Source organism: Oryza sativa, chromosome 5 (assembly GCF_034140825.1).
Source record: "Oryza sativa Japonica Group chromosome 5, ASM3414082v1".
NCBI classification, from domain to species: Eukaryota; Viridiplantae; Streptophyta; class Magnoliopsida; order Poales; family Poaceae; genus Oryza; species Oryza sativa.
In genome coordinates this window covers 4,639,135-4,692,211 of record NC_089039.1, presented here as the reverse complement: position 1 = coordinate 4,692,211, position 53,077 = coordinate 4,639,135, and the positions used below count along the sequence as shown (strand labels likewise).

The 53,077-nt window shown below is 43.2% G+C and overlaps 7 protein-coding genes across 8 annotated transcripts; 4 read left to right on the top strand and 3 right to left on the bottom strand.

Annotated features, from left to right (window-relative positions):
* Window positions 1–785: 785 nt before the first annotated feature.
* On the top strand, window positions 786–4,095 carry LOC4337970 (serine/threonine protein phosphatase 2A 57 kDa regulatory subunit B' kappa isoform-like). The gene is made up of 2 exons (XM_015785211.3): window positions 786–2,210; window positions 3,413–4,095. Exons 1-2 carry the CDS (start codon window positions 1,104–1,106, stop codon window positions 3,779–3,781), a joined length of 1,476 nt encoding a protein of 491 aa, XP_015640697.1. The 5' UTR covers window positions 786–1,103; the 3' UTR covers window positions 3,782–4,095.
* Window positions 4,096–10,549: 6,454 nt separating this feature from the next.
* Window positions 10,550–12,555, top strand: LOC4337968 (gibberellin 3-beta-dioxygenase 1-like). Its single transcript, XM_015783400.3, has 3 exons — window positions 10,550–11,173; window positions 11,273–11,431; window positions 11,823–12,555. Exons 1-3 carry the CDS (start codon window positions 10,632–10,634, stop codon window positions 12,274–12,276), a joined length of 1,155 nt encoding a protein of 384 aa, XP_015638886.1. The 5' UTR covers window positions 10,550–10,631; the 3' UTR covers window positions 12,277–12,555.
* Window positions 12,556–14,939: 2,384 nt separating this feature from the next.
* On the bottom strand, window positions 14,940–20,018 carry LOC9267199 (coleoptile phototropism protein 1). Its single transcript, XM_015783034.3, has 2 exons — window positions 19,055–20,018; window positions 14,940–15,745 (listed from the first exon to the last, which is right to left on the bottom strand). Exons 1-2 carry the CDS (start codon window positions 19,949–19,951, stop codon window positions 15,137–15,139), a joined length of 1,506 nt encoding a protein of 501 aa, XP_015638520.2. The 5' UTR covers window positions 19,952–20,018; the 3' UTR covers window positions 14,940–15,136.
* Window positions 20,019–28,384: 8,366 nt separating this feature from the next.
* On the bottom strand, window positions 28,385–28,987 carry LOC112939021 (UDP-glycosyltransferase 73C11-like). The gene has a single exon (XM_026025586.1). It carries the CDS (start codon window positions 28,985–28,987, stop codon window positions 28,385–28,387), a length of 603 nt encoding a protein of 200 aa, XP_025881371.1.
* Window positions 28,988–37,260: 8,273 nt separating this feature from the next.
* On the bottom strand, window positions 37,261–37,737 carry LOC107277497 (UDP-glycosyltransferase 73C12). The gene has a single exon (XM_026025844.2). The coding sequence runs from the start codon at window positions 37,735–37,737 to the stop codon at window positions 37,261–37,263; it is 477 nt and encodes a 158-aa protein (XP_025881629.2).
* Window positions 37,738–44,751: 7,014 nt separating this feature from the next.
* LOC4337967 (UDP-glycosyltransferase 73E1) lies at window positions 44,752–46,717 on the top strand. The gene has a single exon (XM_015782971.3). The coding sequence runs from the start codon at window positions 45,005–45,007 to the stop codon at window positions 46,637–46,639; it is 1,635 nt and encodes a 544-aa protein (XP_015638457.1). The 5' UTR covers window positions 44,752–45,004; the 3' UTR covers window positions 46,640–46,717.
* A 3,203-nt stretch (window positions 46,718–49,920) lies between these two features.
* LOC4337966 (F-box protein At5g07610) lies at window positions 49,921–51,589 on the top strand. Of its 2 annotated transcripts, XM_015783342.3 has the most exons (3): window positions 49,921–50,031; window positions 50,131–51,322; window positions 51,429–51,589. In XM_015783342.3, the coding sequence occupies exon 2, from the start codon at window positions 50,133–50,135 to the stop codon at window positions 51,303–51,305; it is 1,173 nt and encodes a 390-aa protein (XP_015638828.1). In that variant the 5' UTR covers window positions 49,921–50,031; window positions 50,131–50,132; the 3' UTR covers window positions 51,306–51,322; window positions 51,429–51,589. The 2 variants fall into 2 exon arrangements, with proteins under 2 accessions (XP_015638828.1, XP_015638827.1); XM_015783341.3 differs by having other exon boundaries at window positions 50,131–51,589.
* The last annotated feature ends 1,488 nt before the right edge of the window (window positions 51,590–53,077 follow it).

Genomic DNA, 53,077 nt, shown 5'->3' with positions numbered 1-53,077 from the left:
GTATCTCTATACCATGATCCATAAGACATGATCATCAATTAATACATGTGCTGATCATATAAACATATTTGTTCCACATATGATGTTTGATCAGGGATCCTTTAGAAATAGTAACAAACAACATAAAGAGTCTCATGAAAGAATCACATATTCATTAACCAATAAGGAGTTATCTATTTCAAGGAACAATGTCGGATAAGTATGTAAACATAGTATATGATACAATCATCTCTATGATTGCCTCTAGGGCATATCACTAACACTAACAATTATTGATATAATCATATCTTGCTACCTCCTCATGGCTTTCTCTTTTTTTCTTTGGAACAAAACATTTTTCTCTAAAATGTGTTGCTTGGCATTTGTAATTACAATTGCAATGTCAATTACTATTTCCCCCATCTCAAAATATAAGAACCTAGGTAACGGATGAAACATTTAATGCCTACCCGATCGTAGGTTCTTATATTCTAGGACATGAGAGTAGCAATTAGCATCTATTATGATACCAACAAATTTTCGTTTTAAACCCTCTAATCTAGCCATGCCATGTATTATAATTCTTTACACAAAATGTAGCAAGCAAATGCATTTTTCCAACTGAGAAAACCCATTCCCACAATCCATCCACAATTATACATAAATAAAACCTCCAAAAAAGAAATCGTTTCAACGGCCGATGCATCATCCTCCTTCAAAAATGGACGGCCCAGATGATCCCCTCTCTCTCTCTCTCTCCTCTCTCTCTCTCTCTTCAATCCTTCATCCTCTTCCTCAGGTGAGATGGCCAAGCAAAACACAGCTGTAAACTCCCTCCTCTTCACTCCCAATCCGCCCTAAACGCCAAAAAGCTCTCAGCTTTTTGCCCCCCCTCTCCTCCTCCTCCCCACCTCGAGATCCCCATCCATGGCGCCCTCGCCCTCCCCAACATCCCGCCCCCGGATCTGAGCCGCTGCGGCGGGCACAACACAGCGCGTGCGTGGGTGGCAAGACGGGTTCTTTGCCTTTGCAACTTTGCAAGATTTGGGCTTTTGGTTTCTTGGTGGTTGTGGATTTTTTTTTTTTGAGAGGGATGGGTGTTTGATTGGAGTGGGTTGGGAGCCATGTGGAAGCAGTTTCTCGGCAAGATCTCGTGGAAGGCGCCGAAATCCGGCGGCGGCGGCGGCGGCTCGCCGACGGCCAAGTCGCCGCTGTCGAAGGGCGCCGGGAATGGGGAGCCTCCCGCGCCGCCCGCGGCCGCCGCAGGAGGAGGAGGAGGAGCGGAGGGGGAGACCAGGGAGGACGTGTTCCTCCGGAAGCTGAACGTCTGCTGCGTCGTGTTCGACTTCTCCTCCGCCGCCGCCGCTGCCGCCGCAGAGCGCGGGAGGGACTCGCCGGAGAGGGAGAGGAAGCGGCAGGTGCTCGTGTCCCTCGTCGACTGCGTCGGCGCCGCCGAGGAGCCCCTCACCGAGGCGATGATCTCCGGCTGCGTCCGCATGTTCGCCATCAACCTCTTCAGGGTGTTCCCGCCCAAGGTCCGGTCCGGCGCCGCCGGGGCGGCGGAGGCCGACGAAGACGAGCCCTTCTTCGATCCCTCATGGTACCACCTGCAGGCCGTTTATGAGCTGCTCCTCCGCTTCGTCATGTCCCCGGTCGTCGACGTCAAGATTGCTCGCAAGTACATGGACAATTCTTTTGTGTCTAGGTTGCTCGACTTGTTCGATTCCGATGATCCGAGAGAAAGGGAATGCTTGAAGACAGTCTTGCATAGGATATACGGCAAATTCATGGGCAACCGGCCTTTCATCCGCAAGGCGGTGAGCAATATCTTCTATAGGTTCGTGTTCGAGACCGATCGCCACAATGGGATTGCTGAGCTGTTGGAGGTGTTTGGGAGTGTGATTAGTGGGTTCGCGAAGCCATTGAAGGAGGAGCATAAGTTGTTCCTGTGGAAGGCGTTAGTTCCTCTTCACAAACCGAAAACGGTGGGCGTGTATCTCCCGCAATTGACGTATTGTATTATACAATTCATCGAGAAGGAACCAAAGCTCGCGGGGACTGTAATCAGAGGCCTACTGAAGTACTGGCCAGTGACGAACAGTCAGAAGGAGATGATGTTCCTTGGGGAGTTGGAGGAGGTGCTGGAATTGACAGAAATGGCTGAGTTCCAGAAGTGCATGGTTCCGCTGTTTCGAAGGATTGCACACTGTCTAAATAGCTCACACTTTCAGGTAAAATCTGTTCCTGGACTTCCAGTTTGAAACATCCATTAGTCAACCAGTGCTCACTGTTTTAGAGCCTACTCAATATTGTTCTGACGCATCACTGCAACAAGTATCTAGCTTAGGTGATAAAAAAGGCTGAGAAGTCGTCATGCACATGTTTTATAATTTGGGGAGTTAATTCATTTCAGGATCAGGATTTTTTTCCCTGTAGCATTGGTATTCCTAAACAAGCACTGCATTTTATGTCAATTATTTTGACAGTTTGTGTTGTATGCACAAAGAGTTCCCTTTGTAAGGCCCTTCACATGGTCTTACAAGATTAGAAACAACCTACTTCTTTTTGCTTAGTTTTCCACCATCTCTTTGCATGACTTGTGGAGGTGGGAGTTCATGTTATCTTGGTAATAAGCAGCAAACACTCCATGTTGTATTTGAATAATTAGAAGCTTATCAAAATTAATACATCACCTCAAACATCCTGCCCTTTGCATCTGTGAAACTTCCAAGCTGGCTCCATTTTTTTTCTGTGGTAGCACAGGGTAATATGGTGTAAAAAAAACACTAGTGACTGGTTTGTAAGGAAGACATAGCATAATGTAGAGTACCTGAGTTGGAACATCCAAACTACATAACTGACAATGAACTCTATAATATGAATCAACCAATCAACAATATAAACGTTTTTTTGTTTTTGGTCACGGTTGCTAGCTAGAGGGAAGAAACAAGAAACTTAACTGGAAAAAAGGGTATAGATGATTGAACTTGTCAGCTGAGCATTTCATATAATATTGTTAAATCCCAGGTTCTGAAACTGTTCTACTCATTTTCTGTGATGAAAATTTTGCCGTGTAGTTCACAAATAACACATATGCTGGATATAGCAGAAGGATATTTTAGAAAGCTTAATGGATACAATACTTGTCTCCTTTTTCTCTTCATTGGAGAAGTTTGTTGTTGGACTATATGAGGCTTGAGAAGTAGAGATAAGTGTAGCCCTGTTCATATTCATGCCAGGTAACACTGGTGTGAGTTTTTATGGCTATACGAGGCCTTAGATCAACCTAGTACTTGTATGCGCCATCCAACGATATGGGCAAAGGATGAATGGAAAATCTTATTAGTTGTTTGTCATATGCAATTTTTTATAATTTGCACACGGTGTTGAGTAGCATGGAAACTCAAGAGCAATTTTTCATCCTTGTTAACAGGTTGCTGAGAGGGCACTATTCCTGTGGAACAATGAGCACTTGTTTGATTTGATCTCCCAAAATCGCCAAACTATTATGCCGATCATATATCCAGCGCTGGAAAGGAACACTCGTTGGCACTGGAACCAATCAGTTCTAAATGTAACAATGAACGTCCGGAAAATGTTCCTTGAAATGGATGAGGGACTGTTGTTAACTTGTCAGAGGAATTTCCAAGAGGAGGAAGAAAAGCGAGCTGCATCTGAGGAGCGGAGAAAGCTTATATGGGAGAACCTAGAGAGAAACGCGTCATTCCGTCCAGTCACCGGAGACATTGGTTTCTCTGTTCTTCCTGCATCTGCTCCCTTGGTAGCACCCACCATGACATAATATGACATGCGTTCGGAATTTCGAATGTACTTCGGTTCATTTCATTGTTAGCTTGTATGGGTTATGTGCAGGGCATTTTGTTATATTTGTAAGCCCCTTGTGCTCAAGTCTGTAATTAATAGTTATTGGTTTGAGGATGAACTTGTGATTCTTTAATGGTGTACTCTCTAGTGATGGACATTTCTCTGTTTGAGAAGATAATGTCCAATTAAACCCGACTGCTCTGTGAACAACTGAGGATACTGAGATTGATTTTCTTGGAAAATTTCCAGGTGTACCTGTTTTTTATGCGAATGTCAATGCTTCTTTCTTCATTTCACCGATTCTAATGGATATATTCAATATCACCTGACTTGATGTATGAACAAAAGTGAGGCAAGTCCCCAGTGCTTTTCATGAATTGATAACTCAACCGCATTTTGTTCTCCTCTTGTCTGCTTGACAAGCTGAAAAGCATAGGAAATTTGGACTTCACACTAAAAAGTATGACTGGATGTTTGTGGTATAAGGGTTGATATTATGAATATATTTCTTATACTTTAACCTCTGGGGTTGATATTATGAATTCTACCTGTAAAATTCCTCTAGAAAAGCTGTTCCAAAATTTTACACAAGTCTTGTTTATATGACAAGAACTTAATTATATACCTTTCCTCCCTCCTTGTCAGCATTTTTTCCATGCTTAGTTTGTAATGATGAACAGATAGATGGATGTCGCCATTCCTGAATAATGACAGATGGACTATATAGTTTCAGAAAATAAAGTCTGGTACATGATGATGGATTGATGGTGTAACCATCTGTCGATGAATGCTAGAGGGACCTCATTTCACCTAAATATATTCAATGCTAGTCATTTTCATCCAGCTATGAGGAGCCCATCTCTCTTTTTCATTTTAGAATGCTAGATATATATGATATATCATACTCGTAAGAAATATATCTGCCCATAGAATCATTATGGATCTGGTCTGATCCAATTCTGATGTGATCTGTCCAGTTCTCCAAAGTTTTTTTTTTTTAAAAAATGCAGCATGTAGTAGTAGGGTTGATAGTTAGAAACTAGACCTAGAAGTTATTAAATTAATTTGGGAACTGATTTTTGAATGGTCTGAAATAGTACATATACTGAATAAAAAGTTGGATAAATTTACTATTCTACGCGCTTAGGATATTCTCTTTACAAGTAAATTTCGATATAGTGAACATAAGTACATAACTGTTCTGTAGGGTGTGTTTAGTTCACGCTAAAATTGGAAGTTTGGTTGAAATTGGAACGCTGTAATGGAAAAGTTGGAAGTTTGTGTGTGTAGGAAAGTTTTGATGTAATGGAAAAGTTGAAAGTTTGAAAAAAAAGTTTGGAACTAAACTCGGCCTACATAGATAGCTACTCCAACAAACAGCACACAACCAACAGCCACAATTATTGTTCCAATTGTCAAGTCTTTATTACTGGTTTGTGTGCTTGGAACTGGCACATTGGAAGTTTGAGCTGAGCTGAGCTGCTCTCTATAAAAGAAGCCAAGAAGGCTTCACATCCGCAAAGATAGCTACTTAGCCACTGCATATCTTCCAGCTTTTGTCATAGCCTTTTTTGTTTCTTCTCTTTTGGTACAAATTCAGGGTCTGGAATACTTGAATCAGTGAGAAGAAAAAACAAGATGTATAACCCTCCAAGTGCCCAGGAGATGACATACAAAGATCATGTTCAGAGGCGCCATGAGGAAAAAGGCTGCTTATATGCATGGTAAAACTTCCTGTCACGTTCTCTTCTTTTTATTTTTCTTCTCGAAAACGCAGAAGAATTGCATTTCATTTCATTGAGAAGAGAGAAGTTCTTTTCGGTTGCTCGAAACCTCTTTAATGTGTTTTCTACTGGAGTTCTAAATGATAATGATATCCTTGATGAGTTTCCTGTGGAATTTAAAGTAAACACATTCACAAACCACACTCTTTTTTGCCTAGTTTGTTGGATGTACTGTGATATAAACATTCAAGTTTCAATTAAAACATTTCACATCGATGTAACCACTTTTTATCACTAGTTTGTCTTACGCAAAATAGGCAAGATTTCTGTGCTACAACTCACAAGATCATAATATCGAACATTACAAGATCATATCATACTGACATCTGCAATCAGTTAGGTGGTCGCTATGTTCAAGCTGGATTTCCTTAGATATTTCTGTGAGCATTTAGGCTAGGCTATCAAGATTCATAACTTAAAAGGGCTCCAGGATCTATGATCATCAACTATCAAGCCCCCAAGGTTAGAGACTGATCTCTAAAGTCTGAACAAGTGATATGTTTAGATACTGGAAGCCAATTACATAAAGGTTACAACTGCACGGAGAACACTCTCGGCCTTTGGTTTTTATTTTATTTTATTTTATTTTATTTTTTAGTCTAGTGGTTGCAGTAACCTGAGTAGCACCCCAATATCCTAAGTTCAAATCTCTATAGTAGCGAATTTCAGATTAGGTTTCCCTATTCGATAGGCTAAGTTCCTGATTTAAAAAGGCTGCATATAACTGGTTAGATGTAGAGGCCGAGTAAAAAATACCCTTGTCTAAAAAAACTATGGGTCTTTGTCTGGGATAAAAAAGCGATATGGTGTCAAATTTCATGAATATGACAGAGATAGCCAACCACACAAATCCTATGTGCAATATAGTGCTCACAAACTGTCTTAAAAGAATCTGCCTTCTTTGAATTGCCCTAAATTCTCTCTTACTGATTTCACTTTTTTTTTAGTATTTGGTCTAGTTGCTCTAGTCTATCAAGATATACATAACATCCAAAGGCTGAAACATATATCATTATCATGGCTCATATTGTGATAAGTCTAGACTCTAGAGATTAGTATCCAAAAATGCAGAGAGCGATATGGTGCCTACTTTCCTGACAGAGATATCCAACTCATAAATCATCACCCAACACTGAACACTCCAAACAGTGCTTCTACCAAGCTAGCTTTGTCTTGTTTGATAAAATGGAATACACCATCTGATGAACAGTGTGGTAGTTGCCAATCATTATCATGTAGTGTATTTTTTTTCTATATCTAATTCATGCAGTTAGGATTGGCTTTCACTCCTGTACTAAGAACAGTAAACCTGAGCTGCAATCCAGGATGGAAGTAGCTCCCTCCGTTCCAAAATATAACAACTTTTAGCTCTCAAAATTTGTTCCAAAATATAATAATTTCTCCACCAATATTCTCTTCCCAACCAATCACAACCCTTCGCCATTCATTTTTCTCACCTACCTTCACTACTTATCCAATCACAACTCTCCACCACTCCACTTCTACATACTTTTTTAATAACCGCGTCCAACACTAAAACTTCTTATATTCTGATACGGATGAAGTATTTACTATCAAATTGTACTATATGATTTTGTTTCAATAAATCCATTTCATTTCAAACTCTCAAATTTATGAGCCAGTGACATAGTCATTGTCTCGCTTGTGCTGATTATAAGCCGCAACACCTTAATCCGCCAAAAAAATATATTTTATGAACAAAAATTGCATATATGTGTTGTTAGAAATTTAAAGGCAAATGCTGAGAAATAAACTACTATTGAAAACCCTCTAAAAATTAAAATTCAAATTTTGGCTATAGCTTACAAGCTGAAGTGTTCCTGACAGCACTTAATCTTTCGTTTGTTTCAGTTAAATTTATTTTTTGTCAGTTTCAGAAATGATTTTGCTTCTTTTCAGCCTGTTTACACTGTGCTGCTGCTTCTGCTGCTACGAGACCTGCGAGTGCTGCCTCGAGACACTCTGCTGCTGCTGCTGACGTCGTCATGACGAAGTGATATGCGGACTGTGACGTCCACTGGGACACTCATCGTTGTCCATCTGCTTTGTCTGAATAAAAAATGTATCTATGTACTTAATTAATTATTTGAGTGCTGTAAATCTGCAATGCGTTGTGTTGATGTGTTTAATTACCTTTTCTTTTCTCTGCAATGGATGGAAACCTGGTGTATTTGTATGTTCATCAAATAAGTACTCTATGCAGTGTTTTGGCTTGAACAAAATGTTTGTCGAGGGTTTGGGCTAATTTTGTAACTTCGACTGAATTTTGTTGTGAAATTTGGCGACTTTAGTCCTTGGTAAACTAATTACCTGACGTGACGAGCACCTTTTTTTCTTTTAGGACTACATGGAACACGCGTAATATGCATACCATACACGCGTACACACCTGACAACAACATATTCCCTCCGTCTCAAAAAAAAAAAAGTCAAACCCTATATTTCCGTGTCCAACTTTAACTGTCCGTCTTATATGAAATTTTTTTATAATTCGTATTTTCATTGTTGTTAGATGATAAAACATGATTAATATTTTATGCGTGACTTGTCTTTTTAATTTCTTTCATAATTTTTTCAAATAAGACGGACGGTCAAACGTTGGACACGGAAACCAGGGTTTGTCTTTTTTTTTGGGACGAAAGGAGTAGGTTTTTTATATAGGCGTTCTATATCATGTAAAGTGAGATAGAACACGTAACAAGGGCCGACAGAAAAGCTCAAGAAATAGTGAGCTATTTTGTTTCGTATTTGTTTTTTTTAAAAAAAACATGATCCGGATTCATTCTAGGATAATTTCTAACATGGTCCGGATTCGATGATGATTCCTCACTCAATATTAGCTCGATGCAGCTCCTATATTCTTATTGATAGAAATTAAAATAGATTTTTGTTTTATTTAAATATTCTCTTAGAGTTATTTTATGTCAATGATGGTCACATTGGACTCACCAAATAACACCTTACTCGCATGACCAAAAAAAAACATAGGAGGTTCACTTAGGTCCCTTAATTTGCCACAAAGTATGAAATTCGTCCATAAACCGGTATGTCTCTCAACTTTTGAAATCGGTACAAATAAGGTCCAAGGCAGTTTGCATGGCGATTGCGGTTGACGTGACGCCTACATGGCGTTTGAGGTGGTACTTAAAAATTAAAAAAAGGTGGGACCCACGTGTCAGTAAGTGTTCGGTTAAAAATAAGAAAATTTTAGTGGGTCCCACTTTTTCCCTTTCCTTTTTTTTTTTGTCTTGTCTTGCTTCTTTTCATGGATGGCATCCGGCAACCAGCCGTGGGCGGCGAGAAGAAGGGCGACCAGCGGGTCAGGGTCATGGAGGGAGGAGGAGAACAAGCAGGAGGTGCTGCGGTGGGCGGCGCTGCAGCGGCTCCCGACGGTGGCATGCGCGAGGAGGAGCCTGCTCAGGTTGATGCCAGGAAGTGGAGGCGGGCGCAACCATCTTCCGTCCCAGTGAGGAAGACGGACTCGAGGTGCACAGTGGCGAGCTCCGCACGCTCAGCTGCTGGAGTGCCGCACCAGAAGCGATCCAGTGTCTCTAATGGCTGGGGACCGAGGGAGAGGCAGAACTCACTGTCGAACATGGAGCTCCTTGATTCGGCGCGCCACCGGGTGGGAGACCACGTCGTACTTCCTCTGCCATTCGGTCAGGTCACAGTACGCAGGAACACATCGAACATGAGGTTGTTGCCGTAGTATATGGCTCTTCCGCTCCACGTGCAAGGTGAGCCTCGTGAAGCCGCTGTGGCAAGCGCCACCTTCGGGAAGTGGACAAATGCGTCGTGGAGGAAGAAGTTAATGGATGTGGATGGCGAAGTTGACAACGCCAGAGCGAGCGCCACGTGTGGACACGGCCTTCTTCGTCGGCGCGAAGTAGAGGATGCAGCTCCTCCCCTCCTCTCCGACGCACCGTGCTTCGTCACTGGGAAGTAAAGGAAGCAAGAAAGGAGAAAAGAGAAAGAACAATACAAGGAAAGAAAACAAAAGGAAGGTGGAACCCATTGTAACATTTTTTTTTATTTTTAACCGGACACTCGTTGACATGTGGGTTTCACGGGTTTTCATGCCATGCCAATGGTAGGCGCTACGTTAGTCGAAACCACCGTCAAAACCGTTAGTTTTGGAAGTTGAGGGACATATCATATCTGGTGTTGCCTTTCAGGGACGAAATTTAAACTTGGTGACAAATTTGAGGGACGTGTGATGAACTTACTCCATATAAATAAACATACGACCACTGAAGTTTAATGCCTTGAAAGTTTAAACTCAACCAAGTAAAGTGGCCCATATGAAAAAGGCCGGGCCACTAACAGCTCTAAAATTGGGCCCATATATAATTACATTTGTTGGCCCATAACGAGTTCTTTCACAATTTTGAATTTTGACACAACAACAATTTAATATTTCAATGCTTGCAGTTTAATGAACTTTATGTTTAATTGGTAATATTTCACATGCTATAAGCTAATTTTAGTACTCCCTCCGTTTCGAAATATTTAACACCGTTGACTTTTTAGCACATGTTTGACCGTTCGTCTTATTCAAAAACTTTTGTAAAATATATAAAATTATATGCCTACATAAAAATATATTTAATAATGAATCAAATGATAGGAAAAAAAATTAATAATTACTTAAATTTTTTGAATAAGACGAACAGTCAAACATGTTTAAAAAAGTCAACGGCGTCAAACATATTGAAACGGAGGGAGTATATAATTAAAGCACAAACTGAAGGAGATCGAAACCAAAATTAAGGGAGCACAAAAAACTATGACAAATGTTTAGTTCTGACAATGAACTAAATTAGAACAAAGCTTGATCCGATCCTATCCATTTCTGATTTTGTGCCGAACGATGCGGAGAGAAGTTAGTTTTTTTGTAGATAATGCAAGCCCAAATTTAGCCATGCTATCTCGTTATTAATCACGCGAAAGAAATGGTCATGCCAACAAATTAATTTATCGTACATCACTAGTCACAGGCTTTTGTGCGTTAGCCAACGAGTTCATGCAGATCATGACATCGTCGTCGACCTCGCCGACCTCGCCGACCTCGCCGCTGGCCGCCGCCGCCGACAATGGCGTCGCCGCCGCCTACTTCAACTTCCGCGGGGCGGAGCGCGTGCCGGAGTCGCACGTGTGGAAGGGGATGCACGAGAAGGACACCGCGCCGGTGGCGGCGGCGGACGCGGACGGCGGCGACGCGGTGCCGGTGGTGGACATGAGCGGCGGCGACGACGCCGCGGTGGCGGCGGTGGCGCGCGCGGCGGAGGAGTGGGGCGGGTTCCTGCTCGTCGGGCACGGCGTGACCGCGGAGGCCCTGGCGCGCGTCGAGGCGCAGGCGGCGCGGCTGTTCGCGCTGCCGGCGGACGACAAGGCGCGCGGGGCGCGGCGGCCCGGCGGCGGGAACACCGGCTACGGCGTGCCGCCGTACCTCCTCCGGTACCCGAAGCAGATGTGGGCCGAGGGCTACACCTTCCCTCCCCCTGCCATCCGCGACGAGTTCCGCCGCGTCTGGCCCGACGCCGGCGACGACTACCACCGCTTCTGGTACGCGTTTACCGCCGATCGATCGATCGATCCGCCATTGCTTGCATGCAACTAACCTAGCTAGCTTCCGCGCGTGTTCGTCCGATCCGGCCCGGCCAGCTCCGCCATGGAGGAGTACGACTCGTCGATGAGAGCTCTGGGCGAGAGGCTCCTCGCCATGTTCTTCAAGGCGCTCGGGCTCGCCGGCAACGATGCCCCCGGCGGCGAGACCGAGCGGAAGATCCGCGAAACGTTGACGTCGACGATTCACCTCAACATGTATGTAAACTCATATGGATGTGGATTTTCTATGCATAGATGCCATAGCACTGCACCCATCATTTACATACGATTTTGAGAAAATATAAGTTTATAAACAAGCTATATTTAATCTACAACTAAAAAAACAAAAATAATAAAATCAGGCAATAAATACTAGTAAAATTTGTTATTTTTACTTCGTGTGTAGATCGAATTTAATTTTACATATTTATATAGTGTTTTATACTATTATTGTAATCTATCTTATCAAATTCTATGATTTTTTATAACTATTTAAACTACATGTATGATACACAATTAGAAAATACTTTTCCATACAAATATATCTTCACATGCAATGGTGTTTGGAGCTGATCGACACGTGTCACTCTGACATGGCCACACGCAGGTTCCCTAGGTGTCCAGATCCAGACCGGGTGGTCGGGCTGGCGGCGCACACGGACTCAGGCTTCTTCACCTTCATCCTGCAGAGCCCCGTGCCGGGGTTGCAGCTGCTCCGCCACCGGCCGGACCGGTGGGTGACGGTTCCGGGGACGCCGGGGGCGCTCATCGTCGTCGTCGGCGATCTCTTCCATGTGCTCACCAACGGGCGCTTCCACAGCGTGTTCCACCGCGCCGTCGTGAACCGGGAGAGAGACCGGATCTCCATGCCCTACTTCCTCGGTCCGCCGGCCGACATGAAGGTGACACCTCTCGTGGCGGCGGGGTCGCCGGAGAGCAAGGCCGTGTATCAGGCCGTGACATGGCCGGAGTACATGGCTGTAAGGGATAAGTTGTTCGGGACAAATATATCGGCGTTGAGCATGATTCGAGTAGCGAAGGAAGAGGACAAGGAGAGTTAGAACTATGGTATGATTGCAATTATCCATGCCAGAAAAAAAAAATTAGGGATATGATTTGTTGTGCTAAAATAAGGAAGGCAAATTTTAATTATAAGCAAGTATAGGTAGTTTTCCCTTGAATAAACTTTTTTTCTTAACAGCTTTCATAAATTGGAAAGGTGAATACTGACCTGATGAGAGTTTCACTGTAGAACCAGGACAAGGAATAAGGAATAAGTTGAGGCAACCTGAACAATGCTAAATTGAAAAAAAAAAAGAGTTTTCTATTTTTTTGCTGCATATTTTTTCTCCTATGATTTGGTCAGTTTTGGATGGCTAATTTAGATTGATATTAGATTCAAGCAACTCATGCACGCGTGTCAACACTCCATTCTACTCTTCCTTGGCCGAAGTGTATTTCATAAGCCCTCTATCTAAGGGCAAGAGCAGTGCAGCTACTACACTTGAGAAGCCCTGGTCCCCAGCTAGGCCTAAGAACGATGTGGGAAACGGCCTCCACAATGCATGTGGACTCCTCCCCGTTTCTGGCATGCTATAGTTTTTTTTAAGTCTCTCGACGACGGGAATGGGAGTTGACCGGTAGGCCATATGCTTCGCGAACCACCGGTACATTCCGTTGCACTTAAATCACCCTCGCTAAGAGGCGCACTCTAATATCATTGATGTCCAATAGCTTTGATAGTAATGGCTGGATCTACTAATACCCCGTCCATTGAGTATAACAGAGCAAATGATGGTATAGCAATGAACAAAAGAATGACACTAGGAAAATGGTCTGCATAATTTCGATAGTAGTTCCATGAACAATCCTTTGCGGGATTGGATTAGTTTGCTCGTTGAAATGCCATAAAGCATGAACCAACATCCGTGATACGAAATTCAATAGAGTCCAAACAAATCAAAGACATATGATAGAAACTTAGCCTACAGTACTTGTGTCCCAGGTAAAGTGACCCAATAGCAAAAGGAAATATATTCCCCAACTACCCCGACATCCGACTCTCTCTTTATTATCATCGAGCCTCTTCATCGCCTTTCTTCGCATCGCTGCATCACCTTCCACCCTCAGTGTCGCGACCATGAAGCTCCATCTGAGAGGGAGGGTTTACTCCCCTGCTCCCCATCTCCAAATTGATGCGTCGCCTCCAGCTCCACCACCAGCGGCAGCGGCTCCACTGACACCTGCCCCTCTACCCCCTCCCCAGCTGCAAGGATTAAGGTATTGAACTCCATTGATCCGTGTGTGTTGTTTTGGGCTTTCTTCCCTTGATGTTGGGTCAAATATATTTGATATGTTCTAAATAAAATGTCCATCGATATGAAGGACGAGCGCATGAAGGGGAAAATGGAGTTGGCGTGCGTGCAGGAGATAGTAGGGCAAGAGTGGGAAGGGAAAAACCTAGCCGTCGTGCGCGCGAGTGGTAGGGCGATTTTGGGATTGGAGGCGAACACCGGCGAGGAGGCCACGAGCTCCATAGCGCTGTGTGACTTGCGCCACGCGCCCTCGGTGACGCCGAAAAACAGGTGCCCTTCTTTGGATGCACGGTCTTCAGGCTAGTGGGCCCAAACACACTCGTGGCAACGATTCTCCCCACACCACCGACGTGAAGCGCTCGGGCTGAATGCCAGCGCATCGCATTTTAAACAACTTAAGGCCTAAGGTTGAGTTCCTCCTCACCATGCCCTCCTACTCTTCTTCCAAGTCCCCACTCCGTTTTCTAATATAGTAACTTAAAGTTATATGTAACATTGTATTCTATGCTATTAATTTTTTTTCTTAAAAAAGATATATGTCCATTTGGACGATATGCAAGAGATGAGTATAAATGCACTTAGTTGCAAGGTTCAAAATTTCAATTTTCGCTATCTACTGAACGGACCGAAATTTCAGAAATTGCAGAAATCTTGATCCGAAATAATTTGATTTTTCTGAACAAAATTTGGTCAAATTTGAATAATTTTGCTATATTCAAAATTGGGAAAATTCCAAAAAAGAAAATTGAGCGAAATAATTTTGTATGGGGGTCTTTGCGGTCTGGAATTTTGAACCCTGCTCAATTGTAAACTGACTTTATCCCTGACGGAGGCGCTAGCAGAAGTCCAAGGCAAACTTCATCAGTCGTGATCCGATATTAATAGTATTGTTACTATTCATATAAGAATTTGTCTTTTTATTTAATGTGTTGATCGAATTTGAATTTAACTTTTGGTGTAGAGTGTTAGATGTCACTATGCTTTACATCGTCAATTTTTTCAAAAAATATATATATAACTATTTACATTGAATTTAGGGAAAAAAATACAGGAGTGGATATACTTTTAAGAGATTTAGAATCCATTTACGTCGGTCGCTGAAGCCTCCATACTCATAGGATATATCACATATATCGAATGCCTCAAACAAACAAAAAACCAAGTTCATTTCGCGAAAGGGCCTATAGCCTAATGGTTACAAGAGATTTAATGGCGTTGTGCTTTCAGTGGAAGACGACGTACCCAACAGCGAGACGCCTACGGTGACTTCGTTAATCTCAAGGATTTGCTAGCCCAGTCTTCGAAGATGCTCATTGGATAGGGTTTACGTGCGTGCATTCATAGGGATGAGTGCGCGTGCGTTGTGAGTGTCTACGTTGTACTGTATAATTCTCAAAAAAAAAAAGAAAGAAAAGAAAACCAAGTTCATTTCAATTTCATCACCTCAAGCGCCAAGAAGCAGCGAATCGATCACAAATTCACAATCGAAGGCACATGAAACGAAGAAGAATTCACGAACACAGAGAATTAAGACCACACTTGTCTTTGGATGATGATCTTGGTCGTTACAGCTCTACCGACACACATGGCGCGCGACGCCGCGCTCTCACGAGTGCGACCTGCGCCACCTCGCCACGGCCGGCGTGCCCGACGCCGGCGTCGACGCCGCCGCCGCCGCGGCGGTCGCGCGGACGACGACGCCCTTCTTCCCGCTCAGCGGCGTCCTGTCCAACCCGCTGTCGGAGTCGTCCACGACGACGGCCCCGGTGGCGCCAGCGCCACCGCCGCCGCCGAACAGCAGCTTGAACAGGCCCCCCGGCCGGCGGCGGCGCTCCGAGCTGAGCCTGTCCACCTGCGCCTGCAGCGCGTGGCACTGCACCTGGAGGCGGGACACGTCCTCGCGGAGGCGGCGGAGCTCGTGGTGCTGCGCGGCGACCTCGCGCTTGGAGGGGCACCGCGCGCCGCCATTGGCGCCGCCGCCGGTGACGATGAGGTCGGCGGGGCTGCGGGACTGGAGGGAGCGGAAGGAGCCGGTGGTCCACTCGGCGAGGCGGGTGAGCTTGCTGCCGTGCTCGGAGAAGAGGACCTGGACGACGCAGCGCACGGGGAGGCGCTCGTTCTGGACGGCGTGCGCCGCCGCCTCCGCCGTGAGCTTGCGCGCGTCGATCAGCCGGCACAGCGATCGCCTCTCCTCCTTCCCTGCGTGCGGGTGCGCCTGCACACAGCAAATTAATCAACCACTTAGTTTTTTCTCTTTTTTTTTGAAATGGAGAAATTTCAAAGGGATTTTGGAGGAATTGAACCAAATCGTAACCAAAATCTTGTAAAATAGATACTATATATTACAGAGGAGCACTTACGTTTTCTTTTCATCAAAGGTTAAATTTCTACATGCCAATTAATTATCCATGAAAATTCACACTAACATTAACACTTAAAAACATTTTGTGCTCTTTTAAAGTAGATACTTAGATTAAATTTGATTATCACATTATTTTAAACATGCACGCTCTCTCTCCCTCTCTATTAAACACATTACAAACGCAAACCCTTATATATACGCACACACATCCATCCCTACAAAAACATACACCAATCTTTATAAGCAATTAATAAGCACATATGAAATCTATGCTAACATATTAAAAATGACGATATCAAAAATTGGTTTTCTTTTTTTAAAAAAAAGTGAGAGGCTACAAGAATGAAACCAACAAGCAGGGTAACAACTCTCTTGTTGCATAGCACTTGCAGCAGTTGGATTGGATTGATCGAGCTGAAGCAGCGATGCTAGGTAGCTCACGTGAGCACATCTGTGTTCTGCCGTTTTCTTCAGAACAGCATCACACTGCACTGCACTGCACTGCATGTGTGATTTTAGCTGGTGAGAGTGTACCAAAACATGGCAATTGCTAGGACAAAAAACAAAGTGACTTTTGCCCTCCGATGGGACTGGACCGTGTGTTGCTGGTGATCGATACAAATTGGTTGGTGTGGAGTTGGGATGCTGAATGATACTCTCATTGGTCTCTTCTATTCAAGCAATGACATAAGTGGCAGTGAAGCACTAGCAAAGAAGGATCCATGCACAGGGGGAGAAAAATAAAAGGGAGTGGAAATAGTTTTGTTCAAATAGGAACAATTTTTATTCTCATTTATTTAAAAAAAAACAGTGGTCAGTTTAGAAAGCTTTTTTTTCTTTGCGGCCTATAAGATGATCATGATCGGTTGAGCTATGACCGATAAACCGAAACGAATGCACGAAATAGATAAATTTATATTCGAGTTGTTAGCGGTTTAAAATACAAGATTAGAAAATAGACTACGATAAAAAAAATAAAACCTTCAAAAACAACTCTAAAATTAAGTTTTACAATTCAAAATTTTAGTTATGATCGAAAAACCAATAAACAAATGATGAAACCCAAACACAATTATATGTAGTTGAATCGAATGGATACAATTATACCTCTATTCTTAAGTGGCCTTGAGTCAAACTCGAGTGAACAAAAGGAAAAGAAACGTCTGATTTAATTTCAAATTTTAAACATTGGCTTAAACAATAATCGTCGTATCAACGCAAAGTAATTGAGCTTAATCACAAAAACCAAAAACACACTCCTGACTCCTGAGCAAAATGATGATTAGGAATGGTCCAACATGAACTACCGTGCGGTCAAACACGCAGAAACACATACCGAGCCTGAAACTGGCCTCTCTTACTTCCATGGTTATTCTTTTTTTTTTACCTCGACCGTCGCATATGCTTCCAACACAGTCACATCGCCTCCAGCACCATGCATGGAAATACGTGCATGGAAAATCTTTTTTGGCCTATCACATCATGGACAGCCAATGCCAAGGTGAAAAGGGGTTAATCACCACATCTCATATCTTAAGTTGGCATGCTCACCCTGGTTTGCAAATGGGAATCTTGGAGATAAAGGGATGTTTAAGATGTAGGGGTGTAAAGTTTTGACGTGTCAATTAAGATACTATATAGAGTGTCGTATAGAGTATTTAGACACTAATAAAAAAACTAATTACAGAATCCGTTAGTAAACCGCGATGAATTTATTAAGTCTAATTAATCTGTCATTAGCAAATGTTTAATGTAGCACCATATTGTTAAATCATAAAACAATTAGGTTTAAAATATTCGTCTCGCAAATTAGTCGCAATATGTGCAATTAGTTGTTTTTAGTCTATATTTAATACTTCATATAGATGTTAAAATGTTCGAGGTGATAGGGTGAAAAATTTAATTTTGAGTTGGGATCTAAACAGGGCCACAGTCCCAATTTTTTTTCTCCACATGTACTGTATTATTTTCATTCATTTGCTTTATATACTATAGCTTGCTCTCTGTTAAAATATAATAAGTTTTAATTTTTTACACGGCTACAAATAAGAGGGGTAGAAAGATTTATTTATCTTCTTACGATAGGTCTGTACTAGATAAGGGATAGGATGAGTAGTTTAGGAGTAATAAAAAAATATCTTTTACAAGTGGTAATTGTTATATTTGGAATAATTTTGAACTTTATATATTATTATATTTTGGGACAAATAAAATACTTGATATAGCTTATCATATAATTTAGGTTTTTTTTAAAAAAAATACGTTGGAGATATTTTTTTAATTTTTCATCGTAATATATTTTCATTGACTTTAAACCACTACTAGCACTAATATAAAAATAATTACCCAGTAATTAGTTTTAGTTGCTTTATTTTTTTTCCTCATCTTATCAATCATAGTTCAAACGATCAGAGTTGGCAACATTGCTCCTAGTCCTATGTAATTAACTTATAATGTGTTTTTTTCTCAAATATTTAGCGTCACACACTCACACTGTTATTTGTGACGAAAAATTTAGCTAAGCTAGCATTTCCTACAAAATGTAGCATAGTGATTTTGTGTTCCATTTTTTTTAAGAAAACCAACATGCTACGATATTGATAACACCCTAATCATATAACATGTTAATTAAATGGATGCATCATGACATCATGTTCCAAGATAATTAAAGCCATCGATGCATTCTTAACCGATCTTTAACGGCCAGATCGAGACCCTATTTCTTCCTACCAGAACATACTGCCACGATGTACAGAAGATTATTATTTGTAAATACTGCTCACTTGTTCCAGGTTGTAAGACGTTTTTAATTTTAGTCAAAGTCAAACAGTTTTAAGTTTAACTAAATTTTTAGATAAATATAGACAAATATAGTAATATTTATAATACTACATTAGTTTATCAAATAAATAATTGAATATATTTTTATAATAAATTTGTCTTAGGTTAAAAATGTTACTACTTTTTTCTACAAATTTAATCAAACTTAAAGCAGTTGACTTTAGCTAAACTTAAAACGTCTTACATCCTGTTACAAACTGATACGGAGGGAGTATTTAACTAATCAAATCATCGTGAAAACATAATCATCACCAGGCAAAGAGAGATTGTGACATAATTGTAAATGATTGTGTCCATGGCGCGCGATCGATGCACACTCACCTTGAGGTAGGTGTCGACGGCGCGGTACAGCCCGTCGTCGGCGGCGCGGGCGTGCGCCGGCACGGCGCGCGCGAGCTCCTCGAACTCCGCCGGCCGCAGCCCGGCCTCCAGCGCCGCCTCGGCGAGGTACGCGTCCACCAGCCTCGCCACCCTGCAGGCGGCCGCCGCGCCGCCGCCGCCGCCGGCGCCCGCCTTGCCGCCCTCGCGGAGGAAGCCGCGCACGAGGCGGAGCACGAGCGGCACGTCGAGCAGCGTCGCGCCCGCGCCGGGCGCGTCACCGGCGGCGGCGCGGAACGCCGGGATCATGACGGCGCCGAGCGAGGCCTGGTCCAGCCGCCGCGCCGCGCGCGCCTCGAGGTCGGCGAGGAGCGCGGCGTCGGCCCCGGCCATGCTCCCGGCGCGGAGGAGGCGGAGCAGGAAGTCGCACGTGACGCCGCCGCCGCCGTCGTCCCCGTCGCCGCCGTCGGGCGGGAGCGCGGCGACGAGGGACTCGAGCAGGAGGCGCTTCCTGATCCACGTCGCCGTGGGGCTCTGCGGCGGCAGCAGGAACCTCCCCGACGGCGACGACGCGACGTCGGGGAGCCACCTGGCCGCGTAGTGCGCCAGCACGGTGGCGAGGTGGTCGCCGCCGCCATCCGACGAAGACGAGGCCGCCGCCGCCGCCGCCGAGGCCGGCTTCGACCTGATGCTGGCAATGGTGCGCGCGAACGCGTCGACGTCGTTGACGACGCACGACGCCGCGTCGTCGCAGCTGCGCCGCGGGGGCGTCACACCTATGCCAACAGCGGCGGCGGCGACAACCGAGGAAGGCGTCAGCCGCGCGTCCGGCGAGGAGGCCGGCTGCTTCACGGCGGCGGCGCCGTGCGGCGGCGACGGCGACGGCGACGACGGCTTCATGGGCGAGTGAGAGTGAGGAGAGGTTTGTGTGTTTGAGGTGGTGATGAAGCTTCTTGTAGAGGTGGGCGTGTGGAGCAACGGTAGGCAACAGAGTGGACAGTGTCACCAGTCTCGCAGAGACAGGGGCGTAGCAGGATTGAGTTTTTTTCTAATTTTATTTTTTGTTTTGCAAAAGTTGAGCATTTGACTAACACAATCACTAAAAAAAAGGCTATATTCTTTATTTTAGAATAAAGTTCAGGTAATAGATAAGTATGTGCTTTTTAAGTAATGTTAGAAAAAAGAACCACACGTGTGATCAGTAGGGTTAAAATTCTACTGCCCCTAACCTTAAATATACTTAACTCCACACAGGCCCTATTTAGTTCCAAAGTTTTTTTTCCAAACTTTCAACTTTCCATCACATCGAATCTTTCATACACACAACTTTCTATCACATCGTACCAATTTCAACCAAACTTCTAAATTTCAGTGTAAACTAAACACAGCCTAAGTTTAAAGTTCGAAGATCAATCAAGCAACTACGAGATGAAAACGGTCGAGAATGGTATCATGTCTACGTGATCGGTATGAGAATTTTCACATACTTCCTCCGTCGAGCAAAAACTCAAAATCCCTTATATTTATGGGACGGATGGAGTATTTATTATACAACTATTAAATAGTGACATCACTACGACACTGATAAATATTACTCCCCCGTTTCACAATGTAAGTCATTCTAGCATTTTCCACATTCGTATTGATTTCATTAACATCAATACGAATATGGAAAATGTTAGAATGACTTACATTGTGAAACGGAGGGAGTATAACATATTAAATATCAAAAAACAGTACATTTTCATTTTTACAGTAATGATGATTAGTTGGTCGGGAATTTTTACCACCGTTTTCATTGAGGGACAGCTAAACCCAGACAATGTACGGGTGTAAACAGCAAGCTATGCACTGATCATGCATGCATGGATGGTCACCACAAAAACTCACACAAAAGTCGTCGCTGGCCCTGTTCCCGTGTTGCGGTACATGCATGATGAACACCTTGACCTTTTGTTACCGCGGTTAAAGTTGCAACTTGTCCTCTAGCTTGCTACCAATTCATGCAACCCGTCAAAAAAAAATCACGCAACCGCCGCCTCTTTGGTGTTAATATCGGTTACTCTATTACTCGGATTAGTCATGAAATATGTGGCGTTTTATTAATCATGGAATAAGTCTATTTACATTACCATTTTATAAGTGTATCAAAAGGGAAAAAAAAGAAAAATCTCCTCCTCTCTCTCTCTAAACCGGTTTTTAGGGTTCAATTTTCTCCCGTCTCACTACGCACTGCCTTTTCTCCATTCTTCCGCCTAATTGCTCGTGCGCTTGGATCCTTGCATCCCTTGTGCTCGGACTATTGCCTCTCTATGATAAGCGGGTAGCCTTGTACTCCCTCCGTTTCGAAATATTTAACGCCATTGATTTTTTTAAACATGTTTGACCGTTCGTCTTATTCAAAAAATTTAAGTAATTATTAATTCTTTTTCTATCATTTGATTCATTATTAAATATATTTTTATGTAGGCATATAATTTTACATATTTCACAAAAGTTTTTGAATAAGACGAATGGTCAAACATGTGCTAAAAAGTCAACGGTGTCAAACATTTTGAAACGGAGGGAATAAGTGGTTTGAGCGTGAGGAGATGACGAGCATATGCTCAAAGAGGAGGGCAGCAGTTTAAGAGGGCATGCTAGCTATAACCCGTGAGAGAGGTATAAACTTGTTTTGAGTTTGGGAGAGATAAGAAAAGGAAGAAAGAAGAGCGAGCAGGAGAAGCAATCAAGGAGTACTTCAATTCCATTTGGGGTCTTAGGTTTTTATTTTCTAAACTGGGACTGTCACTTACAGTGGTGGAGCTAGCAACGTCGTCAAGCCAGCTGGGTGACTAATAGTATTTTCTAATGATCGATTAATTTTTATAAGTGTCGACGGCTATTGACAGTGGAGATAGCGGAGGTCACCCGACCTGCCCGAGAGGTGGCTCCTCCAGTACTGGTCACTTGAGCACAACTTAGACCAAAACTACTACAGTTTAGATTCTGATGCGTTAATTGAACGACCTTAAAAGGCAATCAATTCTCTTATTTGTCCTCTATTCTCCATTTATTATCATGGACATTTACACAAGGATCGCGTGATCTTGACATAGTAGACAAATAAGAAATATTCGCACTTTACTTCGTAATGTTGTACATAAATGTATATTATGTAGCAGTACAATGTATACGTATGTGTGGGCCCGTATGGCAGGTAGATGTGTGTGCATGCCTCTAGCTGGGCCAGTTTGTTCCTATGTGCGTTGCCAAAAAGATGGTGACAGGCACGGTGAAGGAGAGGGACCGAAAAGTGGAGCAACCTTTTCGGTAAATCTGGTCGCCAATCCCAGCCAACATTTGGCTCTTTCTTGGCTCCCCTGCTTCCTTACCTTTTACGGCAGATGCTGTGGCTGCAGTTTTGCTCATATGTTTTCTTTTTTTTTAATTACACAGTACAACGCAGGCACTCACAACGCACACATACTCACCCCTATAAACACACGCACGCAAACCTTACCCTTATAAGCATCTTCAAAGACTGGGCCAAGGAAATACTTAAGATTGACGAAGTCACCATAGGCGCCTCGCTGTCGACGGGTACGTCGCCTACCATTAAAAGCATAAAGCCGTTAAATTCTAGAAAATTCGCTCCAATGGGGAGTCGAACCCAGGACCTAAGGTACCACGGAGGCTCTTGTAACCACTAGGGTACAGACCCTTTCGCCAGTTTTGCTCATATATGTACATGCTGCAGCCCCCTTGGTATGAATATTTCGTTAAATTCTAGTGTTTTAAATAAACCTTATAACAATTATGCTTATTTTCTTCGTTCTAAAATAAATTAGCTCTGTTCGGCTGCACTGATATTTACTGTAGTGCAGCTAACACATACAATATTTTCTATCAGTGACTGCGGCATGGCAACGGTTGTGTAGAGCAGCTGAACAGACTCATTCATTTTTAGTGTTCAAACTTTATTTCAAAATAAATTATTTTCTAGCCTCCTACCTTCCCCAGTCTCGACTGACGACTGGTCTATCCAAGGACGGGTTGACTCATTGGACTTTAGGCCAAGCTATAATTTATATGGTAAAAATCTATATTTCATAGTGGACTTTTCATTCTGGTCCGAGGCCTGGGTCTGTCCTTAGGTCTATCCAATATTTTGATAAACAAAAATAAAGTGGTGCTTAGTTAAGTACGTAACTATTGGTTTTATCCGGATCTCAACTAACGACTCTTAATTTGGAGTTGTTCAGATTGATGCCAAAATAAACCTAAGTTGATAATATTGCTAAAATTTTGATAGGATTGGCTTAATAATATTATCAAAATTATATACACATTACCAATATTTGATAACAAAGTAAACGTAGACATATAATTATTAATTTTATCAAATAATAATATGGTTGAAAATATCATCAATCTGAACAGGAACAAAGTTGTGCTTGGTTATGTACGTAACTAGTGGTTTTACCGGAACAAAGATGCATTATTTTGGCTTTCTCGCCGTGCACTAGTGTGTGTTGGAGACTTAGGGAGTACTCCATGTTGCATGATTGCATATGGTTGTGTTGTTGGCCGTCCTCATGGTGAGGTACGCCCAAATAGTAGCGAATCTCTTTCCCCCATGGTACACATTCACTGTACCTAATTTACATGAAACCCTATTGTAGAAGAAGCACCAATATTATTTTTAGTACTAAAAGTACAATTCATATTCTACGTCAAATGTATACTACAACTCGTTCACTGTAAGTAGGGGATACTCCCTACGTTTTATATTATAAGTCGTTTGACTTTTCTTAGTCAAACTTATTAAAGTTTAATTAAGTTTATAGAAAAATACAGTAAGATTTCCAATACAAAACAAATATTATATCAAAATATATTTAATTTTATATTTAATAAAACTAATTTGGCATCGTTCGTTTGTGCCGGTTGGGAGTCTATCCCTCCGGCATGAAAAATGAAACAGCTATCGCATAATTAATTAAGTATTAACTAAAATTAACTTGAAAACGGATTAATATGATTTTTAAGCAACTTTTTTATAGAATTTTTTTAAGAGAAACCTATCGTTTAGTAGTTTGAAAAGCGTACGAGCGGAAAACGAGGGAGAGGGGTTGGGAATACATGTGCCAAACACAGCCTAAGCCATCTCACCGAGATGGCCCGATCAAATACATGTTTGTTTGCCACGTGGTAGTCCCACAATAACTATTATTCTGGCATATAAATTTAACTTCATGTAAATCACTGGATTGCTTTCTCAACTCCCACGGAAGCTAATTAAATCGTTTTATTCGTGCCATCCAACCTCACGGCAAAAGCATAACTTTCCCTTCTACAAGCACATGTAAAATTCCTTCCTTTTGGACAGTAACACGGTCTCTAAAACACAAGTTTAACTTCTTGTTTCTATAAAAATATTTATTAAAAAGTAATATATATATATATATATATATATACTTTTATGAAAGTATTTTTTTTAAAGATAAATCTATTTATATAATTTTTATATTTTCAAACTCAACAACTTGAGAGTTATTCATAATTTATATTCCTAATGTTTGACTTAAACATTACTCTAAATGACTTCCTTTACGAGTACGGAGGGAGTACATTATTATCTTGGTCTAGGTTACTACACCCTAGCGATAAATGTGGTTACCATGGCAAACCATGAAAAAACAGATAAAATCCATCAAAATTCAGGATACTTTTGAATTTTGTTTAAATTTGATGGGACAATCGTGATGTTACCATTTTTCACCCTGACGGTAATAAACCTAGTTACTGCAGTAACCGACGTATTGTCAAACCCTAGCCTATATGTCAGTCACTGCCATCAAGGGACAATGATAGAATACGAGCGCAAGCATGGAAATCAATTAATCCATGGGAGATCTGATATCTTGGTCACCTTGACCTTTGCTGCATGCTGCCCGTTTGCGATACTATCTCCGTTTTTTAATACTCCTTCCGTCTCTAAATATAAGGGATTTTGGTTTGATATAACGTAGTCTAGTACTACAAATCTAGACAAGAGCATGTCTAGGTTCGTAGTTTGGATACGCCCCATCCACCTAAAATCTCTTATATTTAGAGACGGAGGGAGTAGATGCCATCGTTGATTTTTGGACACACATTTTACCATTCGTCTTATTAAAAAACGTAATTATCATTTATTTTGTTGTAAGTTGTTTTATCATTAAAATAATTTAAAGTATTGTTTATATCTTATACACTTACATAAACTTTTACTTCTTAAATAAAACGTATAGTTAAATGTATATTAAAAGTTAACGGCGTCATATATAGACCAAGTTTAGTTCCAAACTATTTCTTCAAACTTCTAACTTTTTTATCACATCAAAGCTTTCCTACACACAAACTTCCAACTTTTGCATCATATCATTTCGATTTCAACCAAACTTTCAATTTTAGCGTTAACTAAACACACCCCTATTAGAAAACGAAGAGAGTACTAATAAGACTGTTAACTCTGTTGTCCATGTCCATGGCCATGGCTTTTAGAGGTCAGCAGCAGCAGCAGTTTGGCCTAGCCTAGCCCTAGCTACAACTGACCACCATGGCCAAAAGCAGGTAAGGTAAGGTCCCTTGCATGCTAGCTCAAAAGGCTGCAGCCCAGCATCCCCCATGTAGCTACAATGGAACGGTGGTCCTTTCCTTCCCCCTTGCTGAGTTGCTGTTGTTGTCTTGTGAATGGTGATTGCTTGCTTCACTGTTCAGGGCTGCACCTGCACCACCACCATTTCTGCTGCTGGAGCTGCAGCTGCAGCTGTTGTTGGCGATCCGGAGCTGACGGTCAATCATTGTCTTTCTTTCTTGGATCACAACGGCGGTGGAGGAGGAGGATGGTGCGGTCGCCGTGCGTGTGCCCGCGACCTGTTCGACGGAATTCCCCACCGGACCGGGGGGGTCCACCGCGACGGTGTGTGGGTGTGCGGATGCGGCGTGAGAGCTGGCGCCGGCGCTGCCGCGTCGTCCTTGCTGAGATCTCCTCCCCGGCCGCCGTCGTGCCCGCCGTGCCGAGGACGCCATGACTGCATGACAGAATCTGGCCAATCGTTCTTGCAGCGCTGAGCACGGTGTCCTGGATGGGAGAGACATGGCCGTCGTGCTGAGCTGATTGGTAATTCGGTACACTGGCTGCATTCCCGCAAATTAGCCGAGTGATCCGTGGATTTGGATGAAAGTTAACACCACATTCAGGCAGGCAGCAGGCTGGTCTCAACGTGGGTGGTGGGTCAGGCAGACAACTTCACCGTGGTGGACACACATAGGCCGATCGCAAATCTGGCATCCTTAACAGAGGGGCATGTGCAACCTGATTTCATAGGCAGGAAGGTTGTCTCTGCGATGGCATGGGTAATCTCTCTGGATCCTGGGTTAATCCATTGATTTTGATTTGACTAAATGCCAGGTGATGCGTGGAATGTTACATAAGGTGGTGATCTAGGATTCACAGATTGCAGATTGTGTGAGAAATTCGGTCGGTGTTCTCATGGCTTTATGTCCGTGGTCTGGTTGATAACGGAAGACTGACAGTGATTTGTTGGAAGACTGCATTAGCTTCAGGACTCAGGCATGTGCTTGTTGGGGGTTCGATTTGTTCGTCGTAGTACAGAGATAAGTGAATTGTGAAGAGTGACTTCTTAAACTGGATTGTGAGGATAAGGTGGGGTGCATCAGTTTTGACCAGTAGTGTGGGTGCAAAGGTTGTACATGCTTGTCTCTGCTGCTTAGACAAGCAATAATGGGTACAGCCATACATGAGCAAAGCCCAAAGGAAGATCCATTTTGTGCAATGGTTTTATATTCTTGGACTTGTAGCTGGATAGATCTCTTTCTTAGTCCAATGAAGCGTAGTGTGCGACTGAGACCTGTAAAAGTCTGGAAGATAACTGCATTTCAACTACGGTCTGCAATGTATATACCTCATGCGTATAAATACAATTTCTCAAGATCATGGAGAAGGATGAAGAAATGCTGTTTCTTAAATAAAATGGAAAACTTGCTAACCTCCGTATTCGTCAGTGCAGAACGAGAGGCAATATTGTTATCAGGTTAGCATACATGTGAATATATTTTTTTTGTTTTTTTATGAGATAATGGAATAATTATTTTGTTGTACATTAGTCTATAAAGATTGCTTGAGTAACCAATGACCAATTATCCGTGGTAAAACCAACAAGTTTTTGATAATTTGTATTGCTGTATAGCTACTAGGTAGTACTATTTTTTTTTTTACTATGCTGTACAGGAATCATGCTGGACCATAATGAAAAACCCATGATTATCTGATAATCTAATGTGCTCCAGTTTGCGATGAATGAACCTTTTTAGCAGTAAATATGCCTTATCTAGTAAACTGGTGCCAACTGCCAAGTGCTCAGTGTGTTGTGTTCTCAAGGATATGCAAAAGCTGTTAACAATTGTGTGATCTGCTGCTTAGATAAACCAGGTAAATTACATTTTGACAGATTTTAGCTTTAATCTATTTGATCCTCAACCTTGGTTACCTTTCCAGGTTCCTTTTCTTCCTACTATTTTCCCTACTTTCTCTTTTGATAATGGTCTTAGAATGCATCTCCTGAAGTTCTTGAGAACAATCTGAAGCAGTCCATTTTTGTTGTCAGTCTCTAAAATGTTGTGGCATTGTGTTCGTTACTATAGTTTGTCTGAAATGTTTCATATCGACTACTTGTTTGCTTCAGTAGAACAAGTAACAAGTACTGAATTCCTTCATTTTTACTGATATGTTGCAACTGATTACAATTTATCACTCAAGTCCTTATTAGGGAAGTAGAATGCAAAATCGCTGGATAATGCAGCTGGATTTTTCGAATCACTTCTGGTGAACATTGTTTGTGCTTACAGTATGTGGGCATTAGAAATAAGAAGAGAATAAGGGTCAGTTTATGGTTAATATGCTAAATTGTGCCCTTTTTTGAGCTACTGCAGAGCTATTGTAGTTATAAATCAAATTAAGGTTAAGAAATTCTGTTATCCTATTGTTGTTTCTCTCATAACTGTTCCATTTTAATGCAATAATAACTCAGTTTGCACCCAAGTTATATCTTTAAAATTTATCAAGTAGTTGATCAGTTGCACAAAATGAGTGTCATATTCCACCTCAATGCAAATCGGAGCATAATAGAGAAAGGACAGTAATATTCAATCGTAAGGTTGGTATGTTGAACTTTGCAAATAAACGATATGTCATCATACAAGAAAGCAACTGATTTGGACGTGAACCATTTATTCTTATCAAAATACTGATATTACCCATAAGAAAAGGTGATATAAAAGAACACATCACTGAACATCTGTTCTTGTTCCCCTGCTCGAGATGTATTCAATCAGCTGCCTTACATTGTTGTAAGATGATCCTTCATCTATAGCCTTTCTAGCCTTCTCCTTCAGTTCCTTAGCTCTTGCTCTTCTCTCCTCTGCACCTGTCTCATCTCCCATTAGTTCTACCACAGCTCTCTCTATCTGATCCCTCTTCACTACAGAAATCTCATGAGCCTTCATTGTCCTGTTTGTTATGCTCTGCACACCCACAGCCAACCCTACTTTCAGAGCATTCATTATCAGCTCCTCATTCAGGAATTGCTCTGCACAATGTGGCCATGTGATCATCGGCAACCCGGCTGATACCCCTTCTATCTTCGAGTTCCACCCGCAGTGCGTCACGAAACCCCCCACGGATGGATGGGAGAGGATCAAAGCCTGCGGTGCCCAACCTTGTATTATGAGACCTCTGCCTCTTGTTCTCTCCTCAAACCCTTCAGGCAGAAACAGTTTATCAGTCTCAGAAGGCATATTGTCAGATTTGATCACCCAAAGAAATGGTCTCTTTGAAGCCTCCAAACCCAGTGCAATCTCCTCAAGCTGCAAAAATACAGTACGCGCCATGCTTCCAAAACTAACGTAAAGAACCGATCCATTCTGCATCGAATCGATCCATTCCATACAGTGCTTTTGATTAACTGATGCCTTTTAGCGCCCCTGTCTGCTATTGTGCTTCTATCAGTATTGCAGAGGAACATTGGTCCAATGGTCCATACTCTCTTGCCGAATTTTTTTTATTTATAATTTTTTTTATTAAAAGTTTTACAAAAATAATTTTCCATTTTGAAAATTGACGGAAATAGTCGCCTACCGCCCTCCCAGAGGGCGGCGAAAATGACGTGGCAGACGGCCGTTCGCTCTCGGGCGACGGCCGTCAACGAAATTTGCAGGCGGCCCCCTTGCCGCCCTCCGCGAGGGCGATTTTGTACTGTGCGGGGGGCCGCCTGCAAATGGGCGGCGAGGGGGGGCATGGAATTTTGCAGGCGGCCCCCTTGCCGCCCTCCGCTAGGGCGATTTTGCACTGTGCGGGGGGCCGCCTGCAAATGGGCGGCGAGGGGGCATGGAATTTTGCAGGCGGCCCCCTTGCCGCCCTGGGGGAGGGCGATTTTTGCCCCCCCCCCCTCTATAAAACCCAGTCACTCCTCTGTGAAATTTCATTATATTCACTAAAAATCCAAAAAAAACGAAAGAGAGAGAGGGGAGGGCAGCAAAAGGGGAGCGGCGAAGCCCTGCTGGTTCGCTCACTTCATCACAGGTATGCTCCCATACATGTTTTGCATTTGTACTAATATGTTATGTTTGAGTATATATGTTGCGTTTTAGTTTTAGTTCCATATATTTTAGCACATCTGTAGCACACAGCACATATGTGTAGATCCAGAGCATAGAATATAATAGTATGAATTGAGACATAGACAGTAGTGTTAATTGTAAGATGTAGTTTAGTTTGATCTGGAGAATGTAACGTACTTTTAGAAATTTAGAGGACAATATTGTAGAGAATGTAACTTAGGGCGTAGTACAGAAATGCGAGGTTAACACAGTTAATGTTTTCATCAGGCACAATGTCAAGTAAGGTCACATTTCAGATAGTTCACGGTGAAGGAAATATTAGATTTGGTCCAGATGGTGTTGATCTGTCAGATTTTGTAATGACATCTAAGGGCATCGATAGGCCTGCGGAGAGAACATTTCAGTCAATTTATAGTTGGTTGTTGAGAGGATTTAGAATAGACCAAGAAGTCTACACAATGTCAGTATCTGTTGTAGTGAGTCGTGCAATAGAAGGTTATTTTTGGGAACTAATGCCGATGGACAGCACTGCTGCTTGGAGACGGTATGTGGAAATGGCTTTTGAACGGTCATGGCCCCTTGTTATATTTGTGTCGGTACAAGAGAAAGATACAAATGTTTCAATGCGAACCGAAGATGTGGAGGGTCCTAGCAATGCAGGGGATGTTGTTGGACCATCGATGGAAAATGAGGAAAATCAACCAAGGGAGGAGCAGGCCATGGGCATGGCGGATGAGGGGGAGAGAGTCGGTATAATTGTTGATGAAATGGAGAGGGAAGATTCGGATAATGAGCAAGCGGAGGACGACGCATCATCCGATGAAGAAGGTGATGTAATGGCCACTGATTGGGCAAATGAGGACTTCTCTGGACTTGTTATATCAGAGGGTGATCATGTACCCTGGGAGTATAAGGAGAACGAGGTAATTGAGGGTGCAAGGTATGCTCATAAGGATGATATGAAGGAGGCGGTGAAGCATTGGGCAGTTTCATTGCAGAGAGAGTTTAGGGTGGTCAAGTCAACAAATTATGTGTATGAAGTGAGGTGCATGAAGGAAGATTGTCCGTGGCGTGTCCATGCATATAAGGGTAAATGGAATGATTATTGGAAAGTTAGCATTGTGACCGAGCACAAGTGCTACTTACAAGGGGTGGAGAAGTATCACCGAAACATCACTTCAGCTTTTGTGGCAAGTGAGATGTACAGCAGTGTTGTTGGTAACATTGGCTTTGAACCAAAATCAATTATTAGGCACATCGAGAACAAATTCAAGTACACCATAAGCTATGCAAAGGCCTGGAGAGCCAAACAAAAGATCATTGAGATGAGGTATGGCACATTTGAAGCATCTTATGATAATTTGCCTCGTTTGTTAGCCACAATTGCCCAGAGGAATAATAATACTTACTATGACCTACATACATTTACATCGGTTGATGATCGAACAAAGAGTGTGCTGCAAAGAGCCTTTTTCTCATTGGGTGCTTGCATCAATGCTTTTGTGCATTGTCGACCTGTTCTATGCATAGATGGAACGTTTATGACAGGTAAATACCGAGGTCAGATATTGACAGCAATTGGGTGTGATGGGAACAACCAGGTTCTACCTATGGCTTTTGCATTTGTAGAGAGTGAGAACACTGAAAGCTGGTACTGGTTCCTAGAGAGAGTGCACATTGCAGTGGTGCGTATGAGGCCCAACGTTTGCCTTATACATGATCGTCATGCGGGTATGTTGCGGGCTATTGACTACTTGCAGAACGGTTGGGATGAGAAGGGACTTCCAGCTAAGTGGCCTGATGTTTGGAGTCGGTGGTGCATGCGTCACATGGGTGCAAATTTCTACAAGCAATTCAAGAACAAGCATCTTATGGAGCTCTTTAAGAGGCTCTGTGCACAGAACCAAGAGAAGAAATTTAATGAGTTGTGGGACAAGTTGGATGAGTTGACAACGAAGCAAACAGATGAGCAATCTCGCAGACCACAAGTTGAAGGTGACGAGCCTCCCATACCTCTTGGTGCATTACATGATGACCCACCAACAATGAGAAGGAGGTCAGGGTCGTCTATCAGAAATTTCAGTCAGTGGATTGAGAATGAGCCTAAGGAGAAGTGGTCTCTATTGTTCGACACCGATGGATCTCGGTATGGCATAATGACAACCAATTTGGCAGAGGTGTACAACTGGGTAATGCGAGGAGTTCGGGTACTTCCATTGGTTGCTATTGTTGAATTCATCCTTCACGGCACGCAAGACTACTTTAGGGATCGATACAAGAAAATTGGTCCGTCCATGGCCGATAACAACATAGTGTTTGGCAACGTAGTGACAAAGTACATGGAAGATAAAATCAAAAAGGCACGGAGACATAGAGTTGTTGCTCAAGGCACACAAGTGCATCGGTATGAAATAATGTGTGTTGATAGGAGCAGGCGTGGTATCTATCGCAAGCAAGCCGTGCAGGAATGTGTCTTGAAGGCGGATGGTGGATGTACCTGCAGTTGTATGAAGCCGAAGCTTCATCACCTTCCTTGCTCACACGTTCTTGCTGCTGCCGGTGATTGTGGCATATCTCCCAATGTGTACGTCTCAAATTATTTCAGGAAAGAAGCAATCTTTCATACATGGAGTGAGGAGATATATGGGTTCGGGATCTCAGGATCTTACACAACGCTGAGTGCCCAAGTTTTTTATATTCCAGATCCATCTAAGTTAAGGGTGAAAAAGGGTCGACGCCAAACTAGACGCATCAGAAATGATATGGATGAGTCAGAAGCAGGTGGGAGGACTTTACGCTGCAGCAAGTGTGATCTGCGCGGCCATACTTACAAGAAATGCCCGAAAAATGCAGAAGTTCCAAGCGGCGCAGATGCTAGTCCATCTGGACAGGCAAGTGATGGTAGGCGACCACCTGGTGAAGGAACAACAAGCAGGCGCGTAAGGCCAAGGCGTCGTCGCGCAGCAGGCGATTCCATGGTGTAACAATGCTTTCAATTTAGGAAATAAAATGCTGTTGTGATGTAATGAGTGTTCGGACTAAATACTTGTATCGTGTAATTTCAATTCAATGTTGTTGTAATGAGTACCTCCGACTATTGTTGTACTAGTAGTATTGCGAACTATTCGGTGTTGTATCATAATGTTATCGTGATGAGTGTTCGGACTAAACACTTTTGTTTGTTTGTACTCTTGTTTAATATGTGTTAGTAATTCGCTTATGAACATTTATTACTTATGTTGACATAATTATTTATATGTTTCTGATCAACCTATTTGATGCAGGTATGGTGTACGACACACCGGCGCTGTTGAACCGTGGGATTGACAGGAACCACCGCTCGTTCCTGTCAGCAGTCGAGGCTGCACAGCTCGGCACCTTCCGTCCACGCACGTCGCGCGAGTGGTTGCGTGTCGACCCCCGTCACGTTCCTTGGTACGCGTATGTTCACATTTCAACTCAACTTTGCTTTGTGTTGTACTTATGTTTGAAGTTTGCTCTATACAGGTTGCGTGCGGCAGGCCTTCTACCACTTTGTAGGCTTGTTGAGGCGGCGGCGGACGACCGTGACCCAGCGAAGCGGTGGGATGCAGACCGGTCACTCCTTGCCGCTCTTGTAGACCGCTGGAGACCTGAGACGCACACGTTCCACCTTCCCTGTGGGGAGATGGCTCCGACACTGCAGGACGTGTCGTACCTGCTAGGGCTACCGCTGGCGGGAGCACCAGTTGGTCCCGTGGACGGTGTTTTTGGGTGGAAGGAGGATATCACTGCGCGCTTCGAGCAGGTGATGCGCCTTCCACACCTAGGACCGACCACCACCCTTCCTCCGTACTCTACAGTCGGGCCTAGCAAGGCTTGGTTGCTACAGTTCACTGTAAGTAAGTAAGTTGTCATTATCATACATGCTTATTTGCGACCGGATGAGTGTTTTGTACTAACATTTCATTCTTAACTGTAGGCGGACCTTCTGCACCCTGACGCTGATGATTACTCGGTCCGACGCTCCCTTGAGGCGTACCTGTTGTGGTTGTTCGGGTGGGTGATGTTCACTAGCACCCACGGGCACGCTGTGGACTTCCGGCTGGTCCACTACGCACGGTCCATCGCGGATGCTCAGCCACAGGACGTGCCGCAGTGGAGCTGGGGTTCTGCCGTGCTAGCAGCCACCTACCGTGCCCTCTGTGAGGCGTGCACGAAGACTGACGCGGGAGCGATCATCGCTGGCTGCCCTATGTTGCTTCAGCTTTGGGCAGCCGAGAGGTTTGCCATAGGGCGACCAGTGGTGGACAGCGCACCCTACGGGGTTGGTCGCAGCGCGCAGTGGCCAGAGGACGGTCCCACGATGGGGACTTACTGGTGTCGACGTGGGGTTAGTGCAACTTCGCTGCGTTATAAGTTTATAAGTCCTCTTCTTTTTTTTTCATTCACATAACATGTCTAATTCCGATCATTTTTATTGCAGCGTCGTTACGCTCACGTCCAGGTGAGACGTGGTTACCCGGACTTCGTGTTCGAGTTTGACCGTCTCCAGCCGAGCGACGTCATCTGGGAGCCGTACACAGAAGAGGCCGTCGCTGCGAGAGCACCGCTAGGACTTTCGTCCTTGTGCACACGCGACCAGGCTTACTGGCTCACCATCCTGCCGATGGTGTTCGACATTTTCGTTGAGCCTCACTGCCCGCAGCGTGTGATGAGACAGTTCGGACTTAGGCAGGTGTTTCCGGGCAACGTGCAGCCGACCGTCCCCCCTGCCGACCACTCGTGAGTTCGGATTGTTCATTTCTAAATTTTTATGATAATTACATCATCGAGCCATACAATTTACCTCTCTTCACAGGTTGACTCGACGGGGACAGCTAGCAGGCGCACTTTGGGCTCCACGTGTACAGCAGTACGTTGACGACTGGGTGTTAGCTACAGAGGAGGTGATCAACGAGCTCTTCCCACACACGGAGGAGAACTACCGTGACTACCTTCGCTGGTACCTTCCTCGCACTCGTGCGCGTGTGACCTTCACTCCAGACGCCCCAGAGCCGCACGTTGCCGCTGTCACGGACGCGTATCCCACGCACCGTGACCGAGACTACTTCGTGGCGGTACGTCCAATTTGTATTACTTCCAACAATTATGTCATTTATCTTGCATAATATAGGACAACTACTGAATTTTTTATTTCCATCTTGCATAGGCTGATGCGGCACGGGATATCAGTGCCGATATCACCGCAGTCCAGGTGAGGTTGAACAGAGGTTTGCACTTGACTGACGTTGAGCAGAGGGCGACCTTCGACCGGATGCAGGAGAAGATGCGTGCGGTCATGCGCGTCTTCTCCTGTCGCAGCGCCGTGGACGTCGTACCTCCAGCTGGTCCGGTACACCCACGGCCTCGCGCGCCTACCGTCGGAGCAGGACCTCGTTTGCCTTCGAGCGCCCCTAGCTTCGGATCAGTGCGACCTACAGCACCGGTTTCACACGGTACAGTTCAGCCCAGATATTAGTTCATTTTTGTTTCAGCTTTTGCACGAATGTGTCACCATGTTTTAACTGCACGTTTCCTCATCGCAGGACCTCGTTTGCCTTCGAGCGCGTTCGCAGGCACGACCGGCGCTTCCGCGAGCTCCGCAGGGGCGTTCGCCACCTCTTCGGGCGCGTTCGCCAGCTCTTCCTCTCATGGAGCGTCGATCCCTCGCCCACACGGTACTTTACTTTTTATTACTACTGTTAAATACTTGTACAAAACTGATGGTCCTTGTCCAGCAGGATATGCAGCCGGGATCTTCGGTACTGGGGCCTCTTCGTCTCACGCCGGTAGGACTGGTCCTACTAGCCAGTTCTACGACGACGACTTGCACGGTGCAGACCACCAGGACGTACTAGGCTCCTCTCAGCTTGGAGGAGCTCCAGAGGCGCACACTCAGGAGCAGCCAGAGGTCACACCTGTACAGGCAGGACGGGTTGGCCGTGCCGTACCCCCGGACCGACTCACGTACTCCCAGGGGCACATTAGGGCGCAGGGTAGGAGGGACAGGGGTAAGAGGCCTCGTCAGTAGTGTTCTACCTCTTCAGTCCTTATGTGACCGTTTCTTTTGGCTTACAAACTTGTAAAGCAGTACTACTTTTGCTATTACTACTGCAGTACTACTTGTGTTTGTCTCGTCTACGTAGTTCTTTTCATTCATATGGTGCTTGAACAACTTATGCTCACAACAACACACTTTCGGCGCTTCACGGTAGTGCCATATCCAGTAGCGCGCACAGTCCACAACAGCACACATGAAAAGCGGCAGCTCGAGTTATCACTATCAACTTTCGGCGCTGCCTGTTGACATAAAGTGAATCACGCCCACGCGTGATCGTCTTGTCACATCTAATGAATAATGTATCTCATTGAGTTCACATATATTGCAGTGAAAACGACGCTATATAATTGACAATCTGAAGGCAACCTCTTCATATCTTCTTTCCCACTAGCACACCACACACGAAAATGGAAGCCTATTAATTGGTAATACGTAATCTAGAATTGAGATTATGTACAACATTCTTCACTACAATTTTACATTTTGGCAGCAAACCAAATATGATCAAATGCAATTTTACCTTACCAAATATTTGGTAGTGCCAAAACTTGCTTATATTTTGGCACTAACAAAATATTTGTACGGTAACATTCTAAATATGCCCTAAAAAATAATAAAATTGTATTTTACCAGTCTTGGAGATTTTAATCTTGTATAGTTTTCAATATAAAAAGATTTGATAACTATTGATATTTATATACAAAAAAATATAGGGTACAGTGCAAAATCGCCCTAGCGGAGGGCGGCAAGGGGGCCGCCTGCAAAATTCCATGCCCCCCCTCGCCGCCCATTTGCAGGCGGCCCCCCGCACAGTACAAAATCGCCCTCGCGGAGGGCGGCAAGGGGGCCGCCTGCAAATTTCGTTGACGGCCGTCGCCCGAGAGCGAACGGCCGTCTGCCACGTCATTTTCGCCGCCCTCTGGGAGGGCGATTTTTAAAAATCGCCCTCCCAGAGGGCGGTAGGCGACCATTTCCGTCAATTTTCAAAATGGAAAATTATTTTTGTAAAACTTTTAATAAAAAAAATTATAAATAAAAAAAATTCCTCTCTTGCCTATCATCTTCTGATATGAATCCACATACGATGGCTCTAGCTCATAGAAACTGTTAGTAACAACACTGTCAGCTCTCCGTTCCTCGTCCAGGATCTTCGTGCGGAATTTCTCAAAACCTGGTGAGTTGAAGTTCCCTGGTGACCTTGCCTTTGATACCTCAAGATGATGAGGGAATCCAGGGAGGATAACGAGTTCATCTCCATCAGGCACATTCTCAAAGACCTTATCTTGATGAATTAGATACCTAGAACATTGACACAAAAACTTATTGGTTGTGTGCCTGTCGGCAGAGGCGGGAGATGTAAACCATTTCCATTATCTATAAAAAAAAAAGAAAAAACATTGACACAAGCTTGCTCAGTAAGCCTGAGATGAAAGGAGCTGATGTTGATGAGAGATCACTGATTTTACCTGCAGAGCGAGGCGAAGGCGCAGAAGCCATTGAACATCAACCTGGGGATCCCAAGCTCTCTTGCTACATCTCCTGTCCATGGCTGACACAGGTCTGAAACTATGCAGGAAGGTGGGACGCTCTGCTCTTGGAGATACAGCACCAGAGGCTTGTGCAGCATGCCATAGGCGTCTGTCATCTTCATCACCTGGTCTTTCTCCAAGATCTCGTCGACGTTCTCGCAACCATCGAGCAATCCTACCTCGGCACAGGGGAGCCGGAGGGGAACAAACCGGATTGGGATGTTGAGCTCTCTTGCCCTGTCAATGGTGGATTGAATCCGTGCCGCGTTGACCGGGGTGGTGATGAAGCTGACCATGGCGCCATGCTTGGCTAGGAGATGTGCCATGTCAATCATGGGGATGGTGTGGCCTTGTGCCATGAATGGTATCAATACAAAGTGTGGCTTTGGAACATCATCTAAGCTGTTCATGGCTACCTATCTAAACCTTTACCCAAATGCAGAGATGAAGAAGAGATTGGTGTCTGGATAATCTATGTGGGCATATGGATTCTGCTCTCCCATGGGTATGCAACTTGCTTGATCAATTTACTTAAACACATTGACCCCTTGACTAATGCAGAGTGGCTATGACATAATCCTCTATGGATCACTGCTAATATAATATTCTCCTGCTATTAGTGTAGTACCATGCAACTGTGCAAGCTCACAGTTTTGGAATAGCATAGTACATCTTCTTTTTTTTTTTAAAAAAAAAAAGAAGTTCTGGATGAGAAGAGGAACCTGCGCTACATTTTTGCATTTGTTTATCTAATAGCGACAGGTGAGCAACCTTCTCTACCAAGTTACTCCCTCCTTCCCTAAATATTTGACGCCGTTGACTTTTTTAAACATGTTTGACCGTTCGTCTTATTCAAAAACTTTTGTGAAATGTATAAAACTATATATATACATAAAAGTATATTTAACAATAAATCTAATGATAGGAAAAGAATTAATAATTACTTAAATTTTTTGAATAAGACGAACGATTAAACATTTTTAAAAAAGTCAACAGCGTCAAACATTTTGGGATGGAGGGAGTATCTTAGAAAAACGTCGACATATGTTGACTGAACAGTCAATACTAAGGACTTGGAAATGCTAACTTATGGAAATGCTGACTTATGTAGACTAGTGCGTGTCATTTCCACAAACAAGATCAATGTTGCAATTGATCATTTCGTCATAATGTGAGGTATCAGGGCAAGATTGATATAAAAATTTATCAGGGAAAAAGTTTTCTACAGTTTTACACTGACACTTGAATGGCTATATGCAAGCAATGTCATCCTGGCAGGATTTTACTGGTTCCATCATGAAAATAAGTATGGATAGCTTCAGAAGATAACCGGTTTGGAGTATGCTTGGAAGCGAGTAGCATTCTTTCATAACAGAGATTATCGAAATAAAATGTTTGAATTTGGATTATTCTAAAAAAAAGTCTGTTTTTTTTTGTTTCTTTGTGGGTTATACTTTGCGGAGTTTGATGCATGTTCCAGCTGCTGCTCCTTTTTCTTTAATTGAAAATAGCATGGTAATCTCTGGATATCATTGAGGTAGGGAATCGATCCTTGGACTTAAGATTCTAAATTAGATGTTTCTTTGTGTAGCTACATGATTTTGTTCCTTTCAAAAGTATGCTGAAAATCTTCCTTTAAATGTGCCCATATTATTCTTCTGTTGTACCCTAAGAACTTTGCTGAACACATGTAGGATCCAGACAAACAGCTCAGGTTAAAGCAGTGAACAATTCAAATACAAAAATGGTTCTCAATCAGTAAATGATTTGTGGGTTACACATGCACACGCTATTTTGCGCAAATCAACTTCCAGTCTTTCTGGACATTCATGAAGAGTTGTGCTAGAGTATGCCAATCAAATAGAGAAAGCTGATGAAACTTTCAGAACATGGTTGTCCTTTTCATTGTTGCCCACAAGATTTCTAAGTCTTGTAGGGAACCAATCTGTACAGAAAGAGATCAACTAGTGATCGAACACATACATCAAATTCAGTGAAAAAGATGTAGTGGAAGGTAGTAGAAAAGAGATTGTCTTGTAGTAATTGGTAGGCTTCTCTGCTCCTCCAGTTTGGGTGTGAAATTTGGTACCAACCAAAACCAAGAAACGTCAGCAACTCCAGAACAGAACAGATGATCCTACAATCTTTACAGGTACAAAGTCCTATTTTCCGAGCCAAATTATCATATCTTGGATGCATCGTACTATGGTCTATGGGCCAATGAATGATGAACAGCAAGCAGATCAGCAGATGGAATTCATGATCAGCTTGTCGCTCGCTAGAAACTGGAGGATGAAACAACCAAGCTTCTTCGACTTCTGAAGACTACAGATAAAAACTTCCGTTAGGTGTAGTACTCTATGTCTCCATATTATGCCTAGGGTTTCCTGGGTCTTAGTTTTGGAGATGAGATGAATGAGATTTTAGTTTTAAAATCACAGCATATATGACTTGAATTTCTTTGGCTGAGTACTTAGGCTGACCCTCACTCCTTAGCACGTAAATCGAAGCAACGTTTAGCGCATAATTAATTAAGTATTAGTTAAAATAAATTTGAAAAATGGATTCATATGATTTTTTAAAGCAACTTTCATGTAGAAAATTTTTGCAAAAACACACCGTTTAACAGTTTGGGAAACGTGCGAGCGGAAAACGAGGGGGAGTGAGTTGTAAACATGCATTAACGAACCTAGCCTTAGGGCCTGTTTGGGGGAGGTTAAGATTCTGAAAAGGAGCTGCTAAGAAGCTAGCTGGTGAGAAACCCAGCTTCTGGCTTCTAGTTTATTTTCTAGATTCTACAACTACAGATTCTTAGAATCTAGGTAAAAAGCTGGACTGTTTGGGAAGCTTCTGGCAACTGGAGATTCTAGGAGAAGCTGCAGTTGCTAGAAGCTCCCCCAAATAGGCCCTTAGAGTGAGTTTGGGCTTAAAGAAAAATCTCTCGAATTGTTAAACGGTATGTTTTGTGCAAAAGTTTTTTAAAAAATTAAATAAATTTATTTTTTTAAGTTTGTAATAATTAATACTCGATCAGTCATTTATTAACCACTTGTCTTGTTTTGCGTGCCAAAAAAAAACTATCTTGAGCTGCCCTCCCGAACTCCCCTTTACTCTTTTTTTTCATACCCTGACCAATTTATACTCTGATAAAAGGATTATGGGTAGTGCCGTAGATCGTAGTTGTGTGTTCTGCACTCATATCCTAAATGGTTCCATTTGATCATGGATATAATTTCCAGAATTGAGGATAATTATTTTTAAAAATTTATTTATGATCCTTCGATGCTCATATTACTAGGTGGCTAATTGATCTTCATGAGTATTATATTTATTTGTTATCAATACTAGCCAATGAGCTATAGCTGGAGATAGCAGATGGGGAGGGGAATAGCTAGGATACACAAACTTTGACGCTATAGTTTATCGGACGCTAATAGTTGCATTTAGCCAGAGATAGCCACTAAAATAGTCGAATTTAGCTGCACTTAGCGGTGATATCGTACCTCTTTCTAATGAGCTCGCTGAACATGATCCACAAGATGGAGCATCACAGGGAGAATCATCACAAGCTCAATGAAAAAGGAAGAGGCATGTGCGCCCTAGAAAGAAGAAAATCAAGAGCGTGCACTCTTTGACGAATGATGCTACAATGCAGCCTGGACCTTCATCATCTGACTCAGAAAATGGTGATGGCAATGGCGCTGGAGACGTTTCAGTGGGATCCTCCGATTCTGATAAGTCTCATTGTGTCTCTGAGGGCCTGTTCAGATTGTAGCCAAAATAAACCTTAACAAATTTTAACAATGCATTTAGCAAAATTTGGCAACAAACTAAACGTAGACACTTTTTTTTTGATAACTTTACCAAAAAATGGTTATGGTTGAAAATAACATCAATTTGAACAGCCTCTAAATCTGAATAGTGGAATGCAATATTCTAATCTACGAACTTGTTGTTCTTATTTTGTTAATTAATGGTCATGTTCTTGACTTCTTGTGATTAAATATTTATTATTTGTGTCAAGAACTCAAGTGATATGTTTACAGTGAACTAGGAAGGGGACATATCCTATGCACACAGATCCTCGTGTATACACACCATGTACACCAACTAAAAATTATCATAAAAAATTCTAGAAAATTCATACATGTACTTCCAATAGTATTATATCTATGTGCAAAGTAGTATCTTCAAATTCATTCTACACAGAGAGTAAAAAAAGATAAAATTCTGACAGAATTATAACCTTAAAACTATCATGGCTAAAATATAATAAATTTGAGGTTAAGATTTTACCCCTAGATATAATACTATTGAAAGTAATTTTTCTATATTTTTTTTGACATTTGTTAGTTGGTGTGCACGTATGTACACGTGAGAGCTTATGTGCATAGGATATTTTACCAACTATGAACTGTTAAATTTATAACTATGAACTCAAGTGCCCTGTATTTGTATGATCTAGTATGAACTATGAAAGTATGAGTTAGGAACTATGAACTCCATCTATGAAGTATGAATCGGTGATGAACTCTATGTGCAACGAAATAAGTGATATGTCAATTTTTAGCTCAAATTTCTGTCAAATTTTTTAATATTTTCTTATATTTTAGAAAACCACTAAATGCTTTCGCTGTAGCTATAGCTGCTCTTACTCTTAGCTGTGGGAGAGTACAACCACTAAAAGCCTTAGCCGGAGATTTAGAACATTGATCGTAACGCGTGGGAACAACCAAATTTTGATCTCAATCTTAGAATTGCCTTTTGGGTTTTGTTTCATGGTGTTATGTTTCTTTAGCCCTAGTTTTTTGACCACTGAAAGTAAAAATGTAAGTCTTCGCTAAGATAATTTTGTATTTCTTCAGTGGGTGCCTTCGTCAAAAGAAGCCGCTGTAAAAATGTCTTCCATGTAGCGTATATCTGAGAGAAGAACTATAATTTTTTTTTAAAAGATCAACTTGTACATGAATGGGTGGAACTGGGTTTTCATCGTTCTAGAAAGGACAATAATATGCATTTTCTAGCGTCCTTGTGGCACACAGTCTATACTCGTAGAGTTGGTTTTGATCGCAGTTGTTTTCTTTACGTGTGTTTAGTTCACGAAAAGAATTTTTTTATATCATATCGGACGTTTGATCGGATGTCGAGAGAGGTTTTCGGACACGAATGAAACCGCGAAACGAATTTATTAAGCCTAATTAATCCATCATTAGCATATGTAGATTATTGTATCACTTATGGTTAATCATGGACTAATTAGGCTCAAAAGATTTGTCTCGTGATTTCCATGCAAACTGTGCAATTTGTTTTTTTATCTATATTTAATGCTGATCCATGTATGTGTTCAAAGATTTGATGTGATGTTTTTGGGCAAAATTTATTGGGAACTAAATAAGGCCTTAGTTTCTTAGCTTTGTGCTTGTGCATTTGTAATTGGCTCTTGCAGATAGGTTTTTCTTCTCCTTTGTAACTTTCTTCTCTTCTTAATAGTTAAAAAAATGACACCTAATTCTTCGAGAAAAAATCGACCATCACTATTTAAACTAATAATTTTTAAATAGTTAACCTATGACAGATAAAAGTTGGTTATATTTACGATGTACTATAACACAATTTAATAATACGGCATCATTTCAAGTCTTTATAACTTTTTGTTGACGAAAAATTCGTGCTCGGCCGATGGTGCCAGATCTGTGTTGGCACGAACTAAATCGACGAACACAATGATCTGAGAGATCTACTTAGCTCTAGTGCAGGTCCTAAATATTAATGAGATGTGGGCGTGCATGTCAGTTTGATTTTGCAACTAACAAGATATATAAATAGCAGATCAAAGAGTCGATCGGCCGACAAGCCGATGGAGCGATACCAGCCGATGTCGATGCTAACCGATGTCGATACTAGCCGATGTCGATAGGGTTTTGAGTGATTAGCTATATGTCCAATGTAGATTTTTGACACTTAAGTAAATAATGATATAAAGACAATCAGCTGATGATAATATAATGAAACAATAATATAATCCAATCGAAACCAATCGGTAAATAATGATATGATAGAATAAGCGTTGATTCGAAGGTTAAAGCATATATCGGCTAGAGGTCCGATGTCATTAAATTTACAATATTATATAATAAGTGAAACATTTGTTGCAATCGACTAAAACCAACTTGTATGTAATTCTTGTATACCGATGCAATGTCCTGATAACTCATTGGCTAAAACCCCAATGAAACCATTATTGGAAATCAAACAGCAGGCTAGAGATTATTGTTCTAAGCACGACTTAGTAGGTCAAACCCAATTGATGCAGCACTAAGTATAAAAAGAATAGACAATTAAGCGTTTGACTGATTTTCAGGATGTTGGATACTTTAGCTAATCTAAATCAACAAAATAATTTAGCCGATATCGACAAAACCCTATAAAAGATCTGATCGATACAAGTAAATTGAATAATCAACTTAGATTAACTAAGATATATAATAAATAGGTAGGCAAATATATCAACTGAATCAGAGCGATCCAAGAGGTCGAAGCGATACAGTCTTGAACAACACCAATATAGCCGATACAATTGCCAGGGCCGACAGAACATAGGACTTACCCCTTCGCCGGAGATCGAAAAACGATGCAGCCTCGCGTCAAGTGCCAAGTTCCTCCGGTTGATAAATAAAAATGTTGGAAAAGAGGATGGCAATGCACCGAGAGTAGTTGTATTGTATCCATGGGTAGATACTAGTCCTTATTGGACATGACACAAACTTTCCTAAAGATAAAAGGAAAAACGTAAAGTTCTTATCGGACACTAAACATACTTTCCTAAAGATAAAAAGGAAATTAACAGATTCTTCTTAATTAATAAATAAGCTGTCATGATGTATCCTCCTTAAACTCGGTCTATTCTGGATAAACTTCCTTTAATTGATTAATTTCCTTAACCAAATCTTGGCGACTTGATAATTCCACCGGCCGATCTAGGACTCTGAAGCCGATATTAGCTCTAGACCGATGATGACATCGGGACATACCAAAAATTTTATCGTTAACACTTTTATTTTTAAAAATAACGAGTGATTAAATATTAAATTTAAATAGTGTGTGGTGCTTTTTTTTTTAGAGAATGGTATTTTTTTACATGGCCTGCATGTTGAACGTACTCGTTCTTTAGTTTCTACCTTTGTGCTTGTGCGTTTGTAATTGGCTCTTGCAGAGAGGTTTTTCTTCTCCTTTGTAACTTTGTTCTCTTCTTAATGGTTAAAAAATGACACCTAATTCTTCAAGAAAAAAAAATCTACCATCACTATTCAAACTAATAAATTTTAAATGGTTAGCCTATGACAAATAAAAGATTTATAACACACTTTAATAATATAACATCATTTCAAGTCTTTATAACCTTTTATTTTTTTCAAAAACAACGAGCGGTTAAAATTTAAATATGAATAGTGTCTGGTGCCAACCATAAACGAATACAGGGAGTGTGCTTTTTTTTTTTCCATTTCTTTTATATAAGAGACCAAACCTACGTACTTCTGTGGCGTCCATGGAAGCCGTGGCCACCTTGTATTTCACTTGCACCCGTGGCCGCGCCTCCGCCGGCGAATCCACGTCGCCGTCGCCGTCGCCATTGCCGTGAGATCATCCCCTATCTCGCCGCCTGTCCTCTTGCGATTCATGGCGCTCTCATCCCCGTCTTCTCCGCCCATAAAATCGCGGAAGCCAGCGAGCTCTGAGGACAGCGTGGCCATGGCGGCGGCGCCCCTCCACTTCGTGCTCGTGCCGCTCCCGGCGCAGGGACATGTCATCCCGATGATGGACATGGCGCGCCTCATCGCCGGCCATGGCGGCGGCGGCGCGCGAGTCACCGTCGTGCTTACGCCCGTCATGGCCGCGCGCCACCGGGCGGCCGTCGCGCACGCCGCGCGTTCCGGCCTCGCCGTCGACGTCTCCGTGCTGGAGTTCCCCGGGCCGGCGCTGGGGCTCGCCGCCGGGTGCGAGAGCTACGACATGGTGGCGGACATGAGCCTGTTCAAGACGTTCACCGACGCCGTGTGGCGGCTCGCCGCGCCGCTCGAGGCGTTCCTCCGCGCGCTGCCGCGGCGGCCGGACTGCGTCGTCGCCGACTCGTGCAGCCCGTGGACGGCCGGCGTCGCGCGGCGGCTCGGCGTGCCGCGGCTCGTGTTCCATGGCCCGTCGGCGCTGTACATCCTCGCGGTGCATAACCTGGCGAGGCACGGCGTGTACGACCGCGTCGCCGGCGACCTTGAGCCGTTCGACGTGCCGGACTTGCCGGCGCCGCGCGCCGTGACGACGAACAGGGCGTCGTCGCTGGGGCTCTTCCACTGGCCCGGGCTGGAGAGCCACCGGCAAGACACGCTCGACGCCGAGGCCACCGCCGACGGGCTGGTGTTCAACACCTGCGCCGCCTTCGAGGAAGCGTTCGTCCGCCGCTACGCGGAGGTGCTCGGCGGCGGCGCCCGGAACGTGTGGGCGGTTGGCCCGCTTTGCCTGCTCGACGCCGACGCCGAGGCCACGGCGGCGCGCGGCAACCGCGCCGCCGTCGACGCCGCGCGCGTCGTCTCGTGGCTCGACGCGCGCCCACCGGCGTCCGTGCTCTACGTCAGCTTCGGCAGCATCGCCCGCCTGAATCCACCGCAAGCCGCCGAGCTCGCCGCCGGCCTGGAGGCGTCGCACCGGCCGTTCATCTGGGTGACCAAGGACACCGACGCCGACGCCGCCGCCGCCGCCGGCCTCGACGCGCGGGTGGTGGCGGACCGTGGACTCGTCATCCGCGGGTGGGCGCCGCAGGTGACCATCCTGTCGCACCCGGCGGTGGGCGGCTTCCTCACCCACTGCGGCTGGAACTCGACGGTGGAGTCGCTCTCCCATGGCGTGCCGCTCCTGACATGGCCGCACTTTGGCGACCAGTTCCTCAACGAGTGCCTCGCCGTCGACGTGCTCGGCGCCGGCGTCCGCGCCGGCGTGAAGGTGCCCGTCACGCACGTCGACGCCGTGAACTCCCCGGTGCAGGTGCGGAGCGGCGAGGTGGCGAGCGCGGTGGAGGAGCTGATGGGCGACGGGGCGGCGGCGGCGGCGAGGCGCGCGAGGGCGAGGGAGCTCGCGGCGGAGGCCAGGGCGGCGATGGCGGACGGCGGGTCGTCGGCGCGCGACCTCGCCGACATGGTCTGGCACGTCGCGCGGAGGAGGGACATGGTTGTGGTTGATCCGCCGCCACCGCCGTCGCCGGGGGGCATCGCCGGTGGCCATGGCAAGATGGTGTCGCCATCAGTGGCATCAGAAGTCGCCTGAATTTTTAGTTGCATATGCGAGTGTTAACTGTAGTAGACGACAATGGCAATAATAATGCTGCATTAAATCTCTCCAGAATTCAATCGATCTTTGTTATTGTTTTAAAAAAATTTCTGCAGATCGCAAATTCGAGACAAATTTTACGCAAATCCTTTTAAAAGTGATTAAGATAGTGGCTGCAGTATGTACAAGTGTGCGTACATACTATGGCATGTTTAGTTACATGGGAGAAAAGTTTTAGCGTGTCACATCGGATATACGGACATACTTTTGAAGTATTAAATGTAGACTAATAATAAAACAAATTACAGATTTCGCCTGTAAACTACGAGATGAATTTATTAAGCCTAATTAATCCATTATTAGCAAATATTTACTGTAACGCCACATTGTCAAATCATGAAGCAATAAGGTTTAAAATATTCGTCTCACAATTTATACGCAATCTATGTAAATAATTTTTTTTCTATATTTAGTACTTCATATATGTGTCCAAACATTTGATGTGACATGGTGAAAAGTTTTTGTGGGGAAACTGAAAGCCTATAAAAGCCAGCAAGATGGTGTCCAACCTGATTCGATGGCATCACAAACTAGTATCATTTCTTTCATTAATTTGGCTGTATCTCATTCAGGTTGTTGGAGCTATGGCCGTGAAAAAAAAAGGGAAAGTAAAAAGTAGAAGCAAAGTGTACTGTAGAATCCACTATAAGCAACTTGCACTGTAAAACATGTGGCTAATATTGTTCTTTGTCTAGGTGGCATGTGAGGTCCACCAAAACTTGATGACGCATTGTAAGTCCCGTTGGGTGTGTTTGGTTGCTCGCATCTTCTTAGCCTAGCCTATCTCCCTCATTCAGGCTGAGTTTGACATGGTTAAGTAGATACATATGCAGCTGTTTGGTTGGTTGTATTGGTTTAGCCGGGTTAGCGTGAGATTTTATTTGGTTGCTTGCATCAAAAATATAGTTTGGGAGAGATTTTGTTTGGTTGGTTGTAGGGAAAGTAGGTAGGAGTACTTTCTTTCCCTGAGAGTGAAAATTCTTATCATCTAAAAGCTATTTATTTACGGTATATTGTACCAGATTTAAGCAGAATATATAAAGAATTGATATTGCAGCTAGATCTGGCTGATAGAGATGGAGATGGTCACAACTGGTGGCTGTGGCCGGCGATAGCGAAGAGAGGAGAAGACGGAAGAAATGAGGAGGGAGACAGGGTGGTGTTCGTGACCGAGAAAGCTAATCCTCCGCGACCAGTCGCGCGCGCCCTCTCCGCATGACTGGACGCCTGTTGCGCGTGGAGAGGGGGCGGCGGACGGCGCGTGATTTTTTTTCTGAGCGATTTCCTTCTCTTTTTTTTCTGGTTTTTTTTTTCCGTAGATGTAGTTCACTAGTTTGCGATTTTCGTTTTTTCTTTCCGTAGTTTACGGCTTCTTTTTTTTTTTGCTTTTCTGTTTTTTCTTTCCGCGTCATTATTAGTTTTTTTCAAATACGTTTTATATGTATAAATACAAACTTTGTATACACGTATATAGAATTTACATACGCGTATACGCGTATGTAAAGTTTGCATTCGCATATATAAGGTTTGTATGTGTTTTTTTTTAGTTTTATACGTATGTACATAAATTTGGTATAGATGTATAGAAAGTTTGTATACGTATATTTTTTTGTGTTTTTTATACATACGCACACAAACTTTATATACGTGTGTATATTTTTTATACAATAAAGTGTGTATATATATACGCGTGTATATATACTATATATACATACATATAAACTTTGTATACATAAATACAAAGTTTATACATAAATACAAAGTTTATACGTATGCGTATATAGATAGTACTCCTGTATAGGAGTAGAGAGTAGAGACTAGAGGGGGGGGGGGCGCTGATCACACGCGTGCGCGGCCGCGCGTCGCCGATCAGCACCCTCCGTTGGTGGGATTTGGATAAATTTGTCTGTGAAAGACCACGATGGTTCTATCGAAAAAAAATCCCACGATGGTTGTTTTGGTCTGGGAAGTGTACGCGAGCTGAAGAAACTTACAAACTATATTAATGCTAATACACATGAAAAAAAATGGATGATATCACCAAATTAAAAATACAAGAAAACCGAAAGTTTCAAATAACAACACTAATTCATTACAAAGTAGTTCTCCATCTTTTTTTATATTATAAGTCATTTGATTTTTTTTTAGTCAAAAATCCTTAAGTTTGACTAATTTATATAAAAAATAGTAATATATAAAATATCAAATTAGCTTTATTAAATCTAACGTTGAATATATTTTTATAATATATTTGTTTTGTGTTAAAAAGTAAAAAAAAAAAGAAGTTTGACTAGAAAAAAAAGTCAAGCGACTTAGGCCTTGTTTAGTTAGAGAAAAATTTTGGGTTTGGTTATCACATCGGATATACGGACACACATTTGAAATACTAAACGTAGTCTAATAACAAAACAAATTACAGATTTCGCTAGAAAACTGCAAGACAAATTTATTAAGCCTAATTAATTCGTCATTAGTAAACATTTACTGTAGCACCACATTGTTAAATCATGGTGCAATTAGGTTTAAAAGATTCATCTCGCAATTTACACGCACACTGTGTAATTAGTTTTTTTCCACATGATAAGTTTTTATTTTGGGAACTAATGGAGGGAGTATGACGCAATGTCAAGTCACATCATAAAAGCAAAAGAAAAATTATGATTAGAGCATAGGATTGATAAGAAAAATTACGAAATTTATAATGCAAACATCATTGGTATTCGGACTGAAATATAGCAGTAGTGCTTCGTGGGCTTTGACAGACAGATATCCATTCATACGTGCACAGGCGACGTGAGCCATTGGATTATTTGAACGGTGGATGAGGTGCCGACTGCACGCTCGTGCCTTCAAGCCGTGAAGGTAGAGGATCCAAATCCCCGTTGGTGACCCCCATCGCCTCTCCCTGCATGCGCGGGTGCGGCGCTTGCACGCGCGGCTGCAGCGCGGTTGCATATGCGTGGAGCCAGGACGAGCAGCGAAGCTAGATTCGGCCGTTCCTGCTCATCCGAGATGCGAGCCAGGTACGAGCCGGGAAACCAAACACGCGACTTATGAAGTAAGGGAGCTAAATCAGACTTTTTTTCCAAGGCAAGAATGCAGAAACGAGACAACTTCATTCCAGGCCCATAAAACAAAACCAGCCCAAGGCTCAAATTCTACCGCATCGTGGCCCACTTCGCCTCTCTTTCCTTCCCCGCGTGATCGAAGCGCACGGCGGCGTCGCCGCAACCAGAAACCCTCGCCTCGCCGCCGTCGACTCGACTCGTACCGGAGCGCCGGATCCAGACCGCTGCCGTCCCTAGCTCCGCCCGCCTCCTCCTCCTCCGGTACGCGCATTTCTAAAGCCGCCGCACTGTGGATTGGTTTCACCTCCATTTCCTAATCCTTTTGCATCCCTGATCTCTCTATCTCTGTCGCTCGCGCAGCCATGGCGGAGGGGGATTCCAGGGATGGGCGCAGGGGGTGGATCCCGCCGCCGGCGGAGAAGCTCACCGACGACCTCCTCGTCGAGATCCTCTCGCGCGTGCCCTACAAGTCGCTCTGCCGATCCAAGTGCGTCTCCAGGCGGTGGCGCCGCGTCATCTCCCACCCCGACCACCGTCACCTGCTGCCGCGGTATCACCTCGGCGACGCCATTGTCGGCTTCTTCTACTCCGACACCTTCACCAACGTCACAGGGGAAGGCCGCCCGTTTGTTGACCCCTCGCTCCCCTTCCTGCCCAAGTGCGAGTTTCTCAACGTCCTTGACAGCTGCAATGGCCTCCTCCTGTGCCGCTGCTGGAGGCTCGCAGATCCACGGAGATTTGATTACCTTGTGGTTAATCCTGCCACTGAACAATGGGTCATCCTGCCTGATTCCGGCTGGTCTGACAAGGTGCAGACTGCTCGTTTGGGGTTCGATCCAGTGGTCTCCTCCTCGCACTTTCATGTGTTTGAGTTCGTGGAGGATGGTGCTGGGGATGCCGATGGGAATGTCGATGATGACGACGACTTTGATGGGCATGTCAAAGGGGTGGAAATCTACTCATCCGTAACTGGAGAATGGAGTCACAAGGACAATGGTTGGGACTGGGAAATCAGGATACGCGATGAATGGAATAGCGTGTTTTTTGATGGTGTGCTGCATTTGATCACTCTGGAGTATGTGGTGGCAGCGGTTGACGTGGAGGGGAACGCTTGGAGGACCATTCCTATGCCACAAAGTCTAGTTGAGCCTTTCGATGGTATTGGTGAGGGATTCATTGGCCTGTCTCAGGGTTCTCTGTATTTTGTAAACACCGATCACGATGAACCATATAAAGTATCAGTATGGGTTCTTGAGGACTACAGCAGTGAACAGTGGATCTGGAAGCACACTGTCAGCCATTTACATCTATTTCGAACCAAGAGACTCCTTTTTGGTCATGACTACAAAGTTGTCTCAATTCATCCGGAAGGGAATATCATTTTCTTGGTTTTGCCGCATAGCAAAATACTCATGTCCTATGAAATGGAGAGCAGAGAAGTGTGTTTTATATGTGGGATTGGAGGTAGTTCCGACTGGCTTCTGTATCTTCCATATGTTCCCTTGTACTCAGAATCATTGGCAGATGGGCATTGATCATCGTACTTGCATAGGTGAACACTTGGTTTGTTAACCTTAATTATGACATTGGTGTTAGGATGTTGATAAGATCAGCAGCAACTTGGTAGATCTTTCTGATGTTGTGCTACATTGTTGTAGGTTGTTGAGTGCATTCTGCAACCGCACTTTCTGGGCCAACTTTTCAGTAACTTAGAACTTTATTCGGATTTTGTAATAATGATTTGTATTTGATTGTTTGCGGTGTCAAAAACCCTCTAGCATTTATCATTTAACAATGGATGCTATATCCTATAAACATATATTCTGGTGAGTTATGCATGACTAATATCAGTTTATGTTGTTGCTTATTTCCTCATCAGGAAAAGCTTATTTCTCTCAATATTTGTTGAGATTTCATATTACATTATTTCCTCATCAGGTAATGCTTATTTATGTCAATATTTGTTGAGACTTCATATTACATTGTTTACTGTTTTTCTCCCATTGGATCCCCTCCCCTGGTCATGCATAGTACAGCTATTTTGTTCACTTTACATGGGAGTTTGTATTAGTTCTGTTTTGCATGGGAGTTTATATTAGTTCGTCAGTGCTGAAATGATATGTACTAGTTGAGGAAGGGTACTCTTTTTATTAGATTGTCTAGAATATTTGATGTATCGGATACTGGCTCGTATAAAAGATATTACCACAATCGTAGAACATGTTGAGAGCATACTCGTCTATAACTAATTATTCTTTTTCGTCACACACAAATTGGCATTACTGTATTTCCCATAAGCATATTTTAGCTTCAATGTAATGTTTTATGTGGTAGCTGCTGAAATCATGTCAGTGGAACTCAATGGCTATGGCTGACTGCCTAACTTTTGTCTCCTGGGTGTGTTGAACAATGTGTCTTCTGGACAGTGGAGACTACTGAAATTGTTTTGTTTGTGTTCGATTATAGTCGTTTTACTGTAAGTTTTTGATATTTTAGATGCCTAGAGTTGCTGTATATCGTCTTGACTTGGTGGTTAATGATGGAACAAATATTGATTGATCATTTCATCAACCTGCTTTTTTTTTGTTTGATCTCTTGCTATTTTATTTCTTCCACTTTGATCATAAATGTCTGCATGCTGCACTGCACTAGTGCTGCAATTATGGAAATGATAGTAGCCCCCCCCCCCCCCCCCCCCCCCCCGCCCTCTCTTAACTTCACAAGCACCCTTCCTTTTTTAGGAAAAGCTACCTCGCACCAAATTCAAGATATACAATGACTCTAGGCATGTTAACTTCCATAACTTCTGCAGTCCATGGACCATGAATTATTGAAAATAGACCTGTTGGAGCATAATTACCTCTGCTTGAATAGTGGATAAAATCATAGTCGAAATGTTATTTGTTAAGTTTGATAATGGCGCATACTCAAAATGACAAAAATACGTGAACAGGAGGTACGATTGTACTACGAAGGGAGAAAAGAGTGCATATGTGTTTACTTAATCTCAGTGGCGTATCTATGAAAGGGAAGTGGATCCTCTGACTAAAACAGTTTGCACTTGAGTTACTAATATATGGGCTTTACTTTACTATGGCCCTTATGTCAGTGGCACGACTGCAAACTGCATAAAGTTAGGGAAGCCTCGTCCCTATGAAACGTTTACAGCGTAAAGTGATAAGTGGTACATTCTCTAAGTCATATTTGTACTGACTTTTTTGAAAAGCATATTTTTTAGCAGCATTTTTATGATCAATATTTGGTCTGAAACACGTGTAAATTATATTTTATCGTCTACTTGTTAGCT

Bases quoted from the DNA above. Each gene is read 5' to 3' on its own strand.
- LOC4337966 (XM_015783342.3), top strand. From the start codon at position 50,133: ATGGCGGAGGGGGATTCCAGGGATGGGCGCAGGGGGTGGATCCCGCCG.
- LOC4337968 (XM_015783400.3), top strand. From the start codon at position 10,632: ATGCAGATCATGACATCGTCGTCGACCTCGCCGACCTCGCCGACCTCG. The intron at 11,174-11,272 runs GTACGCGTTTAC...CGGCCCGGCCAG, and splicing joins GACGACTACCACCGCTTCTG to CTCCGCCATGGAGGAGTACG. The intron at 11,432-11,822 runs GTATGTAAACTC...GGCCACACGCAG, and splicing joins TCGACGATTCACCTCAACAT to GTTCCCTAGGTGTCCAGATC.
- LOC107277497 (XM_026025844.2), bottom strand. From the start codon at position 37,737: ATGAACAGCTTAGATGATGTTCCAAAGCCACACTTTGTATTGATACCA.
- LOC112939021 (XM_026025586.1), bottom strand. From the start codon at position 28,987: ATGGCGCGTACTGTATTTTTGCAGCTTGAGGAGATTGCACTGGGTTTG.
- LOC4337967 (XM_015782971.3), top strand. From the start codon at position 45,005: ATGGCGCTCTCATCCCCGTCTTCTCCGCCCATAAAATCGCGGAAGCCA.
- LOC4337970 (XM_015785211.3), top strand. From the start codon at position 1,104: ATGTGGAAGCAGTTTCTCGGCAAGATCTCGTGGAAGGCGCCGAAATCC. The intron at 2,211-3,412 runs GTAAAATCTGTT...CCTTGTTAACAG, and splicing joins TAAATAGCTCACACTTTCAG to GTTGCTGAGAGGGCACTATT.
- LOC9267199 (XM_015783034.3), bottom strand. From the start codon at position 19,951: ATGAAGCCGTCGTCGCCGTCGCCGTCGCCGCCGCACGGCGCCGCCGCC. The intron at 15,746-19,054 runs GTGAGTGTGCAT...TGCTGTGTGCAG, and splicing joins CCGTCGACACCTACCTCAAG to GCGCACCCGCACGCAGGGAA.